Source organism: Spinacia oleracea, chromosome 4 (genome assembly GCF_020520425.1).
Source record: "Spinacia oleracea cultivar Varoflay chromosome 4, BTI_SOV_V1, whole genome shotgun sequence".
Lineage (NCBI taxonomy): Eukaryota > Viridiplantae > Streptophyta > Magnoliopsida > Caryophyllales > Amaranthaceae > Spinacia > Spinacia oleracea.
In genome coordinates this window covers 12,483,670-12,553,939 of record NC_079490.1, presented here as the reverse complement: position 1 = coordinate 12,553,939, position 70,270 = coordinate 12,483,670, and the positions used below count along the sequence as shown (strand labels likewise).

The following is a 70,270-nucleotide window of genomic DNA, read 5'->3' as shown; positions in this document are numbered from 1 at the left end:
CACCAAAATTCTGTTGTTCTTCCTAAGAAGACCATTCTGTAACTGAAATCCTTCCACTACTTGTCCATCAGTGAGAGATTGAAAGACTGTTTTGAGAGTGTCATCCAACTGATAGCTGGCCAATATCAAAGCAGACAAGTTAGAATCCACTACAGATAATGCCATTAGTAACACTTCAGATCCTTGCACCCTAGAGAGAGCATCAGCAGCAATGTTTTCCTTCCCACTCTTGTACTGTATCTCATAGTCAAAACCCATTAATTTGGACAGCCAGAATTGTTGGAATGGTGTAGAGATTTTTTGCTGTAGCAACCATTTAAGGATCTTCTGATCTGTTCTGATCAAAAAATGGCTGCCATGAGGTATTGTTCCCACTTTTGAACTGCAAAAACAATTGCCAGCAGCTCTTTTTCATAGACTGATAACTTCTGCCATTTTGGCCCTAGGGATCTGCTAATGTAAGCTAGGGGGTGACCATCTTGCATAAGTACAGCACCAATTCCCTTCTGTGATGCATCAGTCTCTACTATGAATTGTTTATCAAAGTTAGGTACAGCTAAAACTGGAGCTGTTACCAAAGCAGTTTTGAGAGCTTCAAAAGCCACCTGTGCTTGATCACACCACTGAAAACTGTTCTTTTTCAACTGGTCTGCCAATGGTTTACTGATCATAGCATACCCTTTTACAAACTTTCTGTAATACCCAGCCAAACCCAAGAATCCCCTAAGTTCTTTTACAGTAGCAGGAATTGGCCAACTTTGCACTGCATGAATCTTTTGTGGATCTGTTTGGACACCCATAGCAGAGATATAATGACCTAGGTATTCCACCTTATCTGTAGCAAACACACACTTGCTGAGTTTAGCAAACATCTGATTGTCCTTCATTAATTCAAAAACTGCAGCAAGATGGGACCAATGATCATCAATGGTTCTGCTGTAAACCAATATATCATCAAAAAACACCAAAACACATTTTCTGAGTAATGGCTTGAACGCCTGATTCATCCAGTTCTGAAAAGATGCAGGAGCATTAGTGAGGCCAAAGGGCATCACCAAGAACTCATAATGCCCTGTATGAGTTTTAAAAGCTGTTTTGTAAATGTCTGAAGGTTGAACCCTCATCTGATGATACCCAGCCCTTAAATCCAACTTAGAAAACACAGTGGCACCTGACAATTCATCTAGTAATTCATCAATAACAGGAATAGGAAATTTGTTTTTGACTGTCCTGTTATTGAGTTCTCTGTAATCCACACACAATCTCCATGTTCCATCCTTCTTGCCTACTAAAACAACTAGTGAAGCAAATGGAGATGCACTGTTCTGTATAATTCCCCTATCCAACATCTCTTGTACCAACTGCTCTATGACATCTCTTTGCTTGAGTGAATACCTGTAAGGTCTGATGTTGACTGGATTTGCCTCTGGTAAGAGTGGAATGGAATGATCAAACACCCCTCTTAATGGAGGTAAGTCAACAGGATCCTCAAACACACACTTATAAGTCACTTTAAGTTCTTCCAATTCTTCCCAATTACCAGAATCAGCTTGAGAATGGGTACCAGAAGTTTCCAAATTCCCACAAATGGAATCCTGTACTTGTATGAGACACAAATGGGCTGCTGTAGAGAATAGTTTGGAAGAAGGTTCACCTTCTATCACCTTCATTCTTTTGCTAGGAATTCCCTTCAACAGAATCTTCTTGCCTTGCCAAGTAAACTCCATCTGTAATTGTTTAAAATCCCAAGAAATAGCACCCAACAAACTTAGCCATTGTATTCCTAACACCATATCACAACTCCCTAGTGGAATAAGGAGAACATCAGTTTCAAACACAATATCCTGCATGGTCCAAGAGAAACCCTTGCAGATGTGTTGGCATGCCAAATGGTTGCCATCAGCTACAGTTATGGCTTGAGGGGGTATCTTCTCCACCACACACCCCAACTTCTGAGCAACATTCAGATCTACAAAGTTGTGTGTGCTTCCTGAGTCAATCAAAATTTGAATGGATTTCCCTTTTACTAACCCCCTTACTCTCATGGTGCTAAACCCCTGGCTACCAGATAAGGCACTCATGGAAATTTGTGGTTCATTGGCATCCTTTTCTCCCACATCCAATTCCTCTACATCACTCAGCTCCTCAATTTCTCCTGGAATTTCTACAGTGAACAGCTGTGGTTCCCTAAACTGGCACTTATGGTTTCTGTCATAAGGAGAATCACAGTAGTAACATAGGCCTTTTGCAATTTTCTCTTGCCTAACATCAGCTGGAATATATTTAAAGTTTCTGGTTCTCTGTTGAGGGTATTTTGTCAAGGTGGGGGTGGTGTTTGGTTTAGTTTGTGGAGTTGGCAAAAGTGGGGGTTTGGAGCTGGCTAATATGGGTATTGATTGAAGGGGTTTAGGGTTGTAGATTGGTTGTTTGTAAGTAGGTTTAGGTGCATTGATCAACAAGTTCTCCTCCTGCAGCCTGGCTAAATCTATAGCTTCACCAATACAGTCAGGTTTAAAAGCCTTCACAAATGGCTTAACAGCTGATTTCAATCCTCCAACAAAACTTTCTAAAATATATGTTTCAGGCAATACATGATTGTTCATCATCATGTTGGATCTTAAATTCTCAAACTCATCAATGTAATCCTCAAGTGCGCCTGTTTGTTGCAGTTTATTGAAATTTTCGACCACATTATGGGCAGAATTGTCCCTAAATCTAACATATAAGTCAGCTACAAAATCATTCCAGTCTACAATCACACTTTTTCTGACTGACAGATAGTTCATCATCCAACCTTCTGCTTTGTCAGTCATGTTAAGAGAGGCCAAATCTACTCTTTGTTCATCAGGTATTTTACACAGTGAGAAATACTTGCAACATTTCTTCACCCAGATTCTAGGATTAGTGCCATCGAATTTAGGAAAACTCAGTTTTGGATTCATACCTAAAGGCTTGGGAGAATGGAACTTCGAGCTAGAAAAGGAATTCTCCTCAGTGTTTGCTGAATCCTTGAAACTTTGCATTAGTTTCATCATCTCCTCGAACTTCTGATCAATTCTTTTGTTTTGATCCTCTAACTTTGAGCTTTGCTCTTCCAGACGTTTTTCCATATTTTTGAACTGCTCCTCCATAGCTGTTTTTCTCCTAGTCGCCAGTATTAATCAGTACCAGTTGTGCTGAGATTCGAGCAGCGGATTGGCTCTGATACCAATGATAAGGGAGCTCCAAGCTTCCTTTTAATGGTGATCAGTTGATCTCAGAATGAAGAAGAAGAAGAAGAAGAAGAAGAAGAAGAAGAAGAAGAAGAAGGAATTACAGAAGTAGAAGTAGGGAAGAAGAAGGATTCAGAAGAAGAAGAAGATCATTAGGAGAGAGAGAGAGAGAGAGAGAGAGAGAGAGAGAGACGGAGTTGTTTGTATTCATTGAATGATCAAATACAATTACAAGTTTGTTAATATATAGCTGTCATAATGAATCAGCTAACAAACTCTAACCAACTTCCTCATTTTAAGGGAACTAACAAACAAAAATGGCTAACAACTTTTCCCGCCAAAAGTTAAACAACAGCAACTAATTTTGTTTATTTAAAATTGCTTAACCAACATTGTTCCCATATCATTTTCAAGGTGTAACACCTCCAGGAAGCTCAAGTTACCAAGATGAGGAGAAATAATACCTGTGAGTTTTGAGGATTGCAGGTCAAGTCTCGTCACTCTCTGGTGCCTGCGGCCACAAGTAACACCGTACCACTCACAAAAGTGGAGGGTTTCATTCCATGAGTTCATAACACCTAAAGGGTCGAGTGTTATTTTGGCCTTAATTTCGAGCAACGCTAACTTGTCTGTTTCGTTGTTCCCAGCTGTGGAGAACGGGAGGCAGCACAACAGGAAAATAGCACATAGGATGCAGTAAAGAAAGGAGGGTAAGTTAAGCTTTTTTGAGAAAGAAGACATAGCTTAATTAGCTTATAGTTAATTAGTTATGGAGAATTGATAATACTAATTATATGTTTTGCAACCATATATATATATATTGAGACACAAATCATTTTGACTTAAAGAAGACTTGGGAAATTACAAGTAAAGAAAAACGTGAGTGATAGAAAATTCTTGGAAATTATCTTTTGCATCTTTGAAATTTCTAATATTTGAAGGGTTGATATTATTAAGACAACTAATATAATAAGACAAGTAAGTCAAACATTACGATCGTTAGTGGATGACTTGGATATGGTGTGCGACGACTTGGAAAACATTGAAGTGAATACCAATATTTACTACGGAGAGGGGATGAGTTTTTCTTCTTACTTCCACTTGAAAATGTTTATTACGGAGTAATAAGTTGATCCAATTGAAGTCTGTTCCGGGTACGGAACTGGGGGAATGGTCTAGATGTACCTTGCCCTGTCAAGCAGAGCAAACGTAAGCTAACCTCGGGGGTTTTACCGAGGAAACCCCCTCCGATGCTTAAGTCAGTATCATGTATTATTTAGAGAGAGAAAGTAGAGAGAAGGTGGAGCAAGTACCGAGAATAATGTCCCCTCTCATAAATGAGGTGGGGGTATTTATAGGCGTCCTATTCAGTACTTTGGCTTATTTAGATGTCGCCACGTGTATGACGATGATGTACAGATTTGGTCTGCCTGTGAGATTGGTCTGCCCTTATAGGTTTGGTCTGCCTGGAGATATGGGCATCCATGGTAGGTTTGCTCTGCCTCATGGTCTTTGTCTGCCCTGGTAGGTTTGACCTTCCCGGAGATTGGTCTGCCCTTATAGGTTTGGTCTGCCTGGAGATTTGGCCAGCCATGGTAGGTTTGCTCTGCCTCATGGTCTTCGGTGTTCCCTGGTAGGTTTGGTCTGGACTCACTTATACGATCCCGTACAACTAGTTCCTCAAGAGTTGGCTTGACCTTAGGGTTAAGCCTGCTCTTTGGTGCTCTTCATCTTTTTCCTGCTGTTCATGCCTACTCTTGATGGTGATGCATATTAGACCACGTACAACTAGTCCCTCAAGAGTTGGCTTGACCTTAGGGTTAAGCCTGCTCTTTGATGCTCTTCATCTGTGTCCTGTCCTTCATGCCTACTCTTGATGGTGATGCATATTAGACCGCATACAACTAGTCCTTCAACAGTTGGCTTCACCTTAGGGTTAAGCCTGCTCTTTGATGCTCTTCGTCTTTGCCATGTCGTTCATGCCTACTTTGGATGGTGATGCATATTAGACTATGTACAACTAGTCCCTCAAGAGTTGGCTTGACTTGAGGTTAAGCCCACTCTTCCCTTTCTTCCCAGTGCCCGTGTACTCGTAGGGGATGGCATGTCTTCTCTATTTTTTTTTTTTTTGGTGGTCTTCTAGACTTGTGGGGGTAAGTTTTTCCATAAAAGGTGTGTCCTGAGGGCTCTTTTTGGTACTACTATATTGCCCTTTGGGTCTTTCCATAGTGCTCATTTTTTGACTCATTTGCCGCTTAGGTTTCAATTTTGCTCTCGGAGCAAATTTAGATATTTATTTGTCTCCGAACTTTTTGGCCGCTTACCTTTTTGTTTGCTCTGGGAGCAACATGGAAATTTATCTTCAACTATGACTTTTTTTTTTTTGACCGCTTAGATTTTAATTTGCTCTGGAAGAAAATATATCTTCAACTCCGACCTTTTTGGTCGCTTAGATTTTAATTTGCTCTGGGAGAAAATATGGAAATCTATGTACAACTCCGACCTTTTTTATCGCTTATATTTTAATTTTCTTTGGGAGCAAATCTATCTTCAACTTCGACCTTTTTTGCCGCTTAGATTTTAACTTGTTTAGAAATCTATCTTCAACTCCGACCTTTTTGGTCGCTTAGATTTTAATTTGCTCTGGGAGCAAATTTGAAATCTATCTTCAACTCCTACCTTTTTGGCCGCTTAGATTTTAATTTGCTTTGGGAGAAAATTTAGAAATCTAGCTTCAACTCCGACCTTTTTGGCCGCTTAGATTTTAATTTGCTCTGGGAGCAAATTTAGAAATCTATCTTCCGCTCCGACCTTTTTGGCCGCTTAGATTTTAATTTGCTCCGGGAGAAAATCTATCTTCAATTCCGACCTTTTTGGCCGCTTAGATTTTAATTTGCTCCGGGAGCAAATCTATCTTCAATTCCGACCTTTTTGGCCGCTTAGATTTTACGGATATTTCATGAAATGCCCTCGAGTTTTTCCATAATTCACCAAACGCCCATCAAGTTTCAATAATTCATAAAATACCTCTCACAATTCGTACAAATACCCAACATACCCTTACTAATAACGGACCGTTAGTCTGCCGTTAGCCAAGTTTTCAATTCACCCAAATGCCCCTATTCTGAAACTTATTTCACCAAATGCCCCTATTGTGAAACTTATTTCACCAAATGCCCCAAACTTAACTATAGCTATTTTGATGTTTCAGCGACTAGTTTTTGTGTTTGAAAGGTAGCTGTTGGTCACGGTTGACTATAAAAGCCCCTTTGCTGAATGGTTCTTGTAAGTTAGATGTTATTTTGATTTGCTTTGCTAATTTCATAAGATTTTTGTCATGAGTTTTCTTTCAAAATTATCATCTACACCCAATGAGTCCACATATATTAGAGTACCTACCAAATTTTGTTATTGTGCTAGGAAATTTGTCATTCGAAGCTCTGATACAACACTCAATCCACAAAGGTTGTACTACAAGTGTGATCCTTGAAACAATCTGAGATGGTGAAAGGGAGTAGTTGAGCAAAAAAACAAGGGGCAACAACACGAAGGACAATGCGGGGGAAGCTTAGACGAAGGAGAAAGTATTGAAAACAGGCGAAACAGTAAGATGCAAGAAGAATTGAAGCAAATGAAGAAGAAGCTAAAACAACAACAAAAAGTAGTCAAAGTTGTAATACAAATGGGGATATTGATGTTTGTAATTTTACTGTTTGTAATCATGAAGTAAACACAAGTAATGAGAAACAAATTCACATTTCATAAATAATTGATGTTGCATAATCTGCACAAAATACCAAACTGGGAAGCATTTCTGTTTTTAGCTTCACTTACAAAACATCTTTGCACCAACTACATTTAATGTTATTTTGTACTCAATGAATATGTGCAAGATCAAAACAGATGTGCAAAAAACTACCCCAAAAAGCATTAGCAGCTATCCAGAAGAGCTTGTGGAACACCACTTCAACCTCCATTCCTACCACAATAACAAAATTTATTAGGTACCCTAATATATGTGGACTCATTGGGTGTGGAAGATGATTTTGAAAGAAAACTCATGACACAAATCTTATAAAATTAGCAAAGTAAAGTAAAATAACATCTAAAATACAAGAACCATTCAGCAAAGGGGTTTTTATAGCCAACCATGACCAAGAACCACTTTTCAAACACAAAAACTAGCCGCCGGAACATCAGAATAGCTATATTTAAATTTGGGGCATTTGGTGAAATAAGTTTCCTAATAGGGGCATTTGGTGAAATAAGTTTCAGAATAGGGGCATTTGGGTGAATTGGAAACTTGGCTAACGGCGGACTAACGGCCCGTTATTAGTAAGGGTATGTTGGGTATTTGTACGAATTGTGAGGGGTATTTTATGAATTATTGAAACTTGATGGGCGTTTGGTGAATTATGGCAAAACTCGAGGGCATTTCATGAAATTTCCGTAGATTTTAATTTGCTCTGGGAGCAAATTTGGAAATCTATGTTCAACTCCGACCTTTTTGGCCGCTTAGATTTTAATTTGCTTTGTGAGCAAATCTATCTTCAACTCCGACCTTTTTAGCCGCTTAGATTTTAATTTGCTCTGGGAGCAAATTTAGAAATCTATCTTCAACTCCGACCTTTTTGGCCGCTTAGATTTTAATTTGCTCTAGGAGAAAATTTAGAAATCTATCTCCAGCTCCGACCTTTTTGGCCGCTTAGATTTTAATTTGCCCTGGGAGCAAATATGGAAATCTATGTTCAACTTCGACCTTTTTGGTCGCTTATATTTTAATTTGCTCTGGGAGCAAATCTATCTTCAACTCCGACCTTTTTGGCCGCTTAGATTTTAATTTGCTTTGGAAGCAAATTTTGAAGTCTATCTTCCACTCCGACCTTTTTGGCCGCTTAGATTTTAATTTGCTCTGGGAGCAAATTTAGAAATTTATCTTCAACTCCGACCTTTTTGGCCGCTTAGATTTTAATTTGCTCTGGGTTTTCATAACCAGAGAAACTCATGATTATTTCTTCAGTTCCAACTTCTTCTTTTCTTTTCTTTTTTTTCTTTTTTTTTAAAAAAACAAAAATATAAAAAAAAAAAAAAAAAATTTGGTACTTTGTCAAGATCATATCTGAATATAGGCTAGCTAAGCCTTTTATATTCATAATAATAAGTAATGACCAATCATATTGCTAGGTAATGTACATATAGATATGTATAACTCTGTAAAACAATAACATTAATATGCATTTCAACATTTTTTCTTTGTTCTGCAAATTTTAGCATTTAACATGCATGCTTACCAGTAAAATCTTCCTATTGGATTACTCTTGCTCTATCATGCTTCCATACTCCTTTTCATGTGTTCTTGTCTCGAGTCCTAACTTTGATACGTGTGTGTGTATTCCTCTTCGCACCACCTTACTCTGGCCTCAATTCAATTTCTCATTTTATCGCTATGAGCCTTGAGCTGACGTAATGTATGTGGTCTACCTCTGTAGTCTTGATCTGCCTCATGGTCTTCTGTCTACTAGGCCAACTTTGCCTAGCCTCAATGCTTTGACTCCTCTTGTCGCATTATCTTTGCTCTGGATTGATGGCCTTTGCTCTGCCACCTAAGGTCTGGTCAGAGTATGACCATGAAATTAGATACGCTAGGAACGATGTGATTCCACTTGGGAATTTGATCGAGCACATGGCATGCTCTGAGTCATTACTCATGATAAGAGTCACAGAGTACAGTGCACCTTTTAGAGCTCAATAGAATATGAAAAACCATATTCATATACAAAGACTAAATAATTGATTTAACTCCGTCATTTTTGTTTACTTATAAATCGTTGGTGAAGCATGCATTTGGTAGTTATCGCAACATGCTTAGTCAAATATGTAAATACTGATTGATTTCATTGATGCATTTTTACAAACAGTTGGTGTGCACAGATGATTTCAGCCGTTTGCAAAATCTATAAATTCACGACATCATCCACCAATTGTAGTCTATGTTTTGACACTTGAAAGAAATTTCAGACTGTATTATTAATAAGAAAAAGAGAGAGAAAGCTTAGCTTGGTGTGAATAAGTCCCTTGGAATTGCCTCCTTGTATAAATGCCAAGTTATTTGTCTTTTCCTATTTTCTTGAATTCTTTCATCTAGAAATCCATTTCGGTAGCCTGTTGAATTAATCATATTCATGGTGGTCGTTCACCATGGTTTAGGGGGTTTCACTCACATTTCACCCAGAGGTTCGGGGACAATGGTACGTTATTTGAAGTAAATTGTTCTGCTTGAACTGCTATCTTCGAGCACTGCCTTCCAGAGCAAGGTTTTAGAGATTCCCCCTCCTTCTAGCGCCACTTGTTCCGGGTACGGAACTGGGGGAATGGTCTAGATGTACCTTGCCCTGTCAAGCAGAGCAAACGTAAGCTAACCTCGGGGGTTTTACCGAGGAAACCACCTCCGATGCTTAAGTAAGTATAATGTATTATTTAGAGAGAGAAAGTAGAGAGAAGGTGGAGCAAGTACCGAGAATAATGTCCCCTCTCATAAATGAGGTGGGGGTATTTATAGGCGTCCTATTCAGTACTTTGGCTTATTTAGATGTCGCCACGTGTATGACGATGATGTACAGATTTGGTCTGCCTGTGAGATTGGTCTGCCCTTATAGGTTTGGTCTGCCTGGAGATATGGGCATCCATGGTAGGTTTGCTCTGCCTCATAGTCTTTGTCTGCCCTGGTAGGTTTGGCCTTCCCGGAGATTGGTCTGCCCTTATAGGTTTGGTCTGCCTGGAGATTTGGCCAGCCATGGTAGGTTTGCTCTGCCTCATGGTCTTCGGTGTTCCCTGGTAGGTTTGGTCTGGACTCACTTATACGATCCCGTACAAAGTCCTATTTCATTCCACCATGTGAAATTTGAAAACGAACCACTCCATTTCAAAATAAACATTAGTACGTAGTATCAATTTTAGAGAAGCTAACATGAGGGGATCAAGATCGATTTCATGGCCAACTTGGGGCATTATTGTTCAGCTAAGAAAAACAATTGTATTAGCTAGATAGATTGAGTTTTAATCCAAACATAATTACATAGTACTAGTTATAAAACATTGATATTATATATCTGATGATATACTACACTAAGTTAGCATGCTTGCTTTTCGTCTAGTAAGAACCTTGAGGCAAAGAGGTGGATTAACACCAATCAAAGCAAGTACAGAACTCGGCATCGTCCAAATCCCATCACCGCAAATCAACCCAGACGCAACAGCAGGCGCGTACGCATCAGCTTCCGCCTTATTTTTGTAGTGCCACAAGAAGAGTATCAAACTACCAACGCACATGTCGATGGCAAAGTAGCCTCCGAGGTAGAAAGGTATAGCCATAGCTAGCGGGATTGGTATAAACTTCGCATACTTCTCCCCTACCAAATCTTTGAGACCATTGACGGCCATTGCAACGATGAAGAATATTATGCATAAGGTTAGACAATGCTTAGGCAAGGTGCTTACGCCTTCGATTCCAAGAAGGGCTATGCTTCTGTAGACGGATGCAAATGGTGCTGGGTATTTGGAAGTTGGTAGTCCAATGTCGGGGAAAGCCATGTAGAATACCCAGAAGACGCAAGGGGATATGATGCAGCCCATTGCTGTTCCTATTATTTGGCTCACGAACATTGATCTTGGTGAAGCTAGCGTCATGTAACCTGTTTTGAGAGAAATTTCCACAAGAAAACACATATATGTTAGTGTGACAATTTTTTCAAGTTCCACTAGGAGTAGAGATTGCCAATGAGATGAGCTGGTTGGGTCATGGGTCCGTTTGGTTGATCGTGGGTCGGGGATATGTGATACACGATCAAAACACTGAAAGCGGGGTTGGGTGAGTTGTGGGTTGGGGATAGTTGACACTTGATCAAAACATGAGAAGTCAAGTGGATGGGGTCGTGGGTAGGTTTGGTAGGTCGCAGGTGGGGATAGTTGACACACGATCGACACACTGGAAGTAATTGTGGGTCGGTTAGTGGGTTGTGTCGAAATATTGGACACATTACGTTGATTGGTCACAGGTTACATATGTCATGGTGGGTGATGCGGGTCGAGTGGGTCAGGGAGTTTGGACAAATTTTAGGGGTCTGATGTGATTATGATTGGTCTGGTGGGTTTAGATGAGTTTTGGAGGCTGATATGAGTATGGTGGGTTTAGATGAGTTTTGGAGGCTGATGTGAGTCTGGTGGATTTGGCCAATTACTTAAGCGTTAAAAAGAATTACAAAATTCATATGAACTTAAATTAAATAAATTTTATGTTATTTGCATTACTCAAGTAAATGTAGTTATGTATCTTTAAACAATAATTAAATTACTTTTTAGCATTTTAAACATACATACAAAATACTCCGTAGTTTAAATTAGAATGGTGGGTTAAGTGGGTCACAAGGTTAGATGGGATGGGTTCGTGTGCGATTGGGTTGGGTGAGTTGCATGTGTCATAGGTGATAAAGTGGTCCGACCTACCTAACCCATTACAAACCGTGTCAAGGTGGGTTGGGTCAGACTCAACGTGCCAACTAGCCATCTCTAACTAGGAGAAATAAGTATGTTATCTAGGAGTAAAACAAGTCTAACCTGTTTTAAAATCTTGAGTAAGATCCGATGCTGTTGAAACAATGTTCATCATAACACCACAAGCTGCAAGTCCAGCCACAATCCCACCATGAGAAGCACCAGCCCATCCTCCAATAATAAAGATAGCCAGTTTCCCATAAGTAGAGGCCAATGACCAGTCAGTCAAACCACAACCATAAGCATTACAGAAGGCCAACACAGGTGCAACAATATACATGACCAACACATGGTACCATTTGAGCTGATGGAAGATCTGTGGAAGTACGCCAATGGCAACTGCAGCAATTGCAACATAACCAGCTAATGCAAACCAGTTTGGAATGCTGTCTTTGAGGAAATATTCACTTCTTCTTTTGTCATCGAATGGTTCTTCTGGTTTGGGACGATGATTATAAGGAAGTATTCCACCGGTATTTCTTGTTTTATACTGTTTATACAACGCAACCATTGATCGTCCAAAAACTTTGACAAAACTATACAGTCCATCTCCTAGAATAATCGCTATGCCAATAAAAACCTGCAATATAATCATCAAGTTAAGTTTATTTCAGATAAAATCAGTTTTTTCAGATAAAATAAGTTCAGATAAATTCCTTTTAAGTTTAAATAACATAAGGGATATTTACCACTTTTTAAGTTTTAGAATTTTGTATTTATAAAATGTAATACCTTAATTTTTTTTGAAATGTTTTAAATTCACCACCTCTTAACGCAGGGTCGTCTCCGGAAATTTGGAAACCCTGTTCTATTTTTTGAAGAGGATGCCCTTTTTTAGTAATATAATTAATTAATAACACTAAATATTATTTTTTTATAGTGTAATACGAAGTACATTACTAGTGATAAAAGTGGTTATTGTAAATGATATGAGTAATAACTATGTAACATGATAAAAAGCTTAGAAACCAAAAAAATAAATAAATAATGTAGCTATTGTGACCTAGATCCCACAACCTACAACAAAGTAATTAAAGAAGGTTGCACCACTGATCCAAAGTTAATTTGGTAGATGTTATTTGCGCATTTTACTATTAAAATATAATTATCCTATGCGTATTACCACCAAAATTTATTTTTTGGGGTCCCAAACATTTAGGGCCCTGTGCTGGAGGTCCTAATGTATCTCCTTATAGCCTGGTCGGGCCTGTCTTAATGGTTTTCATTCAACTTTGGTCCATGTGTAAATTAAAGAGGTTGGTTAAGGGAGGCTCATACGGATGAAAAATGGGATGAAATCCGTTAAAAAGTGGTAAATACAAAAAATTTCATAAAAATAAGGTTGTAAATATAAAATTACATTTTATAAGGTGGTAAATACAAAAAAGTGAAACTTAAAAGGTGATAAGTATGAAAAAATTCTAATATTAAGTCGAATATAATGGAACCTGAGTTAAATCAAATCTTTTGGAAAACGACAAAATATAAAAAGTTGAATTACCCTGTAACCTTGCAGGCCATGAAGATTGCTATCAGAGAGAGTTGCATCATACCAATGACCTTTGTGTTGGCCTATGAGAGGCCACATGATACCCCATGATAAAATTGCTCCGAGTAGTAAAGATAGATTTGTAAGATGAGAGCATATCATCCCCACACCCACATATGTTGCAGAAAAATCAAAGAAAAATCTGAAATATTTAAGGAACGGAGGAAATATTAAGTTTATAGTCTGTAAGTATAGTATAGTAGTAAATTGTTCGAAAATGGTGGAGTAAGACGTACTTTTGTTGGTAGGCTTTATTACCGAAAGTGGGTAAACTTGCAAATCCACAATCATCACCTCCTGTGAAGAACCATTGGAAGCAACCCCACAAGAAGCTCAAGGAGAAAAATTTCCCTAGTGTCTTCACTTTCTTCCTATAAGTACGTTCAAGAGCGGAAGTCAGCACTACAAGAAATTGTACTATTAACGACGGGAAATCCCGTCGCGAAAGGCCAATAATCGTTGATTAACGACGGGATTTCCTGTCGCGAACCCGTCATAAAAGGGGGCCGTCGTTAATAGAAATCCCGTCGTAAATTTGTCGTAAACCCGTCGTAAAAGACATTTGTGACGGTTATTCCCGTCATTGTTTGGTTGTTAGCCCCGTCGCAAAAGGCTTTTGCGACGGGATTTTTGACCCGTCGTAATTAGGTTGTCGTTAAAGATACAAATTCTTGTAGTGCACACATATATATGTAACAAGTTCAAGTGCAGAGAAATATAATCAAAACATAACAAGTTCAAGTGCAGAGAAATACTCCGTATAATCAAAACATAACAAGTTTAAGAGAAAAAAAAATGTTGTAATTAAGTACGTTGTAAAAAAAATTATGGTGTAAGATACTATATTTAGCTAGATTTTGAACGTAAAATCGAAATTTCGGGGTTGACGTTGCTATGTGTATCTCATGTGGCATCTCACGAAAAATGGGTAACTTAATAGCGCGTGAGCTGCATACCGTAAAGTCATCTCCGGAATTTTGAGTCAGAGCTCATAATTCTGTCAAAGATAGTATATTACTACAACATAAACTTTTTTAAAGGTAGTTAAATACAACAATTTTTTTTTTTTTTTTTATGGTTTTTATAAAGTAGTTTCTCGCAAAAACACAATTTTATAAGGTATTTTTTTGACAAATTTACCTACAAAATAGTAACTACATTAAAGTATGTAAAGATTACGTACTTGGCTAATATTGCACCCTCGGGGGTGTGAAAGCTGTTGATGAGATGCGCAGTAGCAGTCCCACTTGGGTAAGTAAGTTTGAAGTCCATAATCATAATCTACAATTAAAATGGTCATGTAATTTGTTATTCCATAAATTCAATCAAACGTTCATCAATCACGAAGTTTCAATCAAACTGATCAGAACAGAAAATGGTACGTACTTACCTTACGGAGGGGAACAACTGAAAAGAGGCCTATGAAGCTAACAACAAAGAGAAAGCCAATCATCCATCCCAAAGAAGGGTTCTTGGTGTCTAGTAGAAACCCTTTATCTCCCAGTTGAGCAACTCTATCACTCATTCCAAGAACATAACTCCCGAATCCTCCTGTAGGTTTAACAAAATGTAACGATTATTTTGAAACGGAAAAGAATAGCTAGTCAATTTTAATACATTACTTCATTCAAAACAAATAATTACAAACTTGTTCGCTATCTTTGTCAGATTTCGATATTTCAAAAGTCATATGATACGAGTTACATAATTATAATCATATTTATATTCCGGTCAAAAAAAAAAAATAGATCATAGTATATTAAGTACTTTTATATATAGTATTTTAAAAACTGACAATAAAAAGCTCGTGAAAACATTATCCATAAGATGACAAAACATTATCCAACTTGGTCGCCCGTGAAGTTTGGATTTCAGTTAATATCATGCAAAACACACCATGGCTTACAATAATACGGAGTACAAGGAAAAATATGTTAATTGACCAATTTCTTCAATTCGGATGTTTTGGTCTCCAATTTCAACATAAGATTTTTAATGTGTTATCTAACAACTACATTGATATAAATAAGATTCAAACTCAAATATTTAAATCTAGATTAAGGAAGACTTGAAGTATATTGATTCTAGATTTTAATAAACAAATTAACAACGCCTCACGTGTTCTCTCATATAATAAAGATAAATACGGAGTACATATTATCCTATCAAGATTTCTAATTTCTTTTTAAAAAACAAATTAGGGTACAAATTAAAACGAAGATGTAATCATGGTTGTTAAAAATTGCGATTCAAACAAATATGGTCACATGGTTGGTTTTACTGACTATCGAAAATCTGGTAAATTTCATGCTTAAAAAATAAATAGATAAATATTGTTAATTATTGCTTATTTAGCTTGTAAAAACTATATATTTCAATTATTTCACCCATGATATGAATTTGAATAAAATCTTGATTATTCTTGGATACTATTAGCAAAACTACTCAAATAAACTAAACTACTAAAAATACAGAATTTAGAACAAGTTAATTAATTAGACGTTAAAATTACCGGAGAAGGCGATGCCGGAGGAGGCAACAACACAAGTCTGAATAACAGTATTTTCTTGACGAGTAAAGGGTTGTTTAAGGTAACCAGATTTCTCAAGCAACTTAGTCCAAGTTTTAACGAAGAAAAACCCCAACAAACCGGCGGAAATATTAAGCGACGGAATAATCCCGGTTGTTAGGTTGAGTTTCATAACAATGACGCTGAAAAGTATGCTCAACACAAAGCTTACTACGAATGCTCGTATTGTCAATTGTTGTTTCCATGGCAGAACCTCTGTCGCCTCGAACGTCTTCTCCACCGAAGTTTCGGTTTCTAACGACGTCGTTGCTGTTTTCTCTCCGTCAGTCTCCATTGTTTGTATGATAGTGTATTAGTGTTTGGTAGACAAATCAAATTATCCAGGTCGTATTTATAAGGGGGGGGGGGGGGGGGGGGGGTGTGTGTTTTTGTTCCTTCTTCCACTTTATTTCGGAAAATAAGTTTTCCATGCTTCCCTAGAATTTATGTATTACTTGAATTTAGGTAGGGGCGTAGGGTTTTACCTTATCTTAATTAGCAGTAAGTTGGTAACTAGTATTTGGGTTTGGGCCATGTCCCGGATTATTATTATGTGAATAACAATTAATTGTTTTTATTTTATTTTTATGAAAATTTAGTTACTTTTTAAAATAATGATGTTTTTTTTTACTTATCACTAAAATATGTTACTATATTCGTCCATGTCTCATTTGTCATCTTCTCGATCATAAATTAGTAGAAGTAAGACTATAGTCGCCTAAATAATCACTTGTAACTATGTGAAAATGTAACCCTTATCGTTTTCCATAGTTCTGATACTATAAACTATTAAACTCCGAATTGAACTGTTTACACTTATCCCATAGTTATCTTGTAAGAAGTATTGTTACATGATGATAATGTTGAATATTTTTATGAATGACGACCAAACCTAAAGCGACATAACCTGATCTAACCCGAAAAGGTCGATCTAATCTGGAAAAAACCTGATCTAACCCGAAAGTACCTAACTGATATGAAGGACCAATATTCACCCGAAGTCCTGATCCAAATCCGACCTGGCCATTTGCCAGATCTAAACTAATCACTAATACCACTATCCTTCAAGACTCCCTAGAGTAATGTAGTATGCGCAAGTCATCAAAATAGGTCACTTTGCGCCAATTATACACATCTTGAATATGAGCAACTCTGTTTCATATCAACAAGTCCAATTCCATTACTAAATATGGCGTATATATCGAACAATATAAGGAATTTAGCACTCAAGCATAGTCGCTCTGCTGCTCGGATTTATTCATTGTTGACAACAATATCAATGGGGCTAAAAAGATAATTCAACAACACTAGTGTTACAAAGGTAAAAAGATCAGTTGGGAGAGAACTTATAGGAGCCATACGACATGGTGCCATGATCCCAGCTGTTATGGATGAGCTCTGCCTTCGAATTTTCACCAGCAGCTCCCATAGCTACATGCAGTGGATAGAAGTGCTCTGGCCATGGATGTGCCAATTTCCAGTTTGGTGCTTTCCTTTCACATTTATTCACTTCTTCATACCTGAAAACCCAAAGCAAATCTTATTTAGAAATATCAAAGATCAATGTTTTGATAGCTATGTTTTTTTTAACGGGAAGGAGTAGAATGGAGTCAAAGAGATGCATTTCCTTTGGTCTGAACTTATATTATCGAAACTTATCTGAACTTATTTAACTGAAAAAAACTTACTTTGTCTAAAATAAACTTATTTGTGTGTGAAAAAGTACGAGGAAAACTTATTTTTTTCTGAACTTATTTTGTCTGAAATAAGTCAAAATAAGTTGAAGAGAATAGATCTTAAGAGCCCTATCCTCCTTTTTGTACGTTAACTTCTTGCATTGTTGAGTAGCTAAATTTTCACTTATACAATCAATGACATTACAGATCCAATCACGACAAAACACGAATAAGATTGACATAGATGCATGGATCAAACTGCACCCGAAGATGATCCCAATACCAACATCTTAGAGCATTACTGAAGAAAAGCTAAAGATGGCAAGCTATGGCTTTGTTCTCTTCACTTTATTCTTATTCCTTATTAGATCAGATCAGAAAAATCAGACCAGCCTAGAACCAGAGAAGAAAAAACATTCACAGAAAACGTTCAAACCACACAAGACTAGAAAAACCAGACTATATCAAGTGAAGAGAACAAGGCCTATGCCTTCTATTTGATACAAAGATTATGAGATAAGAGACAAGAGCAGGTACAAATTATGTTCTGCACCACGTCACCATTCCATTTTTCACAGTCCAGTAAATTATTGAATATAATAAAAACTGAAGCAATGATTTAACCAAATGATCATTTTCCAACTGAAGAAGACTGGAAAGTAAAGAAATTACCTTCCACTAGTCAGAGCTGTTTCAAGCCAGAGATCAAAATCTGCAGCCCACGGAGCAACTCCGTCATTACAATGAGGGGTACCATTCGAAGGGTGTGTTGCACTTCCAGAACCAATGATGAGTACACCTTCGTCCTTCAAGGGAGCCAATGCTCGTCCCAAGTTAAAGTGGTGTTTTCCATCCAAGTGTGATTGGACAGAGAGCTGACAAACAGGGATGTCAGCCTCAGGATACATCAGCATCAGAGGCACCCACGCACCATGATCAAGCCCGCGTTTCTTGTCAGTGTGCACAGATTGGAACCCTGATGCAGTAAGAAGTTCTTGTACCCTTTTAGCCAAATCTGGAAACCCTGGAGCCGGGTACTTGAACTGGTAATCATATAAAGAGCTATGTTATTCAGTAACAATAGAGCAAAACTAAAACCTTCCACCCTGAACGGCACTTCAAAATGTTTATTTTACTACTGAAGTACTGACAAGTTAATCCCATTCAAATCCTATTTCGTATCACCATAAGAAATTTGAAGACGAATCACTCCATTTCAAATTGTGAAGTACTCATGCATGTTCTGATGGGTGATACTGATAACTGATAGTCCTATGATTTTAGGCAGGGCAGATATAGTGCATACATGCAATGGACTGATACTACTATTTAATACTTCATATAACATCATACTAATTCCCATTTGAGGTCCTAGCATTGGCCATTACCTTTACTACCTTACACAAAAACTAAAACTAGTTTCAGTGAGGAGGATTCTGGAAAATGAATCTACAATGGGACAGTTTTTAGAGATATCATTTTGGGGTTTTCTTGACTCATTGAGGCATTCTTGAATACGAACACATGATATCGAATCAAATAATCTAATCCCAGAAATTTGTCAAGGGTTATGTTTCAAATGACAGTTATGACACCATACAGAGCACTAACCATAATATTTCCACAGGCACAGATGAGCTTATGACACACTTTGATGTTTAATTCAGAAAATAAGTTCACATAAATTCAGTTCTTCATTGAGGGTTACCAGTTCGAATCCCCCCCTCCCCATTTGTAATACCCTTATGGTTCGTTTGGGTGGAAAAAGAAACACAAATTTTCATAAGTTCGAATAACTGTAATTGAGGATTATAAGATCAAATAAGTCAAATTCGGTCGAATACTCGAATTAAACACACCCTTACTACTAGATGATCTCTCATCATCCTAAAATGCATTTTTTTGGTTCAATTTGTATATTCCAGTGCTTTCTAGTTCCAATAAAAACAGCTCAATTATGAGGCCCTCGTAGGTTACCACAAATGGATAAACTTTAATTGATGTCCCTTTCATCTAGAAATCCCATTTTATAACAATCCCAATAATTGCCTAATCCATTCTCTTACCCAAAATCAAAAGGTCAAACTTCTCAAAAACCCTTAGAATTCCTCTTTTTTTTTAATTTTAAAGGAAAGATATACTTCTACAACTGCAAACGGAATAATAATCTAGAAATTAACAATTTAACACCCAAAAAAATAAATAGAAAATAAAAATTCAACAAAAAAAATAGGGAGGAGAAAGACCTGATACAAGCGAGCAGGGAAGCCACCAAAATCATAGACAGTATCATTGACATCAACAGAATTAACAGAAGGGGAATCAGTTTCCCAGTGAGCAGAAATGACGAGAATAGCCTTTGGTTTTTTGGAGTAGATTTTCTCTCTCCAACTTTCAAGGAACTTTCTCGAAGGTTTTGACTCATCAATTGCCATCATTGGAGTTCCATGGGATATAAAAAACGTTTCTTTGATGCTTTCTTGACCAGCCATTATTTTCAAGTTTGAGTTTTTCGGGAATTTGGATTTGAGAAAAGTTCTTTTGATTTCTGGGGTTGCTGAAAATGAAGGAATTTGAAGAAGAAGCGTTGATGGTTGTTGGAAATTATGGAGGATCATGTTAGGAAATCACCATTCGAAGAACCGCATATCATTAAATATTAAAATCCCTCTGAAAATGACCATATTGCATTCACACTTGTGATCACGCGATTCATGTGCACGAATCATTGACCAACCCAATTTAAAAGTCCCCAAAATAAAAAATAAAAAATAAAAATTAATCCATTTTTTAAGAATATCGTCTTAATAAGTTGACACAATCTAGAATGATGTCGGAAGGTAACCATGAAATGTTTTGTACTCTCTCCGTCTCTTCATATTTGCACCGCTTTTCTTTTCGGGTCGTCCCTTAATACTAGCACCGCTTCTATAAATGAAAATCTTTACCAATATTATATTATTTCTCACACTTAATTATTACCCACCTACACCCCTATTCCCTACATAAAATCATTAAAAATCAACACCCATCACTCACCACTCTCAACCCCTTACACATTTCACACTAATTATATTAAAAAAATACCACGCTATCAACAAACACCCATTAAATTAATAAGTCAATTCAAATGTCTTAAATTCCGCACCGGTCAAACCGGTGCGAGTATTAAGGGACGGAGGAAGTATTATTCTAGGCTAATTAAAACGTGGGACTGTTTCGTGATGGATGGTAATATTGGATTATTACAATCAATTTTTTCATTTATAAACCGGTGATATTTTTAATTAACATGTGTTCAATCTAATATTATACGTAAGAGTGAACACTGATTTAATAAAAGCAGTAGAATAAATCACCTTTTTTTTCCAGAGGCATAGACAATTAGACATCATGCTTTGGATGTGCACGTTTAAGATTAAATAGTCTTCCTTTAAACTAGCAAAAATAGTCTGAACTCTGAACAGAAAAGTAATGTGTAGAAGAGAACACGGAGCAAGAAATAGAGTACATACTAGATTATTGGGGCAGCTGTAAAAATCAAGCAAAAAGAAACGCCTGATACCACTTTTTTTAGCCTTCGAAGATAAAGAGTTGTAAAAGGCTCGAGATTTCATCAGGGGTTGCTCGCCCAAGAAAAATTCAACTGGCAGGACATTAGCTTGACATTGTACTATCCTTCCTCTAAGGTTGGACAATCTTTCACCTGTCACCGTCAAACCCTTGCTTTAAAGGGCTTCTTACATAGCTGGACTTAAAATCAATAATACCAATAATTTAGGGAAACCATTCCCAAATTCATGCAGCTAGAAATGACCACAAGAATGCCATTCAATGACACAAGAAATAGTGAACTAAATCATGACTTCAACTTCTTCCTCGAATGTAGCTGTAGGGCCTTGTTAAGAGACTTGACACCAGCCTCAGCATATGTCCTCAGTTTCTGTATGATCCTTCTTTCACTAACACGAAGGACCAATGAATGGTACAACTTCCTTTCTGTAATACAATCACATTTCCTTAAGCTTTCCATATCATTTTCCAAAGAGCTTGTGCCATACAGACGCTCTCTTATATCAGCAAGCGACATCAGAGCCTTGCGGACACTCGTTGTCAATAACATATCACTGCTCATTTCAGAAATGTCTCCCTGCAGAAGTTTACTTGTCTTGGGTGTGATAGAAATAATAGACTTGGCTGAATTTCCCTTGGAGGCTAAAGTGAGATCTAACGTTGTGTATGTTTCTTCAGACAATAAGATTATATAAAGCAAAACCAATAGCTCGAGTTGGGGCTCCCCGTCATGTGAAATTTCGAAGTATTCTGAGTTCTGACTTTCACACCCAGAGTAGCCTAACTTTCTCCATAGAGATAATCTTGATCTACTGTGACGACCAGAGAAGAGAGATGAACTCCATTGAAGCACCAATTCCAAATCAATATTGACAATGTCGTAAGGATTATCTAGTTCTGTAAAGCCATATCTATGCAGCAATGCTGCATTGCCCACATACCCATATGTGTTGAAGACCTGAAATTGTTAAGAGAAGTCAGAGAGGAAGCCTATGTTTGCATCCATAAAGATGATGCCATCTTAAAACTTACCCCTCTTTATAACCAGGCATAATGGAATAAATTATCATTCACAAAGAAATTCCAGAACATTCAACTTAAAATAGGGGTGGGTGACGAAATTCTAGATAACAAAAAGGTTGGCTAAGTCTGGCGAGAGATGCTAACCTCTGAACCGGCTTTGACATCTTTCACAAGAATCATTTCCAACACCAGGGGATTGTCTGGTATATCTTCAGATTCAAAGTCAGGGACACCTGAAGAGCTCTGAACAACTGAAGCCCCCGACGAACCATTCTCTTTACACGTAGATGTCTCAGTTAGAAATTCATTACTGCTGTCATTCTCATCATCAGTCACACTCTCAGCACCATCATCAGATTCATCAGGAGATGATGCAGTGGTGAAGTGCACATCCTCAGCTCCAGTCTTGTGATTAAAACTATTTATCAGGAGAGAATTTTGTATTGTTTAAAATCTCTAAAAGTTACAAGCATCTAAAGTTCTTGAAATATGTGTTAAGTGGATGGAAATGAGAGGTGGATGAATGAGAAAATTTGATGGGAAAGCAACATGTTATCATGGATTTTGCAATAACCGAAAACCCTTCAGTGTTACTCTATTTAGATAATGCAAATATGATAGAAGAAACCCTACATTGGGCGAGAAGGAAGTGTCTAACTTACAGATCTGCTAAAGGAACCATACCAGCGCCATGGTAATCATCTATCTGAAAGGATCGAGATGCAACAAGACTTTTTGCAGCAAAGTAATCTTCAACACCAAAAAAACTTGGATCAAGTGAAAGTTCTTCAGAATGAACTAGTGGTAGAATGCACTCTTTCCAATCCTCGTAGATAAGAGCTTTGTCTTCTTTCATTGTCTGCCTACAAGTGACAAAACTCATCACAATCGGAAAATAAACCATTTTCCCAGCTATATCATATCAAAACAAGGTGACCTTTGTTAGACAATCTGAGAACTACTACTATAATGTGTTAGGCAGAAATAATATATCTGAAGCAATGATATATACAGAAAACATCAGGATCTTTCACTAGAAGCTGAAGTTATGAATTTTTGTTGTCTGAGCAATGAGTTGTGATAGAGGGTCTCCGAAAGAAAATGAACTCTGAAGTAAACGACACACGTTAAAGTAAAGGGGCTTAGAAGGATTCTCATGCAAATCTGATAAATGTAAACCTTTGGGCATGGAAATATAGACAAGTCTTTTACACCTATAGGTTAATCTAAGAAATCCCAAGCTAGATGCAAGTTACAAAGTTTTCCTAAAATTTCAAATAAACGATATGGTTTATTGTGAAAAATTACAACCGGAAACAGTGGCTTACTCAATAAAAATGTTTATTTAAGATCTAATCATATTCCCTAGACAACTAAAGCTATCCAAGTGAATAAATAGATTTCAACAAGAGAATGGGTTCCTGAGTTCTGCCAACAGCTTCTGACCATAAGCAAATCTACTAATAGAATTATAGAACACTAAATTTAAACTTTTGATCTTGAATATAGGAGGAATTCATGTGACAGTGTGACATTGTCAAGATTGAACACTGAAGTTAAGTGAACGATAAAACAAATGGCAGATAAATACGAAAAAGCACCCTTATATAATGATAATAATGGCTAATCAGTAATCACCAATTCAAACAAAACCCTCCTTTGTTTTCATCCCTTATCCATTTGGTAGAAGGCTATAAGTACATTTCTTTCCCCTTGTTTAAGCCATTCCAACATCAAACTCAAGGCAGTTCCCACTGATAACTTCACTATGATCTCATATTTGAATACAAAACCGCCACAAATTCTCTAAACTAACATATTTGAACACGAGCATTGTAACCAAAGGTAGCTCATAACAAAGTTAGAAAAATCTCCCAAAATTCAACACAATTTACAATATGCCTCATGCTTAATCAACAAGCTCAAAATTAAAATCTGCTCAATTTAGACAAAACTTAAGAAGCAAACACAGCTGACTTAAAAGAAAGCCAACATCTTTAAAAACAAAGGAAGATGTTATAGGTTAAAGTCCTGGGGGAAGGTAGGAGAGATCTGGGATCGAATCCAGTCTACATGAATATGTTGAATGCCAACACATTCTCATTGCTAAAAGCCTACATTCCTCCAAAACCTATCGACTGGAGCAATACATTATATAAACTATAACAATGAGAATGAAACACACAAAATTGATAAATTGACAAATTAAACAAACTCAATGAATCATCTTACAGTCAACATAATCAATTCAATCAACAACGAGGGGAGAGATTAAGTGGACATTGAAACCGCACCTTATGAAGCTCAGTACCACACAGAAGACGATCAATATCATCCAAACTCCAAACCAAAGGCAAAGGCTCAAATTTCGGCAACAATTGAAGGTAACCGGCCCAAGGAGATTCCGAACCTAAGCTTCTCTCATACATAACCGCAACACAGAGACCTAAACATCCATCTAAATCAGCAGCTTCGATAATCGACGAAGCGCCGGAAGTACGAATTGTCAAGCAAGCAATTTTAGGGATTGTAGCGATTAGGTCTCCTTCTTTGAGCTCGCATTTCGATTTGACGCAGATTCCGGCGTTTTCTGTGTCGAGAAATTCTAGGGCGTCGCTGAATTGAATGCTGTTTGAGGACATCCATCGCTTGAATGCGCGAAGACGCCTGTATAGAGAAGAGAGGAAGTGTGTTAGTGGGAGAGGGATGAGGGATGAGGAGAGAGGTGGAGAAAGAGGAGGAGAGAGAATGTATACCTGGACGCCATTGTTGATGGAGATGAAGGTCGTCGGCGGGGGTTTTGAGAGGGTTTTCAGGAACAGAGAAGAGGCTGTATTTTTTGCCCTGGGGGATTGCCGGATAGTCGTATATTCCGTAGTGGGTAGTTAGGTACTGTACTTGGTATGGGTTCGTTGTAAATTTGATGGTGCAGACGTGTGCACTTTTATAGTTGTAACGGGAACAAAACAACATATAAAATACACAAAACGTGCGTGTTTTATTAAATTCTGAGAAAAAAAAGAATATTTTTCTTGAACAAAAGAACAATCCCCTTGAACAAAAGAACATTAAAGGCTCTGTTCTTTTCAGCTATGTTTTTCGCGTTTTTATTTGATTCGCTGCTATTTTTGCAATATATATTCTTTTGGATATATGTTTTGAATTTAAACTATGAAGATGAGAGAGAAAGTGTGAACTAGGTTTTCTAAAATGATTTTAGAAAGAGAAAGTAATGAAAATTCCTAAAAAATCGTTGATTTTTCTGCTTCAACATCAAATTAAATTGATTCTTCTTCTTCAAATCTGATTTCTGCAGCCGAGAATCAGATATTGGGAGGTAATTTTTCAATTTTGTAATAATAAATTGTATGTTTTGATGATTTTGCAATAATCGTGTTTTTGATGATTTTGACTATTTTGATGATTTTAATTTTATAACAATCGTGTTTTGATGATTTTGATGATTTTAAAGAATCAAATTATGTAATAACATGCTGACTTTGCTGAAATCGTTGATTTTGAAGATTTTGATTATGTAATTACGATTTTTTTCCAAAAAAGAACAGTTTAACATATTTAAAGAACATATGTTCATATTAAAAGAACAATTTCATTATAGTAGAAAACTAGATTAGATCCCGTGCACGCACGGATTATGATCTTTTTTTTTACAAAATATTTAACTAAATATCCCCAAACTACTGCATAATTATAAAAAAAATTAAACATACTCATTTAAATTTATTCATCTAATATACATATTATATATATGTAATATGCTAATTTGACCGACATATCCAGTGAATATAATTTCCATTATTAATGTACCAATTTGACTAAAATATTATAATAAAGTATTTAGCAAAATTATTATTACGTGGTATGTATTATTGTCATAATTTATAAACTAATATAAAAATAAAATAAAATAAGATATATACACTACAAGAAAAAGGCAAATTTCCGACCACCAAAAATAGTCGCAAAAAGAGCGTTTTTGGTCGGAAAAAATTTTACCGACTAAAAGTAGTCGGAAAAGGGTTGTCGGTGATGTTCTGATCGGAGTTTGGCAAAATTCCGACTAAAAAGTAGTCGGAAAAAACTCTATTTTAACGACCAATCCTCAAATTGGTCGGTAAATTCCGACTACATTTAAGTAGTCGTATATATTTAGTCGGTAAAAGTAGTCGGTAATTTTTTTTTTAATATTAGTTTTGGTCGATTCAATCACGACTATTAAGTAGTCGTAGTTTACCTGCAAAGTGGTCGTAAATTACCGACCACTTAATGTTAGTCGGTAAAAAATAATATTAACGACTACCATTTTATTAGTCGGTAAAATTGTATTTTACCGACTACTTTTCTTACGGTCGCTAAATTCAGTCGCTAAATCACTGTTTTCTTGTAGTGATATTTTAGGAAAATGTTTTAGGAGGGAAAATTTTACACCAAGAAGTGACATGTGTCATTTATGGTGTCTGTTTTAGTATAAAGTAATAGATAGACTAGATCATTTGCGTTTCATAGTTTGTTATTTTATTATATTGTGTTATTCTTTTTTATTATTTTCAACTTCATTTACCTTTCATAAGTTGTTATTTTTATTTTATTGTGTTATTTTTTGTGTTACTTTTTATTTATCATTTTTTCTTTTGATTGCGTTCTTTTTCTTGTTAGTGTACATGTTAACTTATTATTTTTTCAGATATTATGAATAATGTGCTGGATAACTCATAACAGAATGATGCTAATGATGATTCTGAATCATATGTTGTTGTGGGACAAGGTACTTGACTTGTTCTTTTAGTCTCTCGATCTATTTGTTCTTTTTGTCTTTTCATTTGTTCTTTTTATAATATTATGTTAAAAGAACAAAATAAAAACATGTGCATAGTTCTTATAATGCACTCTTTAAGAATTTTTCCTTTCTACTTCTCTGTTCTTCTTTGATTCTAATTCCTATTTCTTCATTTTCTATTTTTCAAGCAACTATATATATATAATCATTATACTTAAGAATCATAACCATTAGTCATTTTAGAATTTTAAAAATACATTTTAGAGAGAGAAAGAGGAGAGAATTTATATTCTCCCAACATAATAGAGATTTTTTGAGAGAGAAAGAGTGATATAGTGAGTGAAAGAGAGTAAAAAAATACATTTTCTCCTTATTCTCTCTCTAAAATTCCTTATGAATGTTTCTCCTTTGTTGAAAATGAGTGAATTTAGAAAAATACTAGTTCAATTTGGCTAGTTTTCGAAAAAAGAGAATCATAGTAGAGCATGATAATTTACAAGTATTGAGATCACTTTTTGAAGATTTATTAAAAGATATTGATGCTCCTGATCAACGTTGATCAAGCATTTAAGGTACGCTTCCTTGTTCTTTCCTATAATGTTATTTTCAAATTCTAACGTTGTTTTCATAACTTACTTTTACTGTGTCATCAACATAGTTTGTTCTTCTAAATCAACATAGTTTGTTCTTTTATATAAACATAGATTGTTCTTTTAATTTTTTAGAGAGTTTTTTTTGATACAGTTAATGATTATTTTTATAAAATTAAAACACATTTTGAATTTAAAAAAATAAATAAATTATATTAATAGTATAAAACGACTTTTAAAATAACATAGATATTATTTTAACACGTAACACAATTATTGTTTTTTTAATTAAAAGAACAAAAAATATTTTAAAAGGAAGAAATTTATGTTTTTAAGTCTAAAACCATTAAAACACAATTTATTAAAAGAACAAACTACACTTGTGAACGAACATAGCAACATTGTAGATCTGATTTTAAGTTCAACAACTTCATTGCAGTCTCGTCTTCTTTTCTTAATAAGAACACATAAAGCATAGGAAAAGAACATTAATAAATTCAAAATACCAAAGATCTGGTTTAAAGTTCTTCAAATTTTGTCGTTTCATTTTAATTAGAACATATAATGGTTGAAAGAACAAATGACACTTAAAAAAGAACATAGTCTGATTCAAGGCAAAATAACAAAAATACTTTAAAAATAATATAGATTTAGTTTTTAATTAGAACATAAAATCGTTTGAATAGAACAAATAACACTTAATAAAAGAACATAGATTTGATGTGTGGGATAAGAACAAAAATACCTTTAAATAAAAATATAGATCTAGTTTTAAGTGCATCCAAATATATCGTTGTTTTTGTCTTTTTAATTAGAACACTAAATGGTTTGAAAAGAACAAATACAACTAATTAAAGAACATAGATCCGTTGTTCTTTTCATCCCTTTCATTCTGTTCTTTTGTTTGATAAGGAAAAAGAAAATGTTGTTCTTTTTCATGTGTTTTGTTATTTTTTCCTTTTTTGTTGTCGTTCTTTTTTTTAATTTTGAGTTTTTGTTATTTTGTTATTTTTTTATTTTGTTCTTTGTGTTTTATAAAAAAGTTGTTGTTCTTTTTTAATTATTTTGTGTTCTTTTTAACTTTTTTACCGTTTTTTAAAAAAATTTATAATATTATCGATACTTAATTTTTCTTGTTGCTTTTTTGTTGCATTTTTCACATGATGTTCTTTTTGAAAAATAGTTGTTCATTCTATAGTTTATCAGGAGAGAGAATATGTTATTTTCATTTTTACATTTTCTTTGGTTTTTAACATTAGTGTTCTTTTCATGTTTTGGTTAATGTTCTTTTCGTTTACTCTATTATGTTCTTTTTGTTTAGTTTATTACGTTCTTTTTCGTTTTTTGCTTTATGTTTGTTTTTTGCGTTTTGTTTTAATGTTTTTGCGTTTTGTTGCAGGTGCACGTAGATCTACGTGCACACCCATGCACCATTCGCGCATTAAGAGTTCGTTCCGTTCGTTTCACTTAGTTACTTCATCACAAAAAAAAAGTTAAATTAAAATATGCATTGAGATGGATCTAAGAAATACATACAGTGATACAGAGTATTAACGTGCTTTGGAGTCTTGTAAATGAATATACGAAGATCGAGCGTCATTATGATTTTTATTTTGCAAAATTAAACAACATACCCCTTCATTTCATAATAAGTGCAACATTTTCCTTATTAGGACATTTCATAACAAGTGCAACACTTTTCGCTTTTGTTAACCTTAAATTATACTACGAAGTATTTTATTCTTTTTTCCCATTCCACTCACCCACTTTATGTTCTTTTTATTATTTCTCTCCCTCCTACTTATCCTATTACCCTTAGGGGCTAGGGATGTCAATGGAACAAATTAAGGGGGAGATTCGTCCCGCATCTACCCAAACTAGACGGGGATGGGTTAAGGTGTGGTGAGTGATGGAGCATGGAAGGGGACAAAAATTGTACCCGTCATGGTACGAAGGCTGGTACGGATTTTAAAATGTACTTGCACCATATCCGCCACCGCCCCACTCTCTTCGAAATCTTTTAGTTCTAAATGCACTATGTAAAATATATTTTACTTTTTTATTCAATATATATAATATAGTTTATTTCATATTCTTATTGTATGTATTGGCTTTGTAAAAATAATACGGATTTTTCATGAAATGCCCCTGAGGTTTGTGTTAATGCACCAAATACCCTTAAACTTTCCAAAATGCACCAAATACCCCCGAGATTTAGTATAAATACACAAAATGCCCACAAGGCTAACGGACGTTAAGTCCCCGTTAGCGTATGTTTACATTTTTGCCCTTAATAAACCGTTTTCTTTATTTATCCTAACATTAACCCTTAATTATATTAATTAACCCTTAATTACATTAATTAACCTTTAATTATATTAATTAACCTTAATCACATTAACTAATCCTTAATTAAATTAATTAATCCTTAATTAAATTAATTAACTATTGTCTGAAAAAACCAATTACCCCAAAAAAATTTGGATTCTCCATTCCAACCTTGTTGTTGCCTTTGTTCTGTCTCCTCAAGTCCCACCACCACCATGTCAAACCCCTAATTCCTCTCTCTCCATTATCAACACCAACCATAGCTCCATCCTTGCAACCACCTCCATCCTCACAGAATCAACGAATTAGAGGAGAGAGAATGCAGCCATGCCGCCACCACCAAACCCCACCACCGCCATGCTACCACCATCAAACCCCACTCCCCCTTCCTCACCGGCGGCGTTTCCCTCCCCTCCCCCACCTTACCCACTGCTGTCGCCACCACCAAACCCGCGTTTCCCTCCCCCTCACTTCCCCCACCTTCCTCATTCCCCACTGCCGCCGCCACCAAACTCCACTTCGCCTTCCTCGCCGGCGTCGTTTCCCTTCCCCTCACTTCCCCCTCCGTTACGGTCAAGGCAACTGGCAACAATGGTTGATTAAAATCCCCCATTACTGATTTGGGGATCAATTTTTTGGGATCTGGATTTTGAGAGAGGAAAATCGATGTATGTGTTTGTCTAGCGGTGGCGGTGGCGGTGTGGGGTGGTGGTGGTGAGGAAGAGAAGGGGTTAGCATGGCGGTGTGTGGTGGTGGTGAGGAAGAGAAGAGCTGTCATGGTGCTTCCAACCCAGAAAAATTGGCTGCCATTTTTAACAGGGAAGAAGGAAGGGGGGAGAGAGAAAAACAAATGAAAAAAGAAGAAATTAAAAGGTAAAGAGAAAAATTAAATTAAATTAAAGTTAAAGTTAACGGATAAGTTAACGGAGTTAACGGAAAATAGTCATTTTGGGCATTTTGTGTATTTATATTAAACCTTAGGGGTATTTGGTGCATTTTGGAAAGTTTAGGGGTATTTGGTGCATTAAGACAAACCTCAGGGGCATTTCATGAAAAATCCGAAAATAATATGATAAATATAAATTTAGCAAATCGACAAAAAATCTATGTATTTAATTTTTACTCTTTTGTGATTATTTTTGTGGAATTGTAATTACAATTTGATAACGTGGGGGTGGATCTTGGGGATGGACGGATGGTAAAGAGAGTATTAGGTGGGTGTGGATACCTAAGTATATGGTGGGGCGTAGTCCGTAGATAGTTTTAGTTTTGTACCCGTTGTGGGAGTGGGGATAAATTTTGTACCTAACATATGTGAGTGATGGGGAAAAGATGAAAGGACATACTTCCGTATCCGCCCCATTGACATCCCTAATTATTATTTACCGGCCCCACTATCTTTTTGCTTTAATTTATATACTTACTACGTATTATGTGTTAATAAAATATTACTCTATCACCTTTTTATCATATCAAGTATCCATTTGTTGAATTAAACAATCAAGACAATAAGTGCATTAAGCTACAAGTAAAACAAAGTATTGCACATATTGTTGAACTGATGGAGTAGGCCAAACTTAATCATGTGAATAGTACCAAAAATCAATGTTGTATACCAACAACAAAAAAACGGTTTTTTTCATGAAATAACCCTTGGGTTTTAAGAAAAATATAAAATACTCTTAAAGTTTTCCCGAAATGTTAATGAAATTTACGAAAAATCATCATTTAGGGTATTTACGTCCATTCTCTTAAATTTAATTACTTTTGTTTTAATTTTTAATTTCAATAAAACTATACATTTGAGTGTAGTAAGTATCCATACGGCGAACTTTGTTTTGGTTGAGTTTCATGAGTATATCGTAATACAAATAGTTTATTTTTCTTTTCAGACCAATCTTTGGAGTACACTCATATAAATCAAACGGAAATCATCTGTATCACAAGTTCACAACTACAACCGAACCCCCTATTCGAAAAAAGTTGTAAATAATAACGATATAAAAGAGAACATACAGAAAATTCGATATAATACGGTCACAACTTTGTTGAAACAAAGTTTTATTTGATTTAAAATTTTATGTATTTGTCATATTCTAATTTGTTTGTAGATATAAAATTTTATGGATGGTGGCAAGAAATGAGAGGGGGGAAATTTTGGTGGCTGTTGTTCGAAGGATCTTAGGGGGAGCTAGATGTGGAGTGTGCTGAAATTGCTGCTGTATGATACGGAATGGTGGTAGCAAGGAGATTTGGCTATGAGAGAATTTGGGTCGAAGGTGATGCACTTAATGTAGCAAGGACGATTGATAACAGGACCAAAGGATGTGCCCCGGAATGGCTACTCTATGACGATATTAGCAAGTTAGCTAATTCTTTTGAAGCTTTTGTTATTTCTCATGTGAAAAGGGTAGGCAATACGGTAGCTCACCATGTTGCACGGCGGGATACTCGTGGTAGTACGGAGTTAATTTGTATGAATTCGTTCCCTCAAAGTATTAAAACTTTGGCGAATCTTGATATGAGTTAATAAAAAAGCCTAACTTTTCCCTAAAAAAAAAGATTATAAATTGAACATACGGAGTAGTAAATTAAATTAAGAATTTCATAATTTTTTTTTTTTTTTTTGAGGGGAAATCAAGAATTTCATATTGATGTTTTAGATTATATGTTATTTAGGGCTAATTATTGTTGTAGATGGCGTATGACGATTTATTATTTTCCTATTCCATTCAAAAAAAAAACGGATTTTTCACCAAATGCCCCTGAGGTTTACTTTAATGCACCAAATACCCCTAAACTTTCCAAAATGCACCAAACACCCCTGACGTATGCAATAATATCATTAAATGCCCTTTTGTCTGACGGACGTTAACCCTCCGTTAGGCAGTTAGTTCGTTAAAACATAATGCACCGAATACCCCTGAGGTTTGGTAAAAAGCACCAAATACCCCTGAGGTTTGGTAATTTTTTTTCCAAAAACTAGCCGTTGAATTTGAATAATATAGCCGTTGCAGTCACCCATACACTAATTTCCCTTATATATACCATACCCAACAACAACACCACACTGCCCTAAACCCCAATCCCCCCCAACTGCACAAACAGTCCACCCCAAACCCCCACCTGCACAACCACAACACTGCAACAGGAGCACCAACAACAAGCAGAACCCTGCAACACCAGCAGCAGCAACAACAAGAACAAACAACAACAGCAGCAGCAGCAACAGCAAGAATAACAAGACAACAGAGCAACAAGAACAAACACCAATAGCAGCAGCAGCAAGGACTTCTACACAACACAACACCAGCAGCAAGAACAACACAGCAACAACAAGAATAGACAACACCAGCAGCAAGAACAACACAACACAACAACAACAATAACAAACAACAGAAGCAGCAACAACAGAAGCATCAACAACAGAAGCAGCAACAACAGAGCAGCAAGAACAACAACACAGCATGAGTTCTTGTTCCAATACATCATCATCCAATCTGTTTTCATACATACTTGTTCCAAACAAATGTTGTCCTATTTGTTCCAAAAAATGTGCAATAAAAAGCTCCGAGACATCCAAAAATCCACAGAGGCTATATTACAAGTGTGATCCTTGTAACCATTTTATGTGGTGCAAAGGAAGTGTTCTACACCAAAATCAACAACACCAACAGCAACAGAGCAATATTGAGTATGAGGGAACATCGGAAGACAACGACAATATAAGTGACGAACTGAAGAAACTGAAGAAAAGAGTGAAAGAGCTCAAAAAATTCCAAGCTGCAGCAATTAAAATAGGAATTGTAATATTTTTGTGTCTAATGTTTGTAGTAAAGAAGTAATCAAGACAAACAATGATGGTTGTAATGGCACGAGCACATGAATTTCATTTATCAATAATATGCAAGTCTTTGAACTCGTAACTGGAATAGTTTGTTTCCAAAATAAACCGAACATCAAGTTGTGGGTAGCTTTACAAAAAAATGCCAAAATGTGCCACAACCTAAGTTGTTTTTCAAAATAAACCTAAGCTTTAAAACAGAAATACTAAACTGAATCCTAAGCTTACTTCTAGTTATGCAGCTTTGGACTTCTTGCTGCTCGATGCATTAGATGTTGGAGCCTTCCTCTTCCTAGCACCAGATGTTGATGCACCAGCAGAACCAGCAGCAGCTGCAGCAGATTCTTTCCTCTGTTTTGCAGTGGAACCTCCTTTACAGGTTCTTGAGTTATGCCCAATTTGCTTGCATTTCCCACACTTGACAGTGGTGTTTCTTTTCCCCCTCTTCTTCTCATGAGCACCTCTTCTTCTCTGCTTGGCTGGTCTGCCAGCTGCCCTTCTCATTAGTGGGGGAAGAATCCTAGGTAGCTCAAATGTAGGCCACTGTGTTGAGTCAGGCATGGGGTGAATATGCTCTGAGTATGTGAGCTTATAGGCTGCCCCTTTGAAGTAAGGAGAAACAAAATCTGTAGGATTGAGTCTTTGATGGTATATTACCCTAATAGCATGCTTGCAAGGTATACCACACCCTTGCCATTTCCCACAACCACAAACTCTAGCAGCAAGCCTAATAGGGAACTTCACATGACCATCTAAAACCTCAAATTCACCCCCCCAGCATTAGTTGCATAACAGAACCTCGAGTCAGCACTCCTCTCTTCAAGCTCCTTAGTAGCATATGGCGTCAATTGATCGGGTCCAATGTCAACAGCTTTATCAAATCTGGCCCCGATCTTCGTCATGCACCAAGACCTTATTTCTAACATAACAGAATACAATAATTGGCATCACACATTTTAATGCAAAATAAATACCCGACTCGGAAACTTGAACACATACCCGACTCGGACACTTGAACACAAACCCGACTCGGACACTTGAATACAAACCTAAATAAATAAGTTCCAATGACACAAAAATAGGATAAAATGTAAAGGATTACCTTCAAGAAGTGACAAAACAGGAAGATCCCTAAAGGGTTTGGTACACGCGTTGAAGGATTCCACAAAGTTGGTGGTGTTGTGATCACAAGTGACCCCAACATCAAACTTGTGTCTGGACCACTGTTCAGGCACTTTGTCAAGATATCCCACTGCTTCTGGGATGAGTTTGCCAATCTTTTCCATGGCTTTGTTGAAGACATATGGATTGTATGCATCAGCAGCAACCCAGAACAAGTCATGGAAGGCTGTGCCACTGTATCCAGCTTGTCTGCAGTTGGTATACAGATGCTGAGCACAGACCCTCCTGACTGCTTTGGGGAAAACATCATACAAAGCAGATTCTACTCCCTGCATAACACAATTCCAAGTTTCAATAACCAGAAAACTGAAAAAAAATATAAACAATACTACAAATAATAAAAACCAAGAAAGGGAGGAGTAATTACCCTCATTCTGTCACTAATAAAAGTCCAGTCATCCCTCTGGCACCCATGTTGAACAAACAAAGCCTTCAAACTTCTGAAAAAATAGGACCATGTGTCCATACTCTCCGTACTCACAATGCTATAGGCTAATGGAAAAATCTCATTATTCCCATCGATAGCAACTGCAGTGAGGAGAATTCCCTTATAGTATCCACTCAAATGTGCACCATCAATGCCTATGATAGGCCTACAACCTCTTAAGAAACCCCTAACTTGTGCAGCAAAGGAGAAAAAGCAAGCCTTGAAACGGGGTGTCACGTTACCAGAATCTGCAGTCCAAGTGACCAAGGCATAACTCCCAGGATTGGTAGATTTGATCATTTCAGCATAGGATGGTAAAAGGGCATATGACTCATCAAAACCTCCATAAATTTGCTGCCTCCCGAGGTTTCTCACCTTGTACATCAACCTCTGTTTCACTTGTACCCTATAAATCCCCAATGCCTTTCTTTGAAGTGTCTTAATTGGGATTTCTGGATTTGCTTCAATGTCAGGAAGTAGTTTGGTGCATAGCCACTGAGATGTCACCATGGGATTCTCCTCAAGTCTCCCACAAGACTTGTGCTCACTGACAAGAGTTTTAATGGCCCAACTGACCCCATCCAACAACACACAGGCATGGATCCTCCAATTGCATGACTCAACCAGACACATTGCAGTGAATCTGGTTGTATCAGCCTTTTCAACACTCACAGCAAATCCCTCTTGAATACAAAAGTCTCTGAAGACCTCCATGAAGTGTGTCTTGCTTTGGAATATCATCCATGGTTGCAACTTGATAGTCCCCCATGGCATGCTTCCCACAACTTTCCCATTTGCATACAAATTATCCAGCTTATTACTCCCATCTAAATGATCCTCAAAACTTCTCTCAGAAATTACCTCCTTAAGAACATCTTGTTCTTCATCTTCTTCAATTTCTTCGTCAATGAAATCGTCGGAGTTGAAACCAGTTTCACTATCACTCTCACTCTCCTCAAAATTTTCATCATCACTCTCATCATCCCATTGCTCCTCTTCCTCCACATTGTATGCAGTGGGTTTCCTCACCCTTGAACCAGCAGGCCTTCCCCCCCTCTTCTTAGGAACAAACTCACCCGTCTTCTTAGCATGACTTCTGGAAATTCTGAAACCCCTCCCTTTGTTTAACTCAGCCCTGTTAGGAGGGGGTGTCTGATCTGGCTGGTGTTCTGTTTGATGTTGTTGCTGCTGTTCTGTGGGTTGGTGTTGCTGTTGTTCTGTTTGTTGTTGTTGTTGATGTTCTGTTTGTGGTTGTTGCTGATGTTCTTTCTGTTGTTGTTGTTGCTGTGGTTGTGTCTGTGGTGAGGTTGGTGGTGGTGAGGGACTTCTTGGTGGTGGTGATGGATTATTTGGTGGTGGTGAGGGACTTCTTGGTGGTGGTGATGGATTATTTGGTGGTGGTGAGGGCTCTCTTGGTGGTGATGGAACATTTGGTGGTGGTGAGGGCTCTCTTGGTGGTGGTGAAGGCTCTTTTTGTGTATTTGGTGGTTGGGAACCTCCCGGGGAAAAGCAGTCAGCATGTTGTGAGCTGTAAACACGTACGTACTCTACGCTTAAATCCTCAACATCATACACAGGCACCTCAACTGCCACCATGTTGTTACCATGTTGTTACCATGTTTCTCCTTTCCTCTTCCCTCTCCCTCTCAAACTCCTCAGCTTTCCTTCTAAGTTCTGCAGCCTTCCTTTCCTTCCTATCCTTCCTTTTCTTAACTGCAGTCCTAAATTGGATTGAAGTTTCCTTCTCATTTGCCTTCTCTATCCATATTTCCACAGTATCTGTGCGCTTAAATAAACCCCACATGCCCATCAAACCAACATCATTCAACAATTCTACTCTTTTATTCGTACTAGGATTAACATAAAACAATCTAAATAAATCGGGAATCAGAACATCTTGCTTAATAGAATCATCAAACAAGTCATCAACCAAATCCATGTAGTTCGTTTCATCAGTATCTTGTACCCTCACATCAAAATTCCGATCATTATAATGACATAACAACCAAATTGCGACCATCCTATACAAACAATAAACACAACACAAAAATTCAAATTAATGAACTAAATCATTAGGCAAAACAACAAAGCACAACCAGACACTATGTTTTACCATTAACACCCAAAAATTCAAGTTAACCCATCTCATGGAAAAATCACGATTTTAGCAAAACCCTAACCCTAATCAAAGCAAAATTCGCAAAAAATAGCACCAAGAACAAGAAACGAATTGAGTGAACTAACCTTGACACAATTTTGATGAAGTTGAAGCCACAAATTCCAGTCCTTTGCTCTCCTTGCACCCACTTTTGTAGGACTCGCGAAAACTGCAGATTTTTGGACCAAATTGTCGATCTTTTCGTGGGGATTTACTTCGACTAACTATTGCGAGTTGTTTTACACAAATCCCAGCGAATTTCGATCTTTCTCTCTCTTTGGTTTGGTACTCAAGTGCTCTCTAATGGTGTAAGAGAACAGAGAGAAATGTCGAGGAAGAAGTTGGGAAGTTAGGTTTTGAATTTTTTTTTTTTCTTTTTTTCTTTTTTGATATGGCGCCAGAAAGGACAAGTAAGGGCAACAAGGTAAAAACATGGTAACGGAGGGTTAACGTCCGTCAGACAAAAGGGCATTTAATGATATTATTGCATACGTCAGGGGTGTTTGGTGCATTTTGGAAAGTTTAGGGGTATTTGGTGCATTAAAGTAAACCTCAGGGGCATTTGGTGAAAAATCAGAAAAAAAAATTATAAACAAGGGTATTTGGTAAATTTTGAGAACTTAAATGATTTTGAGTGAAGTTTTTTAAATTGAGGGGTATTTACTGAAAATAAGTGAAAGCAAATTACTAGTTGCCGACCATATCCTCAATCCTCTCAATCTTTCTCCTTCCCGCCTCTTTCTTCCTAATTTAGGGTTTTGCAAATTAGGGATTTCTGTTTCCCTTGTCAGAAACAATAATGGCAAACAAGCTTGGAGTATGGCAAAAAGCTTCAGCTTTCATCAATGGCGGTAACAATACTCATCGTCTTTCAACTTCTCTTTCTATCAATTATCTACTGTCTGCTTCTTCTTATTTTCATTCCCACACCAATTTTCACCCCTTCGTTGAAAATGAATATGAAGTTGATTCCGAATTGTTCCTAGAATCAGTAAGACAACAATGCCAGATGGGTTTCCGCAAACTCGACGACGCCGTTTCACTCTGTAATCGAATGATTTGTATGAATCCTCTCCCTTCTATTATGCTATTTACTCTCATTTTGTCTTCCATGACCAAGATTAAACCTCGAGTATTTCTTAATTATTCTACTGTAATTCATCTCTCTAATCATTTGGAATGGTTGGGTGTTTCTCGTAATCTTTATTCTTTCAACATCCTTGTCAATTGTTATTGTCACTTGGGCCATGTCAATTTCGGGTTTTCGATTTTGGGAAGAATCATTAAGGTTGGGTATTGCCCTGATATTGTCACCTTTAGTACCCTCATCAATGGCCTAGTTCAGAATGGTCTCTTGGAACAAGCTACTGAGTTGTTGGATAAAATTGTAAAGCTTGGGTTTCAACCCAACATTGTTACCTATGGTGCTCTAATCAAAGGTCTTTGTAGGATAGGGAACTACGCAAATGCCCTTAATTTGCTTGTGACTATGCGCTCCGGCTTTTTCCTTTGCAAGCCGGATGCTGTCATGTATAGCACCATCATTGATAGTCTAGTAAAAGACAAGCTTTTAACTCAAGCTTTCGACCTTTTTACTGAAATGAAAAGCAAGGGTGATCAACCCGATGTGTTTACTTATTGTACTTTAGTCCGTGGAATGTGCATTGCGGGGAAATGGGATGATGCAAAGTGCATGTTAAATGAGATGTTGGAGAGCAACATAGATCCTGATGTTGAGACCTACAACATGTTAGTAGATATGTGTTGTAAAAGTAGGAAAATTAGGGAGGCAGAAGCTATACTAGGACTCATGACTAAGAGGGGTGATGCTCCGAGTACTGTTACTTACAGTTCTCTGTTAGATGGATATTGTTCATGTGGCCGACTGGATGATGCCTCTGAGGTAATGGATTTGATGGTAAAATATGGTTGTATGCCTGATGTTGTGGCATTTAATACCTTGTTAAAGGGATGTTGCAAGTCTAAGAAGCTTGATAAAGCCCTTGACTTGGTTCAGAATATGCATCTTAGAGGACTAGCCCCTAATGTTGTCACATATAACACTCTTATGGATGCTTTATGCAAGGACAACCGAATCCATTGTGCAAGTCAGCTTTTAAAGGAAATGGAAGCTGCTGGTCTCAAACCAGATGCAGTTACGTATAGTTCATTGCTTGATCAACTTTGTAAAAGCTCACAAATTGACGAGGCATTGGAAATGGTAAGACAAATGGGTATCAAGGGATTGGTCCCTGACATTGTCATTTACAGTATCCTAATTGATGGCCTTTGTGGAGTTGGGCGGTATCAAGAAGCTAGGGATATCTTTTTTTCTCTCCTAGGCAAGGGTTTGAAGCCCAACCAATATACATACAATGCACTGATCAAGGGGCTGTGTAAAAAAGGACTAATGAATGATGCCATTGACCTTTTAAAAACAATGGAGGACAATGGATGCTCTCCGAATGATTGCAACTATGATACAATTATCAGGGGTTTGCTCTCTGCTAATGACAATGAAAAGGCTCTGGAGTTTGTCTTTATTAAGAAAAGCAAAGGGTTCACACTTAATGCTCACACTAATTCGCTATTTAATGCTTCTCTTTCTGATCACGATGTTAGCAAATGCCAACAGAGCTTTGCTTCCGAAGTTTCTGTAGAACCAGAAGCATAAGATTAAAGCCTAACGTTGTTGAATGTCGTTATCTGATGTAGGAACTTTTTGTATGTTTCTCCTCTAGGTCGGTCATAGCATGTTACATGTTAATATTTCCTCCGTTTCACTTGCACCTTCTGGTATTCATCTTGAACACCGTTGGCTCTCGCTCGCTTCCTTTGTCAGAAATCAGAAACCCTAACTCAATTTTGGTAATTTCTCAGCTTTCTTTTTTGTAAATTTGTTTAATCAGTTGTGTTTTAGTTTTGAGAATTTTGTAGTGTTTGCTTTAAAAATTTTGTGATCATGCTTGCAGTGTTGTTCCGTCCTTCCCTTTTTGGTGTATGATCCCGGAGATCGTATTTTTAGATCATTTGTTCGGCATCATAATAAAAGTTTCTTGTTAAATTTGAGTTTAATTTGATGAAGATCATCTTCAATTAGCTGGTTTTGAAACTGAGAAGGCGGTGCTCACCAATCTACTTGATACAACTTTTAGTTGTAATTATATGTATATTGACTAGTGAGCCATTAAGGAAGTGACGTGGACTACAATGTGAGTATATAACGCTTAATAACTTACTAACTAAGCTAGCTGTCATCTGCAATATGATATCAAAAGGTCTTGCGCGCACAAGGTGCACAATAAATTTATTGTACACCAATATAACTTTTACTCATTTTCTTGTAACTTTAACCTAGTTTTGATTAACTTTTATATTAGTAAAAAAAAGTTGATAGATAAACATTTTAAAGGGTTATATGATTAATTTTATACATTATTAGAAATTTTGAAGAAATAAGTTTTATTAAAAATGAAAAAAAATTCACTAAAAAGTAGATAACTTTTACATATATAAGCTTGACTTTTAAGCAATTTGAGTTAACTTTTACTCTAGTGTACAATATTTATTGTACAACCTTTGTAAATAAGAATTTGTGATATGATATCTGTTAGAAATTTTCATAAATGAATATTACGGAGTACTATGGAGTATGGATTATGCTGGTTTGGAATGTGTGGAGTTCAATTATTTATGTCTCCTTGCTGGCTTGTCTATTTGAATGGAGATGTATTTTATTAATCTCTTTGATGCTAGTTTCTAATTTTCTATTGAAAACAGAGCGGCTCATATATCTCGTAATTCTCAATTTGTGTTCTCTGGGGCTTATTTCAGGGTTTGTACATCCGGGTTTCAAAATGTCTGCTACAGCAGGTAGGGTATGCCCTCTAAGAATGGGGTTTATGCATATAGTCTTCCCTTCAGACTCACATAGCTTCCCTGTAGACCCTGTGGTCCTGGGGAAAGTTTTCAGGATTTGCTTGATCTAGCTCGTATCACTCGCCCAAATAATGATGAGGCTAGCGGTGCTTGCAAGAAATGTGGCTGTTTTGGGCATCTTACTTTCCAGTGTAGGAGCTTCTTGAGTGTTTGAAAAGAGGAGAAAGACTCCCGGTATGATAGAGGACTATATCATGGAAGAGTTGGACAAAATTAAGGGTATTGTTGCATTAACAAATGGTAAAACTGCTGCTGAGAGCTCAGAGGAGAGTTTCGACGTGGATCATGAAACTGAGACCTCTCTTTCTAGTGAGGATTATTGCTGAACGCTATGGAAAGAAGGCCAGCAACAGATTGAAGTCTGCAAAAAATAAGGATTAATCTGGTTCTGGATTCTGGTAGGACGAAAAGGGGCAGGTTGAATAAGAGGAATGGGAAAAAATTCAGGTAATGACAGTGATGTTCTCATGTAGATGAGAAAGGAAAAGAGGAAGAAGAAAGATTAATAATTGTCCGAGGAAGAGGAATACTACAGTAGAAAGGAGAAGAGAAGACATTGACATGTTGATGATGCATAGGCCGATTATGAAGAATTTCTTAGGCCACTTAAGAGAAAAACATTGGCTTGTTCAGTATTGTCGCGAGTTATGAGTTTTCACACTATTTTGAAAACCAGAGTAGATCAAGTGATTAAACATTATTGAAGAGAATGTCAATGGACTAAAAATACACTGCAACAACATATTGTTATAAGGTGAAAATTAGCTGGAAGTGAACTTGTAGCAGCCATGTTTCAAGGTACCACTACACAAGATACCATTAGTCAAGACACCAGAGTACCAACTGCTATGTATAAGCTCTGCCTTACAACTCTCTCCAGCAGCACCCAGGGCGACGTGCAATGGATAGAAGTGGTCTTTCATTGGATGTGCTAACTTCCAGTTTGGTGCTTTCGTCTCACAGGTATTCACTTCTTCATACCTGAAAATCATAGTGCAAATTCTCGTCAAAATGTTTAAGGTTAATTATGGTTTTGTTATGCTTTAATAGCCGAGTTCTCAAATCTCAATCATAACACTGTAATTTGTAAGTTGTACAGGTCTATAAACTGTTTCCAATCATTTCTGGATGTGTGTATAAAACTTGAAGTAACATAATACCAAAAGAAGACTGAAAAGGTATACCTTCCATCTGTTAGAGCTGTGTCAAGCCAAGAATCGAACTCTGCAGCCCATGGAGCAACACCATCACCACAATGAGTGGTATCGCACGAAGGGTTTGTTGCACTTCCAGAACCGATGATGAGTACACCATCATCCTTCAGAGGAGCTAATGCTCGTCCCAGGTTGTAATGGTATGCTCCATTCAAGTGCGGTTGAATTGAGAGCTCACATACAGGGATGTTAGCCTCAGGATACATCAGCATGAGAGGTACCCAAGTTGAATGACCAAGCCCACGCTCTTTGTCAATGTGCACAGATTCGAACCCAGATGCAGTGAGAAGTTCATGAACCTTTTTTGCCAAATCTGGAGCCCCAGGAGCTGGATACTTCATCTGGTATGGTAACCAATGCAATTTTAAACATACTGTATGTTATTTTTCCTGGTTCCATAATTTGCTGTCATTTTGTACAACAATTTAATCTAGTGAAGAATTTTTTTTGAATTGATTGACTGACAGGGAAACAACTAAGACTTCACCAACTAAGCTAGTAAAACAAGGATCGTGAAAGGTTTCCATTTTCAGGAAAATAAAACACAGATTAGAAATCTGGAAAAGGGTTGAGAATAAAAACCTTGTACAAAGAAGCAGGGTATGTAACACCTTCATAATCATAGATGGTATCATTGACATGAACAGCATTAACAACAGGTTGATCAGTTACCCAATGAGCTGAAATGACCAAAATAGCCTTGGGTTTTTTAGAATACACTTGCTCTCTCCAACTTTTGAAGAATGGATGTAGTGGATGTTCCTCATCAATTGTCAACTTTGGGCAACCATGGGTTATGAAGAAGGTTTCTTTGATGTTTTCCTCTCCAACCATTTTTCTACTACCTCCGTTTTCTTGAGTTTTTACTAGGTTACTATGAACAGAAATTGAGGAGAACTCAATATTTTTCTAGTAAATTTGAAGTTATTGGAGAAGTTTTAGTAGAATTCTTCCTTTTTTTGATTTCTTATGAGGAAAAATTCGAGTATTGGAATTTATTTTGTTATTGTTATTGCTCTGTTTTTTAATGAGAAATGCAAACTTTTGGAATCTATCATCATGGAGTTGGTTGTCGCATGTGCATGTAGTATTGTTTACGGAGTACAAGCAATAGAGTAATACTCACCCTGTTCCTTAAATATAATATTGCTCCTAGTGTCGTGGAAGTCAACTTGTGTAATTGGTAAAGTTTTGAAAGATGGTACTCAAGATCTGGAATTGAATCCCGTCTACATTATTTGTCGCCTTGCATACTTGCCCTTAGTTGCTCTCTCAACACAAAAATATTGTTCCTAATGCTTCCTCTTTTTAGCGGTCAGCCACCTTATCCATTATTATTTTCCGGGTTCAAACTTTAAAAACTTTGACCATAGATATGAGGAAGTAAAAACTCAATGCTGTGATATTGTTGCAAAAACATAACAACAAAAATAATGGAACAATAGTACTCCTTCCGTTTCTTTTTATTTGTTACGTATTCCTTTTTTCACAATGTTTGTTACGTGGGAGAATCTTTCTTTTTATAAACTTATTATAAGGTCATTTTTTGTGCCACCTTTTGATTTTAATTGGTCCAATTTTTTCAACTCATTAAATATCTTTACAATTTTCCAAGTATGTTAGGTTAGCAATCTGTGTGCTTTTCTATTATTAGTTCATTTTGATAAATAAAACAATCTTATTGGTTGTTGTAATGATTAGTGGATTGAGGTTTTATTTGGGTTTTTTTTTTAATATAAAAAAGAATCTTTATTATACGTTAATAAACGTGCAAAAGTCCAAACGTAACAAACAAAAAGAAACGGAGGGAGTATATTATATAAAAGAAATATAACTCTTTTTTTACGAAATAGTATTTTTTTTTTTAAAAGAAATGATAACTTTTTAAACGAAATGATACTTTTTTTTCAAAAGAAATGATACATCTTACTGTAGTAGATTATTTTGATGCACTCTGTACATTTTTTAGAGATTTTATTTATTTATTATTATTATGATATATTTTGCGTTTAGATCTCTCCTATAATTTTTTTTTGTTAGGATCTCTCCCGTGAATTTAATACGATCTCCACGTTTCTCATTTAATATATATTTTTTTTTTTGTGTGTGTGAATACTTCCTTTGTTCATATCACATGATTATATATTTTTTTCTTTTAAGTTTAAATCACAATTAAAGTTAGAATACGTGAATAGAGTCAGAAATCAAAATGCATCAATTAATTATCCTGACTCGACCGGTCTTTTAAACCGTATTCGCTCAAGGAACCCAGCTGTCCACATTCCACAGCTTATTCTCACGACTGATTGTTTTAAGGACTCTCCTAATACACAATACTCTATATGCTAATTACTAGCAATGATTCTCCCATCGCACTCTCTGCCCTCTGGCTTCTTCGGCTATTCGTCGTCATTTTTTCGTTATCGTTTAGTTTTGTTGTTGGTTAACACCTACCAAAAAGAAAAAAAAATTAGTGATTTAGTATATAACTTGAAATTACAAGATAATGAATTCTAAAACAGGCTGTGTTGGGGAAGAGTTTGAATAACGTTTGATATTAAATAATCACATGAATGTCCAATTCATAGTATTTTAGTAACAGTATGAACCAGATCACGTAAGAATAATTCAATCTCAAAAGCTAAAAAAGTTTCTTAATGGATAATTTAATAGTTGGGTGATGACAAAGGTAACAAGTTGCGACAATATTTAGTTGTTGCAATCTTACGTGTCGGTAGTGGCGGACCTTGAGCGGTTTTATGAGGGGGGCGGTGGAAAAAAAATTAAGCAATATACTATGTAATTATACAATTATACACAAATTTTAGGGGGGACCATAGCAAAAAATACACAACAAAATTTTTCGGCCGGGGGGCCAGGCCCACCCCAGCCATAACCAAGATCTGCCCCTGCGTATCGGATTCTAAATGGAACATATAAGTAGTCGATACTAAGAAGAAAATAAATATTTATTATATTTATGATACATTATCATTTTCGAATTTAATATTTATTTCATTATTTCTAAAAACCGTTTTGATAAAGTTGTAGTTTAAATTTTTATCCAATATTTTAGTGTTTTATTCAATATCTAAAGCTAAGAAGTAACATTTGCATTTTCTAGCTAGTGTTTTACTCCGTATTTGATTTCTTAGGGCCTAAACCTATCCATATATCTAATACTTCGTATCAAATTAAAGTTAGATATTGAATCAAATACCATCCACTTCTAAAATTTTATTAGATAGAATTGCATAGTAAATTAGTAATACCTATCTCTAAGGAGTTTAGGTTTATCCAGATATGTAAAACCAGAGTTCGAGATTGAATAAAATACCACTTCTAAAATTTTTATAAGATAGAGTTGCATGATAATACCGATCTCTAAAGAGTTTAGGTTTATCCAACCATACTTTCAAAAGCTATATAAACCCCCTTAAACCTCACTTTCAAAATCACAGAAATCAACCATCAAACCCTTTCGAGAAGAAAACCGAAGCAAAACCCCCTACAAAAAAAAAAAGATGATGAACAAGGCAATCTTGCTCGTTGGTTTGGTAGCTCTATTCGTAGGTGGAGCCTTTGCCCAAGATGTGCAACAGGAAACCTTTTTCCGACACCATTTGCCACGTGGTTTGCCACATCGGCACTACGTCCGTCCTCGCGTCTTGCCTAGACCCAAATACACAGGTCCACTTCCACCATTGCCTGCTAATCTCCCAGAGATAGTTGCTGGTATTGATGCTTGTAAAACTGATTTGGATACATACCTATTCAACAGTAACCACCCAGGCTCTGCAAGTGCTCAATGTTGTTCAGTTCTTGAAAACGACCCGAGACCAGCAGTCAAGTTTCTCCACACCCTCGTCTGCCCCAGTGCTGCTGCACCCACCCCCAGTGCTTAAACAATAATAGTTAATAATAGTTGTGTTACCTAGTAGTACTTGATTAATAAGCATGCAACTATGCAATGCAATTATAGTAGGGTTTTTTTTTACAGGTTCAATAGTAGTTGACAATTATGAGGTTTAGAATTAATTAAATAATTGTGGTGATTTATTGTTTATAACATTTATGTAATGGTAAATTTCTTTATAATAGTTTTTTTTATTGCCCGTATAATTATCTTTGCTATTCTACCGAAATTTGCTTTTGTATCACATAAATATAAATATTTGGACTAAAATTGATACTCTGTAAACAAAACACGATTTGAAAATATAAAAACAGTTAAAAAACTGAACAAAAAACGATAACGAAACTTAATTAGATTTAAACTTTTAAAGTCGTCAGTTTATTCCGATAGGGAAGGGATAGTTTAAAATACTCTTTGAGATTGAGAAGAGTTCACCTTGATTTTTTTTCTTTGTTTAGAAAAATTTACTCCAAATGTTTTATTAACTGATTATTATCAATGAATTTGTGTACTCTATATAATACGGAGTATACGTACAATAATGGCGAGTCTATAATCTATACAACGTCTATAGTTATTTTCGCAAAATACTTCAATATTTAAGGTGTCAATGTCATTATTGGCGTGCATTCAGTGGCGTGCACTTAGTGGTCTCCCGTGTCAATGTTTAGTCATTGATGTACTTACTTTTCAACATTGATTTATATATTGAGTAGATGTTTAGAATTGTAAAAATGAATTGTTAATTTACCACCGTTAGATTATAGGTAGATCTCCTCTCTCTCGATTTCTCTCCTCTCTCTCGAGCTGGGCGCACGTTAAGGGATACTACTAACGTACACCAACTCCATTGATGGCGAGGAAGAAGAAAGCAATACTGAATATTTCTACGACGAAAGTTGCAGCGAAGTCTCCCTCAGTAAGTTCTCACACTTCAGGCACCAGTACTACTCAAAATGATGCCCAAAATGCAAACCCAGATGCTCTGGTTTTTGACTCAGATGGCGAGGAGCTGATGCATTCTCCTCTAGTCCACCCTTCGGCTGGTATGATTCCACGCAAACTTCATGATACTATTTTGTTATTGGATCAGAATTTGGGGGTTGGTCGTAATAATACTGTGGGTGGAACTAACCCTCAGGGGAATGGAGAATCTGTTGATATTGGGGATATTGGGGGAAATAACACTGAACCTGGGGTAGTTGAACCTCCGATTGTTAAAGAACCATGGAAAAATCTGTTCACTGGATCTAAAATGGCTTCAAAAGGGGCGTCCCTATCATTTGTTACACCTGTGCTGCAGGATGGGAAGAAAATTGCTCAATTGCAGGAGGATGAAATGAATGAACTCACTGAGAAATGGAAATCATCTATGGTGATGTATGTGGTAGGGGATTCCCCTACTATAGCTTCTGTGAAAAGATATATGGAAGGGATGTGGAATTCTGTTGCTCAGCCTCAGGTGTTTTACCATGATGATGGTTACTTCAGCATCAAGTTTGTGAACATGAAGGACAGAAACCAGATTATTGCAGGAGGACCTTATACATTTTATGGGAAACCAGTTATCATTAAACCCTGGACAGCAAACTTTAATTTCTATGAAGAAGTACTTAGGGTTATACCTTTGTGGGTGAGATTTCCTAATCTGCCACTCAATTGTTGGGGGTGTGATTCACTAAGCAGGATTGGTAGTCTGTTAGGGGTGCCACTCTTTGCTGATGAATGCACTACTAGGCAAGATAGAGTATCTTTTGCTCGAGTGTTGATAGAAATGGATATCACTAGCCCATTGCCTGATTGTGTCTGGATAGAGGATTCAAAGGGTGGGATGTTCAAGCAAGCTGTTACTTATGACTGGTTGCCACAATATTGTAAAGTTTGCTGTACTGCAGGCCATGATTGTACTAAAAAGACTAAACCACCAGTACCAAAACCTGTAGCCAAAAAGGTGTGGGTTCCTAAAGCTGTCCAACAAGCTCATCCAATGTCAGAACAACAGGAGCAACCTAATGCTGTGCACACTCCTGAGATGCCTGTTAACAATGTATCTGATCCTACTCCATGGAAAATTGTGACAAGAAGGACTAAGGGATTGTCTAGAATGAGGACTTTGAGCCCTAGCAATCCATTTACTGTGTTGCCTGTAGAATTGAGTTTCAAAGAATTAACAGGAGGTGATATGGAGATGCAAAATACTACTGAACCCCCTGATGAAGAAGGTTAATCTTTGCAGCTGGAATGTGAGGGGACTTAATGATCCTATTAAGGTCCCAGAGGTAAAACACCTTATTCATACCCATAATATTCATGTTGTTGCTTTGCTAGAAACTAGAGTTAAGGAAAGCAATTTCTCTAGAGTAGTCAATAAGTTTGGGAGAAATTGGAAATGGGAAAATAATTACACTGCAAACCCCAGAGGTAGAATTTGGGTAGGCTGGCTTTATCAAGAAGTTGATATCCATGTGTTACAGGTGCATGAACAATTTATTCACTGTGAAATTAGGGATAGGTATGGAGTGGTGGAATTGTATGTTACTCTGGTGTATGGTCTTCACTCCATTGACACTAGGAAGAATTTGTGGAACTCTCTTACTACTCTTGCCTCAAGTGTAGGTAGCTGTCCTTGGGTCATTACTGGTGATTTTAATTCTCCCCTGTTTGCTGATGATAGAATCAATGGTACTCCTGTTTCAGCAACAGAAACCAAGGATTTTGATGAGTTTATTACAAGTAATGGGCTGTGTCCTGTAAAGAGTGTAGGACATTATTTCTCTTGGCACAAAGGCACTGGTGAAGGTAAAATTGCTAGCAGGATTGATTGGTGTTTGGGAAATGATGAATGGATTCATAAATTCAGTAATGTTCAGGTTGAATACCTAAACCCTTCCATCTCTGACCACTCCCTTTACTGATAAACTGTCTGCCAGACAAGGTGGAGGGAGGTAGACCTTTCAGATTTCTCAATTATTTGGCTGATCATAGTAGTTTTTCTGCTATTATTCAGGCAGCTTTTACTGAAGTATACCATGGCACTCCTATGTTTAAGCTCTGGTGTAAGCTGAAAAAAGTCAAGGCTGAACTCAAGAAGTTACATAGAGAAGACTTCTCTGGTATTACTGAGAAGATTACCATTGCTAGAAGTGAGCTTGATAAGGTTCAACAGAGTTTGCAAACTGGTAGATCTCCTGCTCTTCTCAACCAAGAGGTGGTTTGCATTAAACAGCTTAGGCATTGGCTGAGAATTGATGAGATAGCATTGAGACAAAAATCTAGGATCCAATGGCTAAAACTAGGTGATTCTAACAACCACTTTTTCTTTTCCACTGTGAAAGAAAGAGTTAGATTCAATAGCATTGCCATCCTATATGATGATAATGGCACTAAATTGGTTGATCCTGATCTAATTCAAACAGAAATTCTGAGTTTCTACAAAAAGCTGCTTGGCACTTCTGCAAACACTCTTCCCTCTATTCACATTCCAACAGTGAGAAATGGCTCTAGGCTAAATAATGATGCTAGACAGGATCTGTGCAGGGATGTTACTGATGATGAGATTGATTTGGCATTACATGGGATTGGCAATGATAAGGCTCCTGGTCCAGATGGTTTAAATGCAGTCTTTTTCAAAAAGGCTTGGCCTGTCATCAAACAGGATATTTATAGAGCAGTGAAGGATGTGTTTGTTACCAATTTCATGCTTCCCCAGTACAACTGTACATCTATTACTCTCATTCCAAAAGTTCCTAATCCTACAAGAGTTAAAGAGTACAGACCAATTGCATGCTGTAATGTGGTGTACAAAATTGTTTCAAAAATTCTAACTACAAGAATGCAAGGGGTGATTGGACAGGTTGTTAGTGAATGTCAATCTGGGTTTATTCCTGAGAGGCAAATTTCTGACAATATTCTGCTTGCTACTGAGCTCACTAAGGGCTACACTAGAGCCCATCTTTCACCCAGATGTATGCTCAAGATTGACTTAAAGAAAGCCTATGATTCAATTGAATGGCCTTTCTTGATCAGTGTTATGGATGCTCTTGGCTTCCCTCATAGATTTGTGCAATGGGTGTACACATGCATTTCCACTGTATCTTACAGTGTGCTCATTAATGGGAAACCTTGTACACCTTTCAAAGCTAAAAAAGGGCTAAGACAGGGAGATCCCTTGTCTCCTTTTTTATTTGCTATTGGCATGGAATACTTGTCTAGACATCTCCATCAGTTGCAGACCAAGCCTGATTTTAACTTTCACCCAAGATGTGCTAAACTGGCTCTTACTCATCTAATGTTTGCTGATGATTTGCTTCTATTCTGTAGGGCAGATCTAATCTCTATTGACATGATGTTGGCTTCTTTTAAGAAGTTTTCTCTAGCTTCTGGTTTGGAGGCTAATATGGATAAAAGTAACATTTATGTTGGGGGTGTTTATGGTCAAGATAAAGCTGATATTCTCAATGCAGTTTCTACTCCTGAAGGTTCCTTTCCCTTCAGATATTTGGGAGTTCCCCTCTCAACTAAGAAGTTGAAGTATACTCAATGTAGACCCTTAATTGAGAAGGTGTTGGCTAGAGCTAAAGTGTGGACTGTCAAGCATCTATCTTATGCAGGTAGGCTCCAGTTGGTTCAAACAATATTGCTGAGTTTACAATCCTTTTGGTGTCAGATTTTCATCTTGCCAAAGAAAGTGATCAAAGAAATTCAAGGGTATTGCAGGGTGTTCCTGTGGACAGGCAACACTGACCCTTCAAAAAAAGCTCTGGTTGCTTGGCACAAGCTTTGCTTGCCCAAAGTTGCTGGTGGTTTGAATCTGAAAGATATGTGCTGGTGGAACAAAGCAGCTGTTGCTAAACTCCTCTGGGCTATAACTTATAAGAAGGATAGACTTTGGTGTAAATGGGTTCATGCTTACTACATAAAGGGGAGGGATGTTGGGAGCACTCAATGGCCTGTTAACATGTCTTGGCCTTTGAGGAAAATTCTGAACTCTCAGAGTTTAATAGATAGCATTGGAGGGTGGAGTGCAGTGAGTAAGGGAGGTGTCTTTTCCATCCAAATCATGTATCATCTGCTGATGGGGCCATGTGATAAAGTCAGCTGGAGGAGAATCATTTTCCATAATAAAGCTTCCCCAAAAAGTTTGTTTGTCTCTTGGCTTGCTGTTTTGGGAAGATTGCCTACACTGGATAGACTTCTCAAGTGGAAAATTGTGGACTCTAATGTGTGTCCTTTATGTTCTTGTATGCCAGAGTCTACTCAACATCTGTTTTTTGAGTGTAGCTACTCTGCTGCTATCTGGTCTTCAGTTCTTGCTTGTTTACAGTTTCACAGACCTGTTTCTCAGCTTGATAATGAAGTGGTGTTGATGACAAGAGCTGCCAAAAGAACTGGTGACAGATTCAAGTTGCTTCTGATGTTCTTTGCTGAATGTCTTTATGGAATATGGCTGCAAAGAAATGCAAAAGTCTACACTCATTCCTGCAGAAGTCCCCTTGATCTTCTTAGAGATATCAAATATCGTGTGGCCTGTAGAGCCACTGATCAGCAAAGAAACTTGCTCTTGATGTAAACTTGTAGTTTAGTTTCAGTTTAGGCCTTTTGGCTTGCTGTGGGTGTTGTTGTTTTGACCTTTGTTTCAGTTTTGGCCTTTGTGCTTTCTGTTGCTCTCAGTGGCTCAGTTGGTTTTGGAGCTTGTACTGTTTGTAAGCTAGTTTGCTAGCTTCCTCTTTGGTAATAATAATATATTATTTGCCAAAAAAAAAAAATTTACCACCGTTTATTGCATGTGTTACTGATCTATTTTTGGATAAATTTCCCAAATTGTTAGGTTAAACGCTTTTTGAATTAACGATTATACATTTTATAAACAACTTTTTCATTTAGTTATTAAACATTTTCTAATATAGGTTATGAAATAAACATATAAATTTTTTTCATAAAAGTGAAACTTGTCTCAAAAGAAATAAAATATATACACAGAGAAGTAAGGAACGCGAGCCCTTGAAGCAAGAATAGAGAAAACGCAAATAGAAAAAAATAATGCCTACAGTGGGAAACGAACCTTGGAGCCACCTTACGGCCTTACCTATCAAATAAGCCTGATTCTTAGCTTCCGCTACATCAGTACATGGTTCTATTTTGCAACTATTCATATATATCTTTTTATTTTTTCTTTCTTCTATTTTCTGTTGTGGATTCTAGGGAATGGGGGTACATCTGTGTGCATTAATCACATTTTAATGAGTAACATCTAGCTAACCGTTACCTTATACGAGGGTGTTTAGTATGAGAGACATGGATAAGAAAGATAAGGTGAGACAAAGATAGGACCACGACCTGGTTCTCTTCACCTTATTCTTGTTGCTTATTAGATCAGAGCAGTTCATTAGGCCTAAGTAGGTGTGCTACTAAGTATGAGTGGACATGATGAACATAACTATTTGTGAATTGTTGGCAATAATTCTATTAAAAGTTCGGCCTAAGTTCAATTCGATTGTCAATGAACCAATCTCGGGCTTCAATTTAAAGTCTAGTAACTAAACAGAACCAAACTCAAAATTAATGATGTTCGGGCCGCAAACTCGTGAGCTCATTAATTTGAAGAAAATCACTACGTACAATTCTCATGATGCCATAGTTTCAAAAAATATTTGAGCACCTCCACCCTCATAAATTATGCCACTTAGCTTCCACAAGTAATTCTCATGTGGGCTAAAGGTTAATATTTCATGTAAGCTTGAATGTCGCTTAATTTAAAATCAGATGTTGCTATGAAACCAATACGGAGTACGAAGTAAGTTGTTCCATAAAGATCTGATACTATTCCATTAAGTCTTCCAACAAAACCACTAATGATGCCACAATATACTTCTTTTAATCGTTCAAGCAAAATTGCTAGAAAAACAACAATGCATGTTACTCTTTCGTAGATCTTCTATTCCTTCAAATAAACAAGTTGTGCCTTTGAAGATGCTCTAGGGAGCTGCAGCAGATCGAGTAACACCAGAATCTTTGAATTATCATCATCAAAATATCCACAGTTGAAGAAGAACTTCTCTAGAACGACTGAGATAGCCAAGCACGTACTTGATGAATTTCAGCTCTGCTAATGATCCTCTAATACCCGGCCCGTAACTACCACCTTCAGAAGATGTGGCAACTTGAACTTGTCACCATACTCAAGTTTCTGAAGTGGCAGAGCATTTTCGTCTGACATAAACTGTGCAAATGAAGCCATCGGTTTGTGTTAAACAAAAAGATTAATTAAGTCATCAAATTAAACATGAAAATTTCCAACTATTCAATCTACTTCATATATATATGAAAATTTCCAACTAGGCGATTAGGGATACAGAAACTAGATTATTACACTTTCTCTGTTGCAAAAGTACATGCTTAATGTCAAGGAAATGTCAGAAACAGATAAATCAGTATATCTTAAAAATACAGGTAAGACATTGTGTAATGTGTATGAACTCACCGAAATTTCAAGTTCCTTGATGTAAGGACAGCTCTGAATCATGCCAAAAACAAAATGGTAAACATCTGCACGACCCAAGTTTAGTTTTGTCAAACGAAGCTTACTGAGGTGGTTAAATGTCAGAGGAAACAATTTTGCAACACCACCTGCAACCAAGAACTTGCATAACAAGAGATGAAGAGAAAAGCATATAAGATTAAATGTAATTGACCAAAACAAGAGAGAGGCATTTTCTTGCAGTTATTATAAAAGCAATGTGTTTTACCTGATACACAGCAAGGAACCCAAAATGAAGATGTTGAAGTTGACATGAAGTTGCAAGATCCATAAAAGAGTCCAATACTACTACATTATTGTTATTGGTCGTTTTGTACGACGTTAGGTCGACGCTGGAACAAGTCATCGCAAGTCAGTCCGTCCTCGGATCCTATTAAGGAAGCAGTCAAGGTTGGTTCCTATATTCAAGGAGCCATCATCTCCACTATATGCTTGTTGGACAAGGTCAAGGAAGCTAGCAAGGATCAAGCAAACGGTTAGAGGAAATCAAGGGATCAGTTGAGAGTATCAAGGGACAACTAACGACATTATTCTGCCTCCTATGCTTGACCTAGTGCTATATAAAGACCATCAGTCTACGATGAGAGGACACTTTCAATCTCCATCTAGAACGCCTACAATGAAACCCACGCTTCCCATGTTCTGTCATTTACTCCACTAACACACGTTATCCGAACGGCTACGGTATATATATATACTATCCCTTCATGCTCCTATGATCCGATGGCTTTTCCCGTAGCTCCTATAACAAATATAAGTTAGCCTTCCTCTTATCTTCCACATGGGTATTCCACCAAGATATTAACCATTGTCGTTCATCTTTAGCCAAGGTATATACTAAACCAACTAAACCAACTACCCTTGCATTAAGCCTACTGCCCTATTATAAAGCTCTTTCACAACGAGTCTTCCCTGAATGTCTCGTCCGCTTACGTACTCCCACAATATTTGCCACACCTACTTGTGTTTACCCTATTATATTAGCTATATTTACGTTCTTGCGAATATACAATGTAATTGTACTCAATAAGGCTTTTTACGCCTATTACCTAGTGGATTGGTGGACTCATGGCCACCCGCGGTTTTTATCCCTTTCGGGTTTTCCGCGTCACCATCTCTTGTCTCGTCTCTCTTTATTTCCGCCCTTTATTTCATGTCATTTACATACTTTATTTTATCTAGTCGTCTATGTCCCAACCAAAGGTCGTCCATACGAAATTTGGCATAAACAGTTTGGCGCCGTCTGTGGGGAGATGGCTAGATTTATCTTCAAACACATATCCACAAATATTCTCTCAAACACAATATCCGACCCACTTGGGCTCACCAATAAATTTGTCGTCAGGCTATGGATTGTTGTCATACTTTGTCGCCACCATGAGATGGAGCTACGTCAGGGCACATGTCATCAACATGACAGGTGTCGTCGACGGGTCAGGCGTCGTCGACGGTCAGGTGTCGTCGACGGTCAGGTGTCATCGATGGATCAGTTGTCGTCGACCGGTCAGGAGTCACCGACGGGTCAGGTGTCGTCGACGGTCAGGTGTCGTCGACGGGTCAGGTGTCGTCGAAGGTCAGGCGTCGTCGACGGGTCAGGTGTCGTCGACGGGTCAGGTGTCGTCGCCAGGCTCGTTAGTCAATGGAATATGGAATGACGTCAGGGTACATGTCGTCGTCAGATCAGGTGTCGACATCAGCAGGTGTCATCGCTAGAAGTGACGCGTCTGAGTGGTCGAATTCAACCTAGATGATGCATATCGTGACAACAACGACACCAACGCTTGATGACATCGAAAATAGGTACTAATATTTATAATATTCAAATCTAATCGTTTGGCCTCGTTTTCGAATACGTGACAGGTTTCGGTCTAGACGACACGGACCATCATGCAGATGTCACCACAAACAAGATACAATATGAGTTGTCTCGTACCTTGATAAGACCTCGAGACGATTTGATCACTTGACGTCGCGAGAAGTATGGTATAAAACTCAACCCCAGTGAATTTAATTTAAACTAATATTGTTTCTAGTCCTTGTTGTCACTAAAACAGATGCGAACACGTGACGTCATCCACCAATGACATGACGTCAACATAGTTTCGTCCGACGTCACCTCCACATCAGTCGACGACGTCTCCAAAAACGAAGGCGACAAATGGAGATTCAACAACAAATTGTCGGCAATACTAGATTTTGTGGCTAACTTCAGTCTAAGTATCAAATAGGAGAATTTGTAGTTGTCCTGAAGTCGCCACAGGGGAGCATATAGTATACTCTATCTCATTTAATTTTCATATAGTATACTTGATTTTCTTTTTATATATAGGATACTTTGCTTGTTTTAATTTCCAAAAGCACTTTGAAATATATGCTATACGTTGTTATCCTACCTTTTGTACTAACATCGTCACCACTTGTCGTTTGATCATGTCGTGTCGCCAAGTATTGTCTTGTCTACAGGTATTGACGTGTCGCTTGGCTAGGTCATGAGTACATTAGGGGACCGACGTTAGAATGCAGGTGACAAGGTACTGTCTTGTCTACAGGTACTGACGTGTCGCTTGGCAAGGTCGTGAGTAAAGCAGGCGACCAACGTTAGAAGTGTTACACGAGGTCACGACACGACATGAGGTCACGACGATACAACATGACGCCACGACAGCAGGACGCGACCATTCTGGTTACCCCTATGACGACAAAGAAGTTTCTCGGCGTTAAACATGGTACGTAGAAGTGATTATCGAACATCTTTATTTTAACAATATATTTCTTCGTAAGTTCGCCAACAGATCGTTGATTGATACATGAATATCAATGGGGGCTAAAGGTACGAACATACTTTCGAAGTGAGTTATCTTTTATTTATAATATACACGTATTGTCGCTGCCACGTACATCGCAGATCGTGAGGGTCATCAACACAATCGAATGGTATGAGTGACTCAATTCATTTATTAGTGACGTCAAAATTTTATAAACTAACACCTCATATCCTATTGAAATTTTCTCATATATCATCCGTGATAACTATTTTTCATTTACTAACGACATGCCGCGACTATACGCGTTAGTATGTATATTAATGACAACAGATTACCTTGATCATGACGGTATGCCCCGACGCCACGAGATGGCAATGACCGATGACACGACGCCACCAGACTACCGAGAAAGCTAAGGAAATCGGAATGTCGAATAATCATCATCAATGACCATGATGACACATGAGTAACTTCTAAACTATTTTTCACACACTTTCTCATTTCAATTCATTCATTGTTGTTCTCTTGTATTAATATGTCTCGTATTCAACGTTCATCAAGTTAACTAATAAATTTTTGCATCGCACCATGAATGTCTCAATTTTTCTAATGACTAAACCATTTTATCAAATCGTTTTGAGGTAATTTGACTTGACAGGACGTTTAGAGGTTGCATCATGCTGGCACGCATGTACGACGTCAAATATAAACGAACGTCATCATATCTGTGGCCGACTTCAGTCATGATATCTTCCTAAAGCCGCCACAGGGGGGCAAGATAGTACATACTCCCGTTCAGTTTAATATACTTGTTACAACTTTGAAATTTAACTGACGATGTGATACAATTTATTTTCATGATGATCTTGTCGTAAGATTTTGGTAACAGGTACGACGCTAAGACAAATGTACGGACACTGGGGCTAAACCACTATCACATGTCGAAATAGGCGGATAAAGAGAAGTCATTGGGTTTCCCAAAGACGACAAGTGATAAGACGTCAACCGATTAACAAGAAAGAAAGTCGACCAACGTTGGAATGGATAGTGTCAAGACCAGCGATGCGTCAATCTCATTCAACGTGACGGGACGACGCCAGATGTGACGACGATGATACAAGCGATGACAATAATCTCAGGAACGAAAACAAGATCGGCGACGAGAGGTGCCACGACATCAGGAGAATGCTGTTGATTGTAGAATCGTCATCAGGGGACAGTCAGCGACACGACGTAATTTCGTTACACGAGCCCATATTAAGTAATATCTAACACTTACTTCGTGCGTTAATTAATTTATTACATTTTTCACTACACTGCGATTAAAGTTCAATTTCAATTTTTGTCATCTGTCGCTTTGAATATCTCTTTCCAAACGCAATTATATTATATTTATGTTTCATCTTATTTGTTTGAAAACCAACACTAACATCGCATCAAGCAAACGTCCACCTCTACCTTTTGTATTTTCTACGGATCACTTCTTAACGATATCACCAACGGCAACAGCAGCGAACGACGTCATCAGAAGACGACATCAACAAACGACGCCGTAAAATACAAGCGACGACGCCTCCAAGGTCACGACCCTTAAACTAATTGGATCCCAACGATGACATGTCGCTTCTAAGCGCAACTACTACAGACAACCCAGGTACTATTTATGCGCACATAACTTCGTTCTTTGAGTACCTCACAGGTGACATCTATTTCACAGCGAACAGCAGAGACAGCGTAAAAGCTATCGACATGTATGCACCCCCGACGCTTGTCCAAACGCCTAACCAATCGCCAAATACAAAATAGAAAAACACATGTCTTTCCCCCTCAACACTGACGAAAAACAAAGCAAGCCCAGAATGCTCAAAACCTACTTAAATTGCTGTTCTAAAAATCCCATAGGCTAAAGTCTTATGCCATAGACTACACCATCAAAACATCTTATCCCTTGTCCTCATGTTATAGCAAACCTCACAACCCTTCGAATCTTCTTGACATTCGTCATAAGGTTGCTTCAAATCATTCACTCCATTCACTTGTAACTTCAACTTAGTCTCCTGCTACTTACCCTCACACGACATTACATCCGACTAAAATAATTCGACATTATGCCCAATCGACGCAACTTCCTTCTCTAAATTCTTCGCATGACTACGAACAAACGAAAAGGCTTATATCGCCTGCATACGATAGATGTCACACAACAGCAACAATAGAGGCACGCCTGTAAACATCAGATGACCGACTGAGATACAACAGTTGGCCATGGCGCCTGTAAACATTAGACGACAGACTAAGATACAATCGTTGGCCATGACGCCTGTAAACATCAGACGACAGACTAAGATACAACAGTTGGCCATGACGCCTGTAAACATCAGAAGACAGACTAAGATACAACAGTTGGCCATGACGCCTGTAAACATCAAACGACGGACTAAGGTACAATAGTTGGCCGTGACGCCCGCAAATATCAAACGACAGACGAAGATACAAAAGTTGGCCATGACGCTAGATACCTAACTAACGTTGTGTCTTAACATATATGTTTTCGCACAGGTTTTTTGAGAATTACATTCTGTTGTATCACGCTCGTTAAGAGGAACGATTCTTTCACAAGATGTCAGGTTTACGTCTAATTAAGCTAAGGACACCAACGCCAACATGAAGACGCCAATATACGCATGATGACATCAAGTGCTGTCAAAAATCATGGATGACACCAAGTTACGACGCCACTGATCAAGATTAAGTATGGAAGACGACGGACAAGACGAAGACAATGACAGATTAGCATCGACATCAAATGAACGCGGTGACAGACTTTGAAGATTATTTTCCTAACTTTCGACTCCCTACAATTAGGAAAATGGGGGCTATTGTTATTGGTCGTTTTGTACGACGTGAGGTCGACGCTGGAACAAGTCATCGCAAGTCAGTCTGTCCTCGGATCCTATTAAGGAAGCAGTCAAGGTTGGTTCCTATATTCAAGGAGCCATCATCTCCACTATATGTTTGTTGGACAAGGTCAAGGAAGCTAGCAAGGATCAAGCAAACGGTTAGAGGGAATCAAGGGATCAGTTGAGAGTATCAAGGGACAACTAACGGCATTATTCTGCCTCCTATGCTTGACCTAGTGCTATATAAAGACCATCAGTCTACGATGAGAGGACACTTCCAATCTCCATCTAGAACGCCTACAATGAAACCCACGCTTCCCATGTTCTGCCATTTACTCCACTAACACACGTTATCCGAACGGCTACGGTATATATATATATATACTATCCCTTCATGCTCCTATGATCCGATGGCTTTTCCCGTAGCTCCTACAACAAATATAAGCTAGCCTTCCTCTTATCTTCCACATGGGTATTCCACCAAGATATTAACCATTGTCGTTCATCTTTAGCCAAGGTATATACTAAACCAACTAAACCAACTACCCTTGCATTAAGCCTACTGCCCTATTATAAAGCTCTTTCACAACGAGTCTTCCCTGAATGTCTCGTCCGCTTACGTACTCCCACAATATTTGCCACACCTACTTGTGTTTACCCTATTATATTAGCTATATTTACGTTCTTGTAAATATACAATGTAATTGTACTCAATAAGGCTTTTTACGCCTATTACCTAGTGGATTGGTGGACTCATGGCCACCCGCGGTTTTTATCCCTTTCGGGTTTTCCGCGTCACCATCTCTTGTCTCGTCTCTCTTTATTTCCGCCCTTTATTTCATGTCATTTACATACTTTATTTTATCTAGTCGTCTATGTCCCAACCAAAGGTCGTCCATACGAAATTTGGCATAAACAATTATTTCCCTCAGGACTTGGAAAATAGGTTGGAACTAGTGATATGTTAGCAAGACGTACAACATTTTTGAAACTTAATTAGGTAATGAAATGCGCCTTCAATAACTAAGGTTTTAAGACTAGGTATATCGATAATAAGATGTTCCAAGCCAATGCAAATGCAATATACAAGTTTTAACAGAGTAAGCCTTTGACAATTTGCGATCAAACTCCCGAAAATATCAAGTCTGCATTCAATATGGAATAGCTCAAGACTCTGAAGATCAGCAAAGCCCTTGAAGTCACGAGGTGGAGGATTCAGAACAGAACCTTTGAGTTTCAATTTCTTCAACTCTTCGCATGCGAAAATATGACAAGGTAAAGGGATATGTTTAGAATCCTAACTATGGTATGTTACCTAATGTGTACCTAGGGTTTAGGTAACTGAGTTGTACTATATATACGTGTTTGATTAATGAGAATGATACGAGATTACACAATATTTGACATGGTATCAAGAGCCTAGGTTAAAAACCCTAGATTTTTTTTTCCGCACGAGTTTGAGAGAGTTTGAGAACAGCGAATTCCTTCGCTTGTTGAGTACTGCGTTCTGAGGAGTTACAAATTCCTAGGGCATAACAATGGGTAATGACGAGGAGCCACCACAAAAGACAATCGCCGCCGCCGTCGATCTGGACTACTATCTTGGGTCAGGTGACGGCCCCGGTATTGTCATCACCCCTGTAAAACTTCGAGGAGCGTCGAACTACGATGAGTGGGCTAAAGCGGTTCGTCGCTCGATGATTTCAAAATTCAAATTTGGTTTTCTTGATGGGTCTGTGAAGGAGCCCATTACGGACGAGACGAAGATGAAACATTGGATTGCGGTCAATTCGATGGTGGTGTCTTGGATCACAAACACCATTGACGAGAGTTTGCGTTCGAATCTGGAGGACTTTGATATTGCTCACGAGTTGTGGAGTCATTTGAGGACGCGGTACTGCGTCGTGTCGGGCACCAGGGTCTGCCATATTAAGATGGCTCTGAGTGGTTGCAAGCAGGGCGCGTCTGAGGGCGTCATGGAGTACTATGGCCGCTTGTTGAAGGTATGGAAGGAGTACGTACAGTATGCACGAGTTCCCAGGTGTGTATGTGCGGGTTGTACGTGTAATATAGCGAAGCAGGTGGGGGACATTCACGATGAAGATCGTCTGCACTATTTCCTAATTGGCCTGGATGATCACTATGAAGCCATTCGTGCACAACTGTTAGCACAATCGCCGTTGCCAGGACTCGACGAGGCGTACCAGACGGTTATGAATACCGAGACCATGCGCGCCAAGGCAGCGAGAGGTCCGGAGAGTGTCATGGCGTTCAAGGTCGAGACTAAGGCTCGGTCGAGGTCGGGAGATGTCAGTGGCAGATTTTGTGGTCATTGCAATCGTGAGGGTCATGAGGAAGAAACTTGTTATCAGCTGATTGGATTTCCTGAATGGTGGGATGAGAAAAACGAGGTGGACGAGGGCCTGGTCGAGGAGGCAGGACGTCGATTAGAGGAGGCAGAGTAGCTCGTGGGGCAGCGTCGTCGACCAGTGGTGTCGCTCGTGCCAATGTCGTGAGCAATGCCACAGGAGGGGCGACAACCACTGTGACAAGTGGAGACGGATCGCAGGGTGCAGTGACGACAACCAATCATGAGCTTGTTGGGGTGACGAAGGAGCAAGTCCAGCAAATAGTTGACATCTTGTCACGACCTTCAAACAAGTTGCAAGGTAATCTTGATTTACGATGGATTGTTGACAGTGGGGCATCACGTCATGTGACGGGTGATATTTCAATCCTGAGAAATATCAAGACATCAAGAAATCAACAGGTTGTGTTGCCGGACGGTCAACCTGCAAATTCAAACCAATATGGTTCGGTGGTCTTGGAGGATGGTTTCGTGCTCGATAATGTTCTATTTGTGCCTAAATTGAACTGCAATTTAATTTCTGTAACTCAATTAAGTGACGAATTACATTGTGCTGCTCAATTTACTAACAAAATGTGTGTTCTTCAGGACCGCTCGACGAGGATGGTGATTGGCGTAGGTGATCGACAGGAAGGACTATATTTTTTCCGTGGGGCTCCAAAGGTTTGTGTGCTAGCAGTGGAGTGTGTGGTCGACTTGTGGCATCAACGGATGGGGCATCCGTCGGAAAAAGTGTTGCAGTTACTTCCTCATGTGAGTCATAAGATTAGGAAGAATAAAACAATTTGTGATGTATGTCCGCGGGCGAGACAATGTAGGGAGAGTTTTCCAGTTAGTGTTAGTCGTGCTAGTCGCACATTTGAATTGGTTCATCTTGATTTATGGGGACCCTACAAGACTCCCTCGTCTTGTGGGGCAAAGTATTTTTTTACCATTGTTGACGATTATTCTAGAGGTGTGTGGATTTATTTACTGAGTAATAAAATGGAAGTTGCATCGACATTTCTTAATTTTGTTGCCATGATTAAGTGTCAGTTTAATCGATCCCTTCGAGTAGTACGCAGTGATAATGGTACTGAATTCAATTGCTTACAAAATTATTTTCGTCAACATGGGATTCTGTTTGAGTCGTCGTGTGTTGGGACGCCTCAACAAAATGGGAGAGTCGAGAGAAAACACCAACATATTTTGAATGTTGGGAGGGCGTTACGTTTTCAAGGAAATCTTCCAATAAAATTTTGGGGGGAATGTATTTTGGCCGCCTGTTACTTGATAAACCGTACACCTACCCCGATCCTTGACAATAAAACACCTTATGAGATGTTGTTTGGTAAACCACCATCGTATGTGCCTATCCGCGTGTTTGGGTGTCTGTGTTATGCATATAATCTCCGGTGTAAAGGGGATAAGTTTGAGTCTCGGAGTCGCCGATGTGTGTTTTTGGGTTATCCGTTTGGCAGGAAGGGATGGCAACTTTATGATCTAGAGACACATGAGTTCTTCGCCTCACGGGATGTCAAGTTTCATGAAGGGACGTTTCCTTTTGTAGATGAATCGGATGTGTTGCCACTGGTGCATGATGGTCATGGGGAGCTTGACCATTGGAGTTTGGATGAGAGTGGGACTACGGGTCCTGAGACCGTGTCATCGCCTGCAGGTGATACTGCTGGGGTGTCGCCGCCTACAGGTGATACTGAGGGAGTGTTGTCGCATCAGGGAGCTGATGAGGGGGTGTCATTGACCAGTGGCGACGACAGGGGAGTGTCGTCGCCTGTGAGGGAGGAACAACAACATGAAACACCTAGTCGAGTGGATTCAGACGTCGTCTCCTCACAGACAGGTGTAGAGGAGACGACGGGTAGTGACGAGAGTGAGACAAGGCAGTGTGTGGAGGATACGGAGTTAGGAAGGGGGAAGCGTGCGAAGTTTCCGTCGACAAAGCTGAAAGACTGTGTGATACATACAATACGGGAAAAATATAGTACTTCCGACAAAACACCTACGGCGTCATCACTCTCAGGTACTCCTTATCCTATCACATATTTTGTTAATTATGAGCGTTTTTCGTCAAAGCACATGCATTATATAGCAGCATTGCAAGAAGGGCAAATTCCTAAGAGTTTTAAACAAGCGATGCAGCATGAGGGGTGGCGTCAGGCAATGGCTGCTGAAATCGACGCGTTGGAGGAACAGGGGACATGGACGTTGGAAAATTTACCGGAAGGGAAGAAAGCACTGGGGAGTAAATGGGTGTATACTGAGAAGCGTGATGAGGATGGGAATTTGTTGAGACTGAAGGCTCGATTGGTATGTTTAGGGAATCATCAGGAGGAAGGGTTGGATTATAATGAGATATTTTCTCCCGTCGCGAAGATGGCGACAGTTCGAACTTTCCTAGCTGTCGCAGCTGTCAAACAGTGGGACGTGCATCAGATGGACGTCCACAATGCGTTCTTGCACGGTGACTTGGAGGAAGAGATCTATATGAAGATTCCTCCTGGATTCCAGAAGAATCACTTTGACAAAGTGTGTCGAATGAGAAAGTCGTTGTATGGGTTGAAACAAGCACCTAGATGTTGGTTCCAGAAGTTGTCGACGGCATTGACGCACTATGGATTTCGACAGTCGCTGTCCGATTATTCGCTCTTTACTCTGTCTAAAGGTACGTTGCAGCTGAGTGTGCTCATTTATGTGGACGACATGATTATCGCAGGCAATAACAAGTTTGCGCTTGAGAGTTTTAAGGCATACTTGAAGGAGTGTTTTAAAATGAAAGACCTCGGGGCTCTGAAGTACTTCCTTGGGTTAGAGGTGGCACGAAGTAGTCAAGGGTTCTATGTATGTCAGAGAAAATATGCCCTCGACATCATCTCAGAGGCCGGATTGTTGGGAGCAAAGCCTGTGGACTTTCCCATGGAACAGAATCATAGGTTGGCATTGGCAGACGGGCCAGACCTGTCGGACGGTGAGCAGTATAGGCGTCTGATCGGACGTCTGGTTTATTTGGCTGTCACGCGACCAGACGTTGCCTACTCTGTACATGTCCTATCTCAATTTATGCAAGCACCAAAGGAGGCACATTGGGAAGCAGCTTTGCGAGTAGTGAGATACTTGAAGAAGTGTCCGGGTCAAGGTATACTACTTCGGTCGGACAGTGCGTTGCAGTTGGAGGGGTGGTGCGACTCGGATTGGGCAGGGTGTCCAATGACGCGTCGGTCGGTGACTGGATGGTTTGTGTCACTTGGTATGTCGCCAGTTTCTTGGAAGACCAAGAAACAGCATACTGTTTCTCGGTCGTCTGCTGAGGCAGAATATCGATCGATGGCAGCTCTGACGTGTGAGTTGAAGTGGTTGAAACAACTACTACGCGACTTGGGGGTGACACACGACCAAGGCATGAGGATGTATTGCATATTGCACAGAATCCGGTGTTCCATGAAAGGACAAAACACATCGAGTCAGATTGTCATTTCATTCGAGATGCAATCAAGGAAGGGATCATCAGTCCGTCGTACGTGTCGACGAAGGTTCAGTTAGCAGATATCTTCAACAAAGCGTTGGGGAAGGCGCAATTTGAGTTTTTTTTGAACAAGATGGGCATTCGAGATCTACATATAATGGAACAAAGAAATAGAACTTCTGTAAAGGGCCGTTGTGAAGGAGGAGTATATTGCTAACAACTCTGCTCACTTTTTCTGCTACTGCAGATTCATGGTTAAATCCTGCGATATCTGCCCAGAAAGTTGAATCAAAGACAAGATGCCTATGCGACAACCAATCATCCTTCCATTTTGTTGATAGCACGCTCATCCTAGCTGCAGTTTTCATTGGCAAGCGTTTTAGAATTTTTTCAGTGGCGATTGGTGGCAGATTACTGATTAAATCTTGATTAGCTTCATCGGTAAGGTTCATAGAAAATTTGGAAGAAGCCATTGGAAACTCACTGCTTAGAGATTGAATCACCAGAATTGTAGCTGTACTGTACCCAACAAGAAATTGAAGTAAATGGTGTGCCTTACCAACTGTTCACTTTCGTTGGAACAACCGGAACATTTAAACTGCCAAGTCAAAAGTCCACTAACATTAACTTTTTATTTCGTTTTTCGGTAATGATTCATTGAACAAACCAACTTTAATTAATTAATGTTGGGGAGAAGTTTAAGTTTATGGTTCATCCCACCCGTTAAAATCTTGGTGATTCCTAGGAACAACCAGACTATTAAGCTTCAGTCCAATAAAACAATACACACACTCCGTATAAGAAGCTAAAACTGCATCAAACATCTATCTATACCCTTCCTCTGTACTATACTACTCGTAATATTTTAAAACAAAACTAGTGTTTTGTGCCCCGCCGATGCCCCAGGTTACTACTTTGAATATCATATATGTGGTATGTATTAGTAAAAAGTTTGGAATACATTATACGCTTGGATGTTCCAAGTTATATAATTAGGTGCAATAAAAATCATATCTAATGGTTGGCTAATGTTGATCCTAAGTTTTGGTGATGGACAACGCAAACTTCCTGATTATTGTTTAAGTGTGTTATTGTAATGATCCAATATCCTTTGAAGGACATGCAATGCTAAGTTAACGAGTGTCTGAGTTGGACAAACTAATATGTTCAGTTCACCTTATTTCCACTTATTTTAGGAAAAATAAGTTCAGATAAGATAAGTTCAAGAAAAATAAGGGTTAGCCAAGTATAATTTACAACTAAAATAAGTTTTGATTATTTCTAATAAGTTTAGATAAGTTCAGTTAAGTTCAGATAAATTCAGGAAAAATAAGTGCAAATCATGTGAATAAAACGCACCTTAAGCGTGTGGAACAAATACAAGCAACACAAACAATATAAGGTGCTACTATGAATAATCAATCAATTTGCAAAAGTTGAAACCGGAGATCCTCAGGGAATATCCTCTGCGAGATCCTAAGCGAGTTCATAAGCGAGTTCCTCATATATTATGAGGATCCTCGATGTTCCGAAAAAAGAACAATGCGTGAAGCCAAAGTTACAACATTTGAGTTTATGTTTAAGTTTTATGTAAATATTTTAATAATGTTTATGCATAATGTGGAACAAAAGGAACACGTGTGTTTAAATATGTTTTTGAGAAAATATTATTTGTGAATAAAATAAAGTTTTATTAAGAACAATATGTGGAAATTAAATAAAACAATTTTATAAAAAATAAACATTGAATTATGTTTCAGAATTTCCTGTTTTCCAAGAAAAAAAATACCACTTTATTTTAAATTTTCCGCACCCTATCTTCAGATAAAGTCATCATGATGCAATCATCAGTGATATCTAATTCAGCACACCCCCGTTTTTTAAATGCACATGGGCCACCTTTTATTTCCAAATCACCTGCCCTGTTTTTCTTCTTTCCCACTTGCATTTGGCTTTGGCCTGCAACAGTAAAACTCAATTAAGTAATTAACATTAACACTATCAAATCCAAAATTATGAATATAAATCCTCGTGGTGTTGACTATTCCACTTTTTTGACTTCTCTCTTTCCGGAATTAATTTCCGTTTCGAACAAATATTCAATATTTCCGTTACCGGAATTATTTTCCGATTCCGACAATATTTCCATTTCCGATAATATTTTCCGATACGTACCATGTTTCCGTTTCCGGCAACATCTACGACTTGGATAATATTTATATTTCCGATACGATCCATATTTCCGTTTCCGGCAATATCATCGTTTCCGGAGTATTCATTTACTTGCCTTTGACGATCTTAGCTCCCACTGAAACCAAGATCCGTCGATTCCGAATGTCCATAGATAGAGTATTTAATGCCATTAAATACTTGATCCGTTTACGTACTATTTGTGTGACCCTACGGGTTCAGTCAAGAGTAAGCTGTGGATTAATATCATTAATTCCACTTGAACTGAAGCAGCCTCTAGCTAGGCATTCAGCTCACTTGATCTCACTGAATTATTAACTTGTTAATTAATACTGAACCGCATTTATTGGATTTATCCTTAAATGCATACTTGGACCAAGGGAATTATTTCCTTCACTAGGTATCATCGAATTTATAATAAATAACATAAGTACAAGATAAAACTAACATATATTATGTCAAAAATAACATGCGTATTACAAAATTATGAAAACATATTAGCTTATTAATTGACGGAAATTACGAACTGAATTTTAATTCATGATGCAATTGTGTCATCGTCTTCAAGTTATTCAGAACTACAATTGTACAATTAAAAAGAAAAAAACTCAAAAAATTAGGATTTATAAGTCAAAATTTTCAAAAATATGAACAAAAATTAGGAAGAAACTACATAATTATTTATGAATTATTGTTACTCATCTTGTACTTTTGAATTCCTTGTTCTCTGGATGTTTTTTAGGCTAATTTTCTCCCATTTTACTTCATAAATCTTCAAAAATTGCAAGGAGAAATGTAAATGAAGAGGAGACTTTTAAGTAATGTTAATGGATAGGAGAGAGAAAGCTTAAAAATCTTCAAAAATGGCGGTTTGTGACAATTGTAGAGTGAGAAAGTGGAGAGAAGAAAGAAAGCTTCGAAATGGAAATGAAGCGTTACTGGAATTTTTCTTCATTTTAAGGCTATTTATACTTATAATTTTAGCAGTTATATATGCTATGTTACTTTTTTCATTTCGTGTGTTACGTCTGTCATTTCACATGTTATTTTATGTTATCCAATGTTCTATATCGCGCGCGTTTTGCCCTGGGAATACTATTTGGACAGTACTCTCGGGTGTATAATTCAGTAATTGCATAATCATCACAATGAGAAATTGATATTTTAAAAAATATTTAGTAGTAAGCTGAATACTCCCTCTGTTCTTAAATATTAGTCAGGTTTTGACTTTTCAACTCGTTTCAACTCAATATTTAAATGTAAATATCTCCAAATATGTATGTTAGAAAAATATAAAAATTGGATATTGTTAAAATATGTATGAATATATTTTGAAGTACGTACGTATTGCAAAGAAATTAGAAGATTCTCTTCACTTGTGAATAGTGTCAAGATTCCAAAAGTGACTAATATTCAAGAACATAGGGAGTATAAGATATCACATGATTTTTGTTCCTTTAAATCTTTAATAAAGTCAAAATAGAGTACTCCGTATCTCTATAGAGTCAAGAGTTAAAACACATCAAACTTTCTTCACTTGCCCGGTGTTTCAATCCTTATTTGCCCAAGCAACTCAGGTGTCCTCAACTTATTCTCACGGCTAATTGTTTTTGGACTCTCCTAATACTTCTACTCGATCTATGTTAACTACTAGTACTACATGAATATAGAGTTTAGTAGTTTACGTACACAAAATTAATATTAATATGCCCTAATACAAATAAACTCTGTGAAGCAACACCTATAAAAAAAGAAAAGAAAATGCAATAGTGATTTATATAACTTGAAATTACAAGATAATGACTTCCAGAACATTACGGATTTACGGTTTTGGTTGGGTGGAGGTTGAATGTTTGATATTAATAACAAGACTAATCCATCCCGTAGTATTAGTCCAATCTCAAAAGCTAAAAAAGTTTAATGGATAATTACTATTTATTTCATGAGTATTTCTAAAAACCGTTTTGATAGAATTTTATCCAATATGTTAGTGTTTTATTCAATTCAATATCTAAAGCTAAGAATTAATATTCTAGTTTTGGGTTTCTAGTGTTTTACTCCGTATTGGATGTCTAAAGGCCTAGACGGCTAAACCTATCCAGATATGTAAGATCAGAGTTAGAGATTGAATCAAATACCACTCCTAAAATTTCTATCTTATAGAATTGCATGATAATACCTATCTCTAAAGAGTTTAGGTTTATCCAACCATACTTTCAAAAACTTTATATAAACCCCCTTAAACCTCACTTTCAAAATCACAGAAATCAAACTTCAAACCCGTTCGAGAAGAAAACCGAAGCAAAACCCCTACAAAAAAAAAGGATGATGAACAAGGCAATCTTGCTCGTTGGTTTGGTAGCTCTATTCGTAGGTGGAGCCTTTGGCCAAGATGTGCAACAGGAAACCTTTTTCCGACACCCATTTCACCGTTTGCCACATGTTTTGCCGCATCCGCATCCGCATCGTCCTCGCGTCTTGCCTAGACCCAAATACACAGGG

General features: G+C 37.7%; 8 protein-coding genes across 8 annotated transcripts; 2 read left to right on the top strand and 6 right to left on the bottom strand.

Annotated features, from left to right (window-relative positions):
• Window positions 1-341: 341 nt before the first annotated feature.
• On the bottom strand, window positions 342-3,131 carry LOC110798594 (uncharacterized). Its single transcript, XM_022003784.2, has one exon. The coding sequence runs from the start codon at window positions 3,129-3,131 to the stop codon at window positions 342-344; it is 2,790 nt and encodes a 929-aa protein (XP_021859476.2).
• Window positions 3,132-10,219: 7,088 nt separating this feature from the next.
• On the bottom strand, window positions 10,220-16,224 carry LOC110775812 (probable metal-nicotianamine transporter YSL7). The gene is made up of 7 exons (XM_021980412.2): window positions 15,824-16,224; window positions 14,702-14,862; window positions 14,495-14,592; window positions 13,548-13,682; window positions 13,264-13,453; window positions 11,826-12,342; window positions 10,220-10,903 (listed from the first exon to the last, which is right to left on the bottom strand). Exons 1-7 carry the CDS (start codon window positions 16,173-16,175, stop codon window positions 10,338-10,340), a joined length of 2,019 nt encoding a protein of 672 aa, XP_021836104.2. The 5' UTR covers window positions 16,176-16,224; the 3' UTR covers window positions 10,220-10,337.
• An 811-nt stretch (window positions 16,225-17,035) lies between these two features.
• Window positions 17,036-20,347, bottom strand: LOC110775828 (4,5-DOPA dioxygenase extradiol). Its single transcript, XM_021980427.2, has 3 exons — window positions 19,803-20,347; window positions 18,229-18,599; window positions 17,036-17,400 (listed from the first exon to the last, which is right to left on the bottom strand). The coding sequence occupies exons 1-3, from the start codon at window positions 20,172-20,174 to the stop codon at window positions 17,211-17,213; spliced, it is 933 nt and encodes a 310-aa protein (XP_021836119.2). The 5' UTR covers window positions 20,175-20,347; the 3' UTR covers window positions 17,036-17,210.
• A 555-nt stretch (window positions 20,348-20,902) lies between these two features.
• On the bottom strand, window positions 20,903-25,049 carry LOC110775827 (ribosomal lysine N-methyltransferase 3). The gene is made up of 5 exons (XM_056842439.1): window positions 24,909-25,049; window positions 24,447-24,819; window positions 22,815-23,011; window positions 22,297-22,570; window positions 20,903-22,087 (listed from the first exon to the last, which is right to left on the bottom strand). Exons 1-5 carry the CDS (start codon window positions 24,917-24,919, stop codon window positions 21,416-21,418), a joined length of 1,527 nt encoding a protein of 508 aa, XP_056698417.1. The 5' UTR covers window positions 24,920-25,049; the 3' UTR covers window positions 20,903-21,415.
• An 8,759-nt stretch (window positions 25,050-33,808) lies between these two features.
• On the bottom strand, window positions 33,809-36,917 carry LOC110781426 (uncharacterized). The gene is made up of 4 exons (XM_056841381.1): window positions 36,750-36,917; window positions 35,262-36,617; window positions 34,815-35,163; window positions 33,809-34,631 (listed from the first exon to the last, which is right to left on the bottom strand). Exons 1-4 carry the CDS (start codon window positions 36,915-36,917, stop codon window positions 34,465-34,467), a joined length of 2,040 nt encoding a protein of 679 aa, XP_056697359.1. The 3' UTR covers window positions 33,809-34,464.
• Window positions 36,918-38,142: 1,225 nt separating this feature from the next.
• On the top strand, window positions 38,143-43,689 carry LOC110775815 (putative pentatricopeptide repeat-containing protein At1g12700, mitochondrial). Its single transcript, XM_021980414.2, has 4 exons — window positions 38,143-40,347; window positions 41,314-42,381; window positions 42,518-42,976; window positions 43,100-43,689. Exon 1 carries the CDS (start codon window positions 38,279-38,281, stop codon window positions 40,151-40,153), a length of 1,875 nt encoding a protein of 624 aa, XP_021836106.2. The 5' UTR covers window positions 38,143-38,278; the 3' UTR covers window positions 40,154-40,347; window positions 41,314-42,381; window positions 42,518-42,976; window positions 43,100-43,689.
• LOC110775816 (4,5-DOPA dioxygenase extradiol-like) lies at window positions 42,082-43,466 on the bottom strand. The gene is made up of 3 exons (XM_021980415.2): window positions 43,215-43,466; window positions 42,603-42,973; window positions 42,082-42,399 (listed from the first exon to the last, which is right to left on the bottom strand). Exons 1-3 carry the CDS (start codon window positions 43,464-43,466, stop codon window positions 42,180-42,182), a joined length of 843 nt encoding a protein of 280 aa, XP_021836107.1. The 3' UTR covers window positions 42,082-42,179.
• A 3,712-nt stretch (window positions 43,690-47,401) lies between the features above and the next one.
• LOC110775811 (uncharacterized) lies at window positions 47,402-52,117 on the top strand. The gene is made up of 3 exons (XM_056841380.1): window positions 47,402-48,770; window positions 48,877-49,347; window positions 49,479-52,117. Exons 1-3 carry the CDS (start codon window positions 47,402-47,404, stop codon window positions 52,115-52,117), a joined length of 4,479 nt encoding a protein of 1,492 aa, XP_056697358.1.
• Window positions 52,118-70,270: the final 18,153 nt, after the last annotated feature.

What these genes read in the sequence shown, in the direction of transcription:
- LOC110798594 (XM_022003784.2), bottom strand. Translation starts at nt 3,131, where the DNA reads ATGGAGGAGCAGTTCAAAAATATGGAAAAACGTCTGGAAGAGCAAAGC.
- LOC110775812 (XM_021980412.2), bottom strand. Translation starts at nt 16,175, where the DNA reads ATGGAGACTGACGGAGAGAAAACAGCAACGACGTCGTTAGAAACCGAA. An exon ending in CAGTTGTTCCCCTCCGTAAG is followed by an intron (nt 14,593 to 14,701) that starts GTAAGTACGTAC and finishes TTTTAATTGTAG; the next exon opens with ATTATGATTATGGACTTCAA. An exon ending in ATGGCCTGCAAGGTTACAGG is followed by an intron (nt 12,343 to 13,263) that starts GTAATTCAACTT and finishes ATTATATTGCAG; the next exon opens with GTTTTTATTGGCATAGCGAT.
- LOC110775828 (XM_021980427.2), bottom strand. Translation starts at nt 20,174, where the DNA reads ATGATCCTCCATAATTTCCAACAACCATCAACGCTTCTTCTTCAAATT. An exon ending in TCCCTGCTCGCTTGTATCAG is followed by an intron (nt 18,600 to 19,802) that starts GTCTTTCTCCTC and finishes TATGATTACCAG; the next exon opens with TTCAAGTACCCGGCTCCAGG. An exon ending in ACAGCTCTGACTAGTGGAAG is followed by an intron (nt 17,401 to 18,228) that starts GTAATTTCTTTA and finishes TTGGGTTTTCAG; the next exon opens with GTATGAAGAAGTGAATAAAT.
- LOC110775827 (XM_056842439.1), bottom strand. An exon ending in GTGGTACTGAGCTTCATAAG is followed by an intron (nt 23,012 to 24,446) that starts GTGCGGTTTCAA and finishes ACTTGTAGGCAG; the next exon opens with ACAATGAAAGAAGACAAAGC. An exon ending in ATGGTTCCTTTAGCAGATCT is followed by an intron (nt 22,571 to 22,814) that starts GTAAGTTAGACA and finishes CCTGATAAATAG; the next exon opens with TTTTAATCACAAGACTGGAG.
- LOC110781426 (XM_056841381.1), bottom strand. Translation starts at nt 36,917, where the DNA reads ATGGTGGCAGTTGAGGTGCCTGTGTATGATGTTGAGGATTTAAGCGTA. An exon ending in TTATTAGTGACAGAATGAGG is followed by an intron (nt 35,164 to 35,261) that starts GTAATTACTCCT and finishes TGTGTTATGCAG; the next exon opens with GGAGTAGAATCTGCTTTGTA. An exon ending in TGTTTTGTCACTTCTTGAAG is followed by an intron (nt 34,632 to 34,814) that starts GTAATCCTTTAC and finishes CTGTTATGTTAG; the next exon opens with AAATAAGGTCTTGGTGCATG.
- LOC110775815 (XM_021980414.2), top strand. Translation starts at nt 38,279, where the DNA reads ATGGCAAACAAGCTTGGAGTATGGCAAAAAGCTTCAGCTTTCATCAAT.
- LOC110775816 (XM_021980415.2), bottom strand. Translation starts at nt 43,466, where the DNA reads ATGGTTGGAGAGGAAAACATCAAAGAAACCTTCTTCATAACCCATGGT. An exon ending in ACCCTGCTTCTTTGTACAAG is followed by an intron (nt 42,974 to 43,214) that starts GTTTTTATTCTC and finishes TTACCATACCAG; the next exon opens with ATGAAGTATCCAGCTCCTGG. An exon ending in ACAGCTCTAACAGATGGAAG is followed by an intron (nt 42,400 to 42,602) that starts GTATACCTTTTC and finishes TATGATTTTCAG; the next exon opens with GTATGAAGAAGTGAATACCT.
- LOC110775811 (XM_056841380.1), top strand. Translation starts at nt 47,402, where the DNA reads ATGGCGAGGAAGAAGAAAGCAATACTGAATATTTCTACGACGAAAGTT. An exon ending in TGAACCCCCTGATGAAGAAG is followed by an intron (nt 48,771 to 48,876) that starts GTTAATCTTTGC and finishes TTGCTTTGCTAG; the next exon opens with AAACTAGAGTTAAGGAAAGC. An exon ending in GCACAAAGGCACTGGTGAAG is followed by an intron (nt 49,348 to 49,478) that starts GTAAAATTGCTA and finishes ACTGTCTGCCAG; the next exon opens with ACAAGGTGGAGGGAGGTAGA.